Genomic DNA, 72089 nt, shown 5'->3' on the forward strand with positions numbered 1-72089 from the left:
GAAATGCATATTATGGTATGAAATGTGTTTGGGTTCCGAAAGGAACCATTGCTAACTCTCAAGGACCCAAAAAGGTTTGGGTACCTAAAACTTGAGATTTTTTTTACAAGGCTCAAAGAAGAAGAATAATAAGTGGTACTTGGACAGCGGTTGTTCAAGACACATGACAGGGAATTATTCTTGGTTTTCAAGCTTTACCAAGATCGAAAATGGTGGAGATGTATCGTTTGGAGATAATTCAAAAGGAAAAATCATTGGGATTGGAAATGTCGGTAATGTATCCTCTACTCTCATTGAGAATGTGTGTTTAGTTGAAAACGTGAAACACAATTTGCTTAGTATTAGTCAATTATGTGATAAAGGATATAGAGTTATCTTTGATGAATTAAAATGTGTTATTGAGAATGCATATGATGGGAAAGTCTTGTTTGTAGGAAATAGATGTGTTAATGTCTATACCATTAATATAGATTGTGCATCTATACATGAAAAATGTCTCTCCGCATTGCATGATGATGGTTGGTTGTGGCATAGAAGATTAGGTCATGCAAGCATGGATTTGATTTCAAAAATCGTGAAAAATGATTTAGTAAAAGGTCTTCCAAAAATCAGTTTTCAAAAAGATAGAATTTGTGAAGCATGCCAATTTGGAAAACAAATCAAAACTTCCTTCAAAAGCAAGAATCATGTCTCTACTTCAAAACCACTTCAACTACTTCATAAAGATTTGTTTGGACCTTCTAGATATGCTAGTTTAAGTGGCAAATATTATGCATTTGTTATTGTGGATGATTATTCTAGATACACATGGGTATTGTTCTTAGCTAATAAGGATGATGCCATTGATGCATTTAGAATTTTCTTTAAAAAGGTTCAAAATGAAAAAGGTTATTTTATTACTTGTATTAGAAGTGATCATGGTAGAGAATTTGAAAATTATGCATTTGAAAATTTTTGTAATGACTTTGGCATTGAACATCAATTTTCATCACCTAGGACTCCACAACAAAATGGAGTAGTAGAGAGAAAGAATAGGTCTATTCAAGAAATGGCAAGGACCATGTTGAATGAAAATTCTTTGCCTAAGTATTTTTGGGCCGAAGCCGTCAACGCCGCTTGTTATGTTTTAAACCGGGTGTTGATTAGACCTAATCTTAATAAAACTCCATATGAGCTTTGGAAAGATAGAAAATCGAACATTGGTTATTTTAAAGTTTTTGGATGCAAATGTTTTGTTTTAAACACAAAAGATAATCTTGGTAAATTTGATCCAAAATATGATGTTGGTATCTTTCTTAGTTATTCAAATTCAAGCAAAGCTTATAGAGTTTATAATAAAAGAACTTTAGTTGTGGAGGAATCTATGCATGTTACATTTGATGAGTCTAACCCCTCCTCTACGGAGAAAGTTGTTGTTGATGATAATGCAGAAGAAGAACAACAAGAAGAAGCAACGAATGACAACGTGGAATGGTTTGAAGAAGCAGTTCCTCGAGAAGTACTTTCCTGTTTCAAGAGCTGCCAACATCAGAAAAGATATTTGTGGGATCAGACAACTTCCTGGGGAGACTTTGTATGAGTATTGGGAGCGATTCAAACAATTGTGTGCCAGTTGTCCTCAGCATCAGATTTCTGATCAACTTCTTATTCAATATTTTTACGAAGGACTATCATTGATGGATAGGAGTATGATAGATGTTGCTAGTGGAGGTGTCTTGGTGAACAAGACTCCTACTCAAGCAAGGGAGTTGATATCAAATATGGCTGCCAATGCACAACAATTTGGCAGCAGACAAGATGCCACCTTAAGGAATGTGAATGAGGTAAATATTTCTTCTGTTGAACAACGTTTAGATAAACTCACTTCTCTTGTGGAAAAGTTTGTTGTAGGTAATGTGCAACAGGTGAAGACTTGTGGTATTTGTTACAATATGGGTCATTCAACCGATATGTGTCCTACACTTCAAGAAGAACCCGTTGAACAAGCCAATGCAGTTGGAGGATTTCCAAGCATGCCTCAAAGGAGATATGATCCTTATGCACAAACATACAATCCAGGATGGAAGGATCATCCCAACTTTAGCTATGGAGTTAGGCCATCAGGATTCCCACAACAGTATCCACCAAGACAACCAACACCTCCACAGTCAACCTCCAAGTCAGGTATATCTCTTGAAGAAATTGTTAAATCACTTGCGACTAACACTCAACAATTTCAGCAGGCAACTACAGCAAGTATTCAGAACTTGGAGAACCAAATGAGTCAATTGGCGACTACAGTGAGCCGTCTGGAGTCTCAAGTATTAGGGAGATTGCCTTCACAATCTGAGGTGAATCCAAAGCAAAACGTTAGTGCTGTCATCGTTAGAAGTGGGACGGAGTTGCAAGAGCCTAGTAAGAAAGTGACAAAGCATGTAGAGGATGAGCTTGAGAAGAATGAATTGATGCCTAAATCTCAAGATGCACAACCCACCAGAGCGAAACCCCTACCTATTGTGATACCTCCTCCTTTTCCAAGCCGGTTTACTAAATCCAAGAAGGAGGAACAAGAGAAAGACATCCTTGAGACATTTCGCAAGGTTGAGGTAAATATTCCTTTATTAGATGCTATAAAACAAATACCTCGATATGCTAAAGTCCTTAAGGAACTGTGCACCTCCAAAAGAAAATTAAGAGGAAATGAAAAAGTTCACATGGGGGAGAATGTTTCAGCAGTTCTCCAAAAGAAACTACCTCCTAAGTGCAAGGATCCAGGTATGTTTACTATCCCTTGTAAAATTGGTAGTGTTAGAGTTGAAAAGGCTTTGTTAGATCTAGGAGCTTCTATTAATGTCATGCCTCGTTCCATTTATTCATCTTTGAATATTGGTCCATTAAAAGAAACTGGTGTGATAATTCAACTAGCTGATAGGTCTAATGCATATCCTGATGGGGTATTAGAAGATGTCTTAGTACAAGTTAATGAGTTGGTTTTTCCTGCTGATTTTTATGTACTTGATATGGAAGATGATAACTCCTCTAATTCTATCCCAATTTTGCTAGGAAGACCTTTTCTTAAGACTGCTAGGACTAAAATGGATATACATAGAGGGACTCTCACTATGGAGTTTGATTGAGAGGTTATAGAATTCAATATGAATGATGCCATGAAATATCCTAGTGAGGAACATTCGGTATTTTCTGTGGATGTTATTAACCCTATAGCGCAGGAAATTTTTTACAAGGAAAAGACAAAGACATTTCATGATAGAATGATTTTGAGAAAGGAGTTCTCTGTTGGTCAAAAAGTTCTTCTTTTTCATTCTAAGCTTAAACTTTTTCCGGGTAAATTACGTTCTTGTTGGGTTGGACCTTTTATTGTTACTAATGTTTTTCCTCATGGTGCAGTTGAGATTCGGAGCCCGACCTCTGACAAAGTTTTTAAGGTTAATGGTCATCGCTTAAAACCTTTTTATGAAGGTTTTTCGGTGAATATTGTGGAGGATGTGGCTCTCGAGAGTCCCAATTATGGAGATTGATGCATAAATGTGTCTAGCCAAAGACATAAAACAAAGGCGCTTTTTTGGGAGGCAACCCAAATGATTTGTTTGTTTTGGTTTTTGTTATATCTTCTTTTAATTTTGATTCAAAAAAAAAATTTTGCTTATTTTGGTCAGAAGAAAATTTTTGATAAGGCGTGCCCACGTCTTAGCTAATAAGTACTTCTGTAATTTTTAAAGTAACATAGTTTTAAGGCGTGCCCACGTACTTAATAGAAAAGTACTTCTGAAATTTAATGTGTTTGCTTATTTTGGTCAGAAGAAAATTTTTTATAAGGCGTGCCCACGTACTTATTAGAAAAGTACTTCTGAAATTTTTAGTGTCTCAAAGTGATTCATCACTAAAAAAAAAAAAAAAAAAAAAAAAAAAAAAATCGAAAATCACTGTTCACTATTCACTGTTCACAAAATCCCTAATTTTCCAGAACTTGTTTTCTTCTCCAGCCGCTTGCAGCACACTAGCAGCAAACCAGCCCGCCGGAAAACGCACCATCCTGTGAGCGCAGCACCAGCATCCCGTGTCTCGCAGCCCAGCAGCGCGCAACGAAGTCCCACCAGCGAAAGCAGCCGCGCGCAACACAGCAAGCCCCAGCCATCACCATCATGCGAAATCAGCAGCAACCGTGCGCGCAACACATCCCGCGAAGCAGTAGCAGTAACGCCCCGCAACGCAGATCCTCAGCTCCAGCCCGCGCGCACAGCGCAAATCAATCCAGCAATCACCCTCATGAAGCAGCAACAGCAACGCCTCGCAACAAGCGGCACCAGCGCGCGCACCAACAATTCCCCCATTTTATGTTTTACGTTTCGAAAGGATTTAATTAATTACCGATCTCTGTGGACACGACCCTGCTCAATCACTATACACAATTTATTTAGAGTAGGAATTTATTTTTGTTGGCTTCGACACCCATCAAATTTTGTGTTAGAGTGCAATTTATGCACTAGTTTTGCATTGTTTACTTCCCTTAATATCGATGTTTTGCACTTAATAATAGTGATTTACTTGTGTTTTACTTTTGTAGGTGCAATTCTATTGATTGATGATAAAATTGAGCTATAAGATGATGTTTAAGGATGATTGTTCTCTTGGAGAAATTATGAGCGTCAGAAGAACTTTGTTGATAAGGCGTGGGCGCGTGCTGTCAACTGCGGACCTGCAGTTTTTAGTTTAACGTGTTTTATATTTTTGGCTATTTTTGTAATTACGAATTTAATATTTTAGATATTAGTATTTTATTTTAAATAGAACTCTAAAAGAGAAGAGAGAGAGAGTATTTAAGGGAGGAATCAATTGTGAAAAAGGGGGGATTGAGGGATTGGAGAAAAAGAAACCCTAGATCTAATTTTTCTCTTCTCTCTATGAGGAACTAAACCCATTTTTCTGGTTGAAGGTTAATGAAGCTTTGATTCATCACTACTGTGAGATCTTTCTTGTGCTTTAATTGTTTTATTACTTTTTGGGTATTTGTTTATTCTCTGAATTATTTTCATGATTATGTTTGTTAATTAGGTAATTGGCCACTATTTTATTATCAACTTAATCTATTGTCAATTAAAGGATTCATCGTATGAAGAATTTAATGTTTGTGACAAATAACATAGCAGAGAGTTGTGTTGTGAGAATAAACAATCTAATTTAAATGAATCATCATATGTGTTGATTAGGATTTGGGTCTCTCTGGTTTTTCAGGCTGTCAATTGATTAAATTCTATGATCGTATCTAGGGTTGTCTATTGATTAGGGAAATAACCAACGGTCGTACCTTGGTTATCGACTAGTTAAGGAGAGATTGGCTATTAGAGGGTCTCAGTAGCTATAACCGGTCTATTCATGAGTAATAATAATCTATATTTGAATCAATGATCAGTAGTCGAATCAAGCTGAGTTAATTCCTTCAACTAGAGCTTTCTCCAATTTGAATTACAACTTTAATTTGCATTCTTGTTATTTTAATTTGATTTTTATTATTGTCAACAATTCCCCTATTTTACGTTTTACGTTTCAAAAGGATTTAATTAATTACCGATCTCTGTGGACACGACCCTGCTCAATCACTATACACAATTTATTTAGAGTAGGAATTTATTTTTGTTGGCTTCGACACCCATCAATAGAATTTGTGAAGCATGCCAATTTGGAAAACAAATCAAAACTTCCTTCAAAAGCAAGAATCATGTCTCTACTTCAAAACCACTTCAACTACTTCATAAAGATTTGTTTGGACCTTCTAGATATGCTAGTTTAAGTGGCAAATATTATGCATTTGTTATTGTGGATGATTATTCTAGATACACATGGGTATTGTTCTTAGCTAATAAGGATGATGCCATTGATGCATTTAGAATTTTCTTTAAAAAGGTTCAAAATGAAAAAGGTTATTTTATTACTTGTATTAGAAGTGATCATGGTAGAGAATTTGAAAATTATGCATTTGAAAATTTTTGTAATGACTTTGGCATTGAACATCAATTTTCATCACCTAGGACTCCACAACAAAATGGAGTAGTAGAGAGAAAGAATAGGTCTATTCAAGAAATGGCAAGGACCATGTTGAATGAAAATTCTTTGCCTAAGTATTTTTGGGCCGAAGCCGTCAACGCCGCTTGTTATGTTTTAAACCGGGTGTTGATTAGACCTAATCTTAATAAAACTCCATATGAGCTTTGGAAAGATAGAAAATCGAACATTGGTTATTTTAAAGTTTTTGGATGCAAATGTTTTGTTTTAAACACAAAAGATAATCTTGGTAAATTTGATCCAAAATATGATGTTGGTATCTTTCTTAGTTATTCAAATTCAAGCAAAGCTTATAGAGTTTATAATAAAAGAACTTTAGTTGTGGAGGAATCTATGCATGTTACATTTGATGAGTCTAACCCCTCCTCTACGGAGAAAGTTGTTGTTGATGATAATGCAGAAGAAGAACAACAAGAAGAAGCAACGAATGACAACCAAGAAGTCGCACCACATGGAATTCAAGAGGAACATCATGAAGAAACAAATGCAGAGCAAAATGAAGGTACTCCACAAACACTCCCCAAGGAGTGTTTGTATGTGTCCTCTCATCCTAATGATGTAATTTTAGGAGATCCCTCACGAGGTGTTACCACTAGATCATCTCTTAGAAACACATGTGAGCATGCTGCATTTATTTCTCAAATTGAACCAAAATCCTTTGCGGATGCGGAAAATGATGAATCTTGGATTATGACAATGCAAGAGGAGTTGAATCAATTTGAGAGAAATAATGTGTGGGAGTTAGTTCCTAATCCGGAACATCAATCCATTATAGGTACTAAATGGGTATTTAGAAACAAAATGGATGAATCCGGTGTGGTTGTAAGAAATAAAGCTAGATTAGTGGCTCAAGGTTACAACCAAGAAGAAGGAATTGATTTTGATGAAACTTTTGCACCTGTAGCAAGATTAGAATCCATTAGGATGTTGTTAGCATATGCATGTCATAAGGATTTTATTTTGTATCAAATGGATGTCAAGAGTGCTTTCTTAAATGGATACATTATGGAGGAAGTTTATGTGAAACAACCTCCTGGTTTTGAAAATGAAAAATTTCTAGATCATGTGTACAAGTTATCCAAGGCTTTGTATGGTTTAAAACAAGCACCTAGAGCTTGGTATGATAGGCTTAAAAATTTCTTGTTGGATAACGATTTTTCAATAGGAAAAGCGGACACAAAAGGTGTTGACACAGACTTACAATCATAATAATTAAATTTTTTAAAAATTTTCTCAATATAATGTGATTGGGTCAATACTAGGCCATTCTCATTTTTTATAATTTTAATCCCCAAAATCACATCAGCAAGTCCAATGTCTTTCATATCAAAATTAAATGACAATAATAATTTAGTGAGTTCAATGCTCTCACTATCAGTACCAAAAATTAACATGTCATCTACATATAAACAAATAATCACACCTTTATTTCCATTGAATCTGTTATAGATACATTTATCAGATTCATAAATATTAAATCCATTTGAGACAATCACTTTGTCAAACTTTTCGTGCCACTGCTTTGGAGCTTGTTTAAGACCATATAAAAACTTGACTGGTTTACAAACTTTATGTTCTTGTCCTGGCATAACAAACCCTTCTGGTTGTTTCATGTAAATTTCCTCATCTAATTCTCCATTTAAGAAAGCTGTTTTTACATCCATTTGATGGATTTCAAATTGATAAATTGAAGCCAAAGCAATCAAGACTCTAATAGTAGCAATTCTTGCAACAGGTGCATAAGTATCAAATAATCTAGGCCTTCTTTTTGTGTAAAGCCTTTTGCTACTAGTCTTGCTTTAAATCTTTCAATTGTTCCATCAACTTTCTTCTTCTGTTTGAAAATCCATTTACAACCTATAGGATTAGAGACAGATGGTAAATCAACTAATTTCCAAGTCTTATTACCCATAATAGAGTCCATTTCGTCATTAATGGCCTCTTTCCAAAAGGCAGCATCTTGAGACTTCATTGCCTCTTCATAGGTGAGGGGATCAGACTCTATAGTAAGTGTGATCATGGTCTGTTTTGATTGTGAGTCTCTTGTCCCTTCAACTAAATAGACTATAAAATCTGGTCCAAAAGATTTTATAGTCCTTATTCTTTTACTTCTTCTCAAATGATTTTGTTCATTATTAGCATCACGCTTTTGACCAATTTCTATTTGTTTATCATTCTCTTGAGAATTAATACTTTTTGGTAGAGTGAAAAATCTATTTTTATAGAATATTGCATCTCTAGATTCCACTATAGTATTAATCTCAACAAAGCTATTAGGTTCTGTTACAAGAAACCTATAAGCTTTACTATGCTCAGCATATCCCAAAAATATTCATTCAATGCCCCTTTCTCCTAATTTCTTCATCTTAGGTTTTGGTAGTCTTACAATGGCTCGACAACCCCAAACTCTTAGATAAGAAAGATTAGGCTTTCTCTTTTTCCATAATTCATATGGGGTCACCTTTATTTTCTTATTAGGCACTCTATTCAAGATATGACATGCAGTTAAAATAACTTCGCCCCAAAAACCTTTACCAAGCCCAGCATTAAAAAGCATAGCATTAACCATTTCTATTAATGTCCTATTTTTCCTTTCAGCTACGCCATTTTGTTGTGGAGTATATGCAGTGCTAGTTTCATGTACAATGCCAACAGATTCACAAAATTCAGAAAAAGCATATTCACCTCCTCTATCACTTCTAAGGCATTTAATTTTAGTGTCACAAAAATTCTCAACTTCATTTTTATAAGTTTTAACTTTTTCTAACACTTGATCTTTAAAATGTAATAAATACACAACAATATTTTGAAAAATCATCAATAAATGTTACAAAATATTTTTTACCATCTTTAGAAGGATTACTATGCATATCACACACATCGCTATGAATTAAATGCAATAAAGAAGGTGTTTTTTCAATTTTTGGAAAAGGAGATCTTGTGATTTTAGTCTGTGTACATACTTTACATTTTTCATGCATATCATTTTCATGCTTAGGAATTAATTCTAAATTAGCCATATCATGCAATCTTCTAATATTCAAATGTCCTAAACGATTATGCCACAAAGATAATGAATCAACCATATAAACAGAAGAAACATTTATATTATTGATATTGAGTTTAAACATTCCTTCATACATGTATCCTTTCCCAACAAAGGTACCACCCTTAGATAATATAAACTTGTTTGACTCAAAAACAAGTTTGAAGCCAAACTTATTAAGAAGGCTACCAGATACAAGGTTTTTTCTAACTTCAGGAACATGATAAACATCAGTAAGAGTTAAAGTTTTTCTGGAAGTAAACTCTAGTTGCACATTGCCTTTTCCTTTAACTATTGTAGTGGAGGAATTTCCCATGTAAAGAACACTTCCATCATCCATTGCTTTATAAGATTTGAAAAGGCTACGATCCTTGCACACATGCTTGGTTGCACCAGAATCTATCCACCGTGCATTATCATATTCAAGAACATTAATCTCAGATATCATGGCCACAAGATTTGTGTTCGAAACTTCCTTTTGTTTCTTCAAAAGTCAACAATCTCTTTTGAAATGGCCAGGTTTTCCGCAGTGGTGGCATGTACCCTTCTTTTTCTTCTTATTGTTTTGATTCTCTTTGGAATCAAACTTTCTCTTTTGGTTATTCTTAGGGTGATTAGAATGCTTAACTTCTTCCCTTCCTCTACGACATTAATTTTAGAGGACATAGTAGTCTGATCCTCAAGACTATTAAGCTTGAGTTCCTCTTTAATATGAAGACTTTGGCCTAAGCCATCCAGACTAATTTCCTCTTTGCTATGTTTAAGGCTTTTCTTATAGTCTTTCCAAGAGGGAGGAAGTTTATCAATAATTGAAGAGACAATAATAGACTCATCCATTTTCATGTTATGTTGGTTGAATTGATCAAGAATATGCAAAATCTCATTATATTGTTCAACCACAAGTCTATTATCAACCATTCTATAATTAAAAAATTTAGAAGCCAAGAATTTCTTACTTGTGGCATCTTTCATCATGTACTTAGCCTCTAATGAGTCCCATATCTCTTTTGTTGTAGGTTTGTTGTGACACTGATCAAACAATGTGTCAGACATGGCATTGCAAATGTGTCCCTTACACATGTAGTCATCTTGCTCCCACTTATGTCGCACTCTGGTTTCCCCTAATGTCTCATCCTCACGTTCTTGAGGCTTTGGTGTTGTGAGAACATAGACCACATTGAGGCTTGTCAACAAGAAATGCAACTTTTTCTGCCAACGAATAAAGTTGCCACCATCAAACCACTCCAATTTGACAAAATCTACTGCGAATTGTCGAAGAGATGAACTTGAAGCCATTGTTGCAAAAATAACGTCTTAAGATTGTTGGAGGTTGAACTTGTGGGTAATGGAAAATGTAGAGAAATACAACAATAATGGTGGAACTTTATTATGTAAAGTAATGTGTTTACAACTAACTCTATATGTAGGAAGAAAAATGATAGTAATAAGTAAACTGCAGAAATTTTGTGTGCTTCAAGACACGTTACAAATGTCGCTTTCCTTAAGACATTATTTGCCCCCACCAATTGAGTGATGCACATGGGTTAAGCAAATACGCCTCCAGGATACAATGAAGCACTTGTTTGTTTGCTTATGTTGTGCATCGACGAAAGCAAACCTGAATACTCTTGAATGTTGCAAGCCTGCCAAGAAAACAATATATTGTTCCTGCAGAAAACAATATATTGGATTATGAATGCACAAAAGAAATGGGTGTTTTGTGTTGAAATTCGTACTAGAAAGGAATGCTAAGAAAAGAGTGGTGTAAGATCATTAATTTCATGTCTAAATGGCTTAAATATGACCCCTATTTATAGATATGCTTGTGCCCCCTCATTTGGGTTATCATCTTTCATGATACCCCTTCATTCATGGCCATTGGATCTAGATTTGATTTTAATCAATGGTCCAAATTGTACCATCACCATTTCAAATGAAATGTCACCATGAAATGATGCATCTCTAAGTGAAATGTTGCCATGAAAAGTTATATCATTTAGTAAAAGGATACCTATTCTACAAGACACAATTAAATGGACATGTCCTTACAACAAGACATCATTTAATTAGACATGTCTTTAGTGAAAGGTACCTTTTCTATAAGGCACAATTAATAGGACATGTCTTTATCATAAGACACATTTATTTTGAAAATTTCCAATAGTGTGTGAGCTTCGTATAACTTGCAGCGAGATGGGCTCCTCTAAAAGCATATTGACAGAAAAGCTTTTGAGCATCAGCATATTCTAATTCATTCATCTCATATATTTGACTAGCCCAACAATTTTGAAGAACTTGTTTATCCCTTGTTATTATTACTCGACTCCCTGAAGCTAACCGATCAAGGCGTCCAATTAATGACTCTGTTTGTCTTGAATGATTCACATCATCAAAAACAACTAGAACCTTCTTGTGAGCAAGTCTCTTGAGTTGAAACCGGACGTTCCTCACATTTCCATCATTCAATAACTTGGACAGAAGTTGCTTTTGTAAGTCCTTTATTCTGTCCGTTTCTTCTGCATCTCTAACATTATGCACAAAGTAAGAACCTTCAAAACGTCTAGAGATTTTGTTAAAAATAGCATCAGCAATTGTTGTCTTGCCTATACCACCGATGCCCCAAATCCCCAATATGTAAACACCCACAGACCCAGTGCATAACAATGATTCAATTTCTTTAATGCGCGGTTCAACCCCAACCAGTCTGTGTTATCACTTTGTAAAGTATCATCAAGCCTCTCCAAAATTTCATTGGCAATTTCCTTAATAAGTTTATATTCAGGCCTAGTAAAAAAATAGCAGCAACTAGTTCAAATATATATAAACGAGACAAAGAATCATGTTTTTGTAATTAGTTGCACTAGAAAATAACTAATTTAATGTGAAGAACAATTTCATCAAATAAAACAATTGAAAAAATTAATTAAATATGCAAGATAATAACCTAATCTTCACAAAAATGATTTAATGAATAAACTATTGTTAAACCCATTCTACTAATGTAATTTATTGCGCATACTAGATTAATTGATAGTAAGAATTAGATAGAAGATCGTTGTTACCTAATTACATGAGAATCAAAGCCAGAAAGATTGGCTGCTGCGGTCAAAGCATTCCTCCATCTTTGCAACTTCTGTGGAAATCGTTCTTCGAGCTTCGAAAAAAAATCTCCAAAATTCCCCGTTTGCCTTCTCACGTGTGACGGGTCAACGCGATAGAAAACTGGTATCACAATCTGTCCATAACCGTGCTTGCATTCGAGGATCTTTAAGAGTTCATCGAGACACCATCCTGAGGAAGCATATCTTTCTGAGAAAATGACAATTGAGATGGTTGATGCTTCAATTGTATCAAGCAGAGACTGTGAAATTTCATCTCCTCTCTTAAGATCGTTGTCAATGAAAGTTTCAATTTTATTTTGACACAGAGCAGAATAAAGATGGCTGGTAAAGTTGTCACGGGTGTCCTCTCCTTTGAAACTAAGAAAAACTTCATACTTATTACTGTTTCGGGGAGATGAAGAAGAAGAAGCCATAAGAGAGACAGTGAGATTTCGACGAGATGAAATCAATTACTAAAATGAGCGTGACAATGCAGGCTAGATTATGTTGTTGTAAACAAATAAGCTGCTGTCTTCTTCTTCCTTGTTTCTTCCTCTGTTTGAGTTCTTGAATTTCTTTCCTGCCTTGGCTTTTATGAATTGAATTCCCCTTGGCGCCTTTAACTTCTATGCTTCATCTTTTCTTTATTTTCTTTGTTTCTGCTCTTCTTCTATGCTTTATCTTTTCTTTATTTTCGTTCTTTTCTTTATTTTCGTTGTTGCTGCTCTTCTATGTTATTTGCTGTTGCTGCTGTTCTCTGTGTTTGCACTTGCCGCTTCCTTGTTGCCTCTGTCTTGGCCCCCTTTACTGTCACAATCTTGCCCCTTTTATAGATAATTTTGTGCTTATCTAATACAGGTGTCAAGCAAGCCAAACTACACTTGTCTTCATTTTAATCTCCTGCATGCTAACCTTATCACCCAAAAATTATCTATTTAAATTATAGATAATAATCTGAATTTATGGTAGTAATATTTTATTCACTAACAGATTATGCTTGGAAATTGGAATCTTTATGAAAGTCTCGTGATAATTAATTTCACAGAACATGCAGCTTTGTTGGCTTTTAACCTTTGGAAAATGCTTCTCAGCGAGAATGTTGAGAGAATGCCGAGAGAAACAGCATTACTGTATGCCGTTTCTCTCGCTGCCCCCCCCCCCCCCCCCCCCCCCCCCCAACGTGAACTTTTGCTCCTTTTGCTTTTTCCACATTTTTTACTCTTTGTCCCTCACGTTTGATTCTAGCTGAAAAGCACTACTCCTCACGTGAAAGGATTGAGTTGGGATTTTTCTCTCATTTCAGAAGCAGGAAAACGGCATTAGGGCAGGAGTATTTGCTCATTCACGTGAAAGGATTGAGTTGGGATTTCTCTCTCATTTCACAAGCAGAGAGAACGGCATTAGGGCAGGAGTAATTGCTCATTCATTAGCAGCCTAGCAGGAGTAGTTCATCACCAGCTTGAAGTAAAACACCGAGCTGGTAAAGAGTGATTTTTTATTTTTCCTATTATTTTTTGTTATATGATAATGAAATGATAATGATAAATTTGATTAAGAAATTTTTAGTTTAAATTTTGTGTTGGATTTAGAATTTCTTTTAATATAAATGTTGTGTTTGATTTAGAAATCTTTTTATTTAGATTTTTTTTAATTTAAATGATGTGTGGGATTTAGAATTTTTTAATTTAAAATTTTGTTTCGATTTTGTTTCAACCAATACGGGGCTTTAGGCTACTATAATGTAAAAAGTTAATTCGTAAAGAAATTTTAGTTTTAAATTTTTATTTTTGATTTTACATATATAATTTTTTATTTTTGTAGGGACCTATATACCCAATCTAAGGTGGTGTGCACAATATTTTTCAACCATTTCCTTATAATTGGCACCAAGTAAGATTTCATCTTAAAATCACAATTTGTTAGTGTATATTTATATTTTTTTAATATCTAAAATCTCATATCATGTTTTAATTTTTTATATATTACAGCAACCACTCCCGCCGTATGCTTTGCAACTACATTATCCTTCTCATTCGATGACGTACGAAGGATCTGGAAGTGGAAGTGTCCAACATTTGCTACATCAACAATGTAATGAAGACAACAATGAATGTGATTGATGTTTGACTTATATTTTGTTCGAATAAGTTTTTCTAGCATTTCACTTAAATTTGGCTAAATCGAACTAATTACAGTGATGAACATGTAATTACACAATTGTATTTTCAACAATGAACATGTATTTGCACAAGTAATTACCAACAAAAATTTATACCCAACCAGAAATTTTCACCAAATAATTACCAACAAATATTTCAACGAATAATACATATACCAACCGACAATTTTCACCGAGAAATTACCAACAAAAATTTATACCCAACCGGCAATATACCAAAAAATTTTCAGAACCACCCAGCACAAAAAACCATACCCAGAATGCTGGTAAATCTGCAATTTTACATGCAAATCAAACCTCAACTGTCAATAAGCCACCATCCAGTGTGCAAAACCAGACTCAAAGTTCGGAATTTTCTGATAAAGATCAAATTTTGAAGGCGAATCAAACCTCAGTTATCAATAAGGCACCATCCAGTGTGAAGAACCAAACTCAAAGTTTCGAAATTTCTGTTAAAGATCAAAATTTGAAGGCAAATAGAGTGCTGCACCTGCTAGCAAGAGCACTAATTCAAGCTCATTGGTGAAGGATGGAGTGGCATCGAATGACTCGGCGTCTTTGGTGAAGAAACATGGTAATGATGGGAAGAAACAGAGGAATGGAAATGATGCAGGGGTAGTGGTGAAGCAGGGGAATGAGGGTTGGATTGATGGAGAATGGGTTCATATCCGCTTTAAAATATGATTTTGATGAGCAATTATAAAAAATTAACAAAAATTAGTTATCAAAATAAATATAAAAAAAATTAATTACCAACAAAGAGAGGGAGACGGAGACGGAGACGCAGCTGCTGCTGGAGCGAGAGGGGAGACGGCGACGGAGCTGCTGTTGGAGTGAGAGGAAAAACGGAGCGAGAGGAAGAGGGTAGATGGAGACCGAGTAAAGTTGCTGCTGGAGGGAGTGAGAGGAAAAACGGAGCCAGAGGGGGAGAGGAGTGAGAGGGAAAACAACACTGTTTTCTTTTTTTTTTTTTTCGTTTTATACATGCAGATTTTAAAATGCTTTTGCTTTTTTTTTAAATTGAGGGTAAAACGCTAAGAGTACTGCCGTTTCTCTCGGCATTCTTTCGGCATTCCTGTCGAATAGCACTACTCAAGATGCAGCTTTCTTCTTGACTTTCATATCAAGCGAAGAAAGAAAATAGTGAAGGCAGCCAAAAAGGTGGAGAGGGCGTAAATTTCCCAACAACCACCTACTGACATGTGCCCTATTAAGAAATTGTATTTGTGTAGGGAGGATTATCCATTAGACGAGATTATTTGCACCCGAGACAACTATTTTAAGCACTTAAATTTATATAAAAATTTTATCATAAAAATACTCGGTATAAATTATTATTAATAAAAGTAATTTCTTATGAGTAAATTTAATAATTATTGACGCTTGGAACCTTCCTGGAAGTTTCTTTAAAATTATTAAAATAATTTCAGTGAAGATGCAGCTTTGTTGACTGTTATTTCAAGTGAAGAAATAAATCGTGTACGACAACTACAAAGGCTAGAGGGACCGCTAAGAGTATCACCCTACAAGGCTATACATCCCAATATTATCAGTTGATTTTTCAAAATAAAATTTAATGAGATCCACTGAAAGGCTACGCGACAGAATCCGAAGTCGTGGGACAGTTCCATATTAATTTTTCTCTGAAGTTTCCTAATGAATACCATCTAATTTTTCTCTATATTTGTCTTATTATGAATAAAAATATTATTTTTATTATTTAATAATTTATTAATATAATAATTAAATATAAATATATCTAAATAATATTATTTTGATAAAAATAATAAAATTATTTTTACTTTTATGATATAAAAATTATTTCCATCATTTTACGTTTACTACTTAGAAAATGAAGTAATTTATTAACCAGTTTGAAACTGTTATTAGGATGTTGAAAAGTGATATTAAGAAGCTAATGATTTAATATAAGTGTTTGGTAAAAACATTAAAGTTACTTCTTATAAAATCAATTCATTGCCACAGGAGATTTTGATTTTGCAAAGTAGTGAATGAGTTATGTTTGGGGGGATATTATAGCGTGATCCGCCATACCCAAGCGAGGAGTTGACCTTCTCGTAAGTGAGGAACAATGTGACGTCCGAGAGCAGGAGTTTTCTCCTCGTCTATGAGGAAACCATCTGCTGGGACCATAATACGAGCAGGTTCCTTGCTAGGCATCGAGAACATTTCCTGCTGGGGGCTAAATCAGCAGACCCAGTCCATGGCAGTTAAACAGGACATGCGCTATTATTCGAGAATCCAGGCACAAAGCCCACTCAGCTACGACCACCACGTTCAAGCATCCACTTCCAAGGATTCTGGCAAAATGGCAAATGTGAGTTAAGGAGGGTTGAATTCTCAAGAATGCTATAAAAGAGGCAATCAAAGAAGATAAAAGGGTTGGACACTAGGACACTAAAAATTAACTAAAAGAAAATCTAGAGGGCATTCTTATTGAAACCTCGGGAGAATTAAGATAGATTACAGTACTTTAGAAATAGTGATAGAGCCACCAGATTAGTGGCCAGGATTTTCTACAGTAAACCTAGATTACTAACTTGAGCGTCGGAGGATTTACGCTGGGAAAATCCCCGGCGTGCTCTGACTTGTTTTTGTGTGTGCAGGAGCTTAAAGAGGAAAAGTAGCAAGCCTTATGGTCTGATGCATCTAAAAGGAGCAACACGAAATCATCCCCAATCAATTACAAATTCAATTGTTGAGGAGGAATCCTAGTTGTGCACAAGCAGACCCGAAATCCCGTATCAATATTTTGGCGCCATTTGTGGGGAGCTGAACAAAAAGCTTCCCTTAATAGAGAGAAGGAAGGGAAGAAGCGCAGGGAGACTATGGACGTAGGTAGGAGTAGTGCCCAAGGAGGAGATCTGGGGCTGAACGAGTCCGTAACATTGAGAGAGATAACTAACGAAGCGCGAGAAAAGGCAATGGATGAGTGGATGGAACAGATAAAAAAAAATGGAGACTCTGACAACCATCTTGCACGAGCTGAGAAACGAACAAAAAGGAATTCAAGAGGAAGGGATGAGAAGTGGCGGAGTTACACCGGGGCACGTTAACAAAAGGAACAACGGTGAAGGGACCACCGCAATGAGAGGTCGAACCACCGGGAGGCTTGGTGGTGGAGTGGATGACCAATCTCTACGGAGAGGAAGTCAGGAAGGAGGGGATCAATCCCCGGGCAAGCAGAACTATGGTAATAATAATAGAGCTGTGAATGAAGAGGAAAGGGAACTTCGACAGCACCTGCGTGATATTGAGCAAGAGCGAGACTAGGTTGTGGCATGTGATACTGGTCGAGCCATACAGCTGGAGGAAGAAGTGTAGACACTAGCACAGATCATAGACGACATGCATGGGCGAAACAGAGGACCCGATTGGAGAATAATGCTCAACGGTGAATTCCCCCTCTCAGCAGAAATCATGAGTGTTGTCATCCCAAGGGACTTCCGTTTCCCTAACCTCAAGTACGCGGGACGAATCGACCCATTGGTGCACATAGAGTGTTTTAATGACATAACCAGAGTGCAGGGATTATCTCAAGCCCAGAGGTGCAGGGTGTTCCCGCTGTCTTTAGAGGGATGAGCACATGAGTGGTACTGAAGGCTTCCTCGGGGGAGCATCAGAACATTCAAGTAGATGTGCCAGGAATTTACAGAGCAATTTCGGGGGGCAATGGCACCCGAAAATAATATGATGGAGCTGACGAGTATGAAGCAATGAGAAAATGAGACTCTTCGGGAATTTATTAAAAGATACCATCGCGTTGTCCTCGATCTTGGAGCCTTCAATCATCCCCAAGCCTTGAGGGGACTAAAGGAAGGAGTAAGAATAGGACGTCTGTGGTACAACTTGAGGAGTCCAGTAGTTCAGTCATATTTCACGGCCTATGAGCAGGCCAAGAGGGACATAGAAATCGAAGAGGAAAATGAGGCGAGGATTAAGTCGGATCAACTGGAGGGGTTGAGGAGAAAAGAAAAAAAAGTCCTAGCGGAAAGCGGGCCAATTAAACGGAAGGACCACTATACCCAATTGGCAGTATGATGCAGCCTACTCGCTCACCAGCCATAGATTCTCGGGGAAAGCCTGACTAGGTGTACAATCATCCTTATCATCATCCCACGATGGCTCAGCACCTGCAGGGTATGAGAGCTGGCAAACTAAAGGCACCAATGCCACCTCCTGCTCAAAACAACGCCCATAGAGAAAGGGCAATGCACATGATCGATCAGAGTTAGAGCTATGGGTCGTACACTTCCTCGAAGGCGCCTTTGGACGAGGTGTACAATGAGATAAAGGACCGTGGTCTGCTGTATCCTTATATCCCAATAGCAAAACTACCCAGCATACGAGGTAAGGGCCGGTTTTACGAATTCCATGGCACCCATGGTCATACTTTGGCCCAATACAGGGATCTTAAAAATCAGGTGGAAGATTTAGTGAGGAATTGCTACTTGGACGAGTTCGTAGATAGAGCTATCTTAATTGCAGGCTCATCATGTGGAGCAAAGCAGGGCACTAAAAATGCAGGCCATGGGCAGCCCATCGTTAGAGTTCTCGCTAGGGGCCTAACATTGGCTGGGGATTCCAATATATCTATAAAGAACTATGCCAGGTATGCAATGACTAGCAAAGAAGTATTCTTTAACACTCCGGTGGCAAAACGAGCAAGGACCGAGCAGGTGCCGATCATGTGGACGGATGAGGACAAAGAATGAGTGCTATACCCACACGAGGATGCACTTGTCATTAAAGCCACCATCGCCAGCAAGAAGTTTGACCGAATCCTGGTAGATACTGAAAGCTCGGTCGATGTCCTGTTCAAGTCAGCTTTAGAGGAAATGGGAATAGCATATTTGAGGGTAGAACACACTAACACATCATTAAAGGGGTTCGGGGGAGGAAGGTTAACCCCACTTGGAGTGGTCAAGCTACCCATTACTATAGGCTCTACTCCATCAGAAAAGACAATAATCCTGGATTTTATTGTGGTCGATGAAGAGAGCTCTTACTAGATGATTTTAGGCCGCCCCTTCGTGAGGATGAGTAAGCAGTGTTATCCAATCAATACTTGGCTCTCAAGTACTAGGTAAATGGGGTGGTTGGCGTGGTACGAGGAGACAAGAGAATTGCTCAAGCTGTTACACTACAATAGCGAAAAAGGAGATGCAAATTACCTCATTTGATGCCCGGGTAGAATTTATGAGGGGCAGACAGGAGCCGGTTGAGGAGCTGGAGACTGTCAACTTGAATTATGATGGCACAGGGAAAACACTTAGGATTGGGTTGAAAATAGAGGGGAGCTGAAGCAAGAGTTGATACACTGCATGTGATCTCACACAAGTGTGTTCGCCTGGACGCATGATGACATGCCGAGGATCGACCCCAAGGTGGTTTCGACCCCAAGGTGGTTTACCACAGGTTGGTGATAAAGAAGGGTGCCCGACCTGTGAGGCAAAAGAGAAAATGTTTCAACCAAGAGAGATAAAAAGCTATAAATAGCGAAGTGGAGAAGCACTTGAAGGCAGGGCTCATTCAGGAAGTGAACTACCCCGAATGGATATCGAATGTCGTTCTGGTAAGGAACGCCAATAGTAAATGGAGAATGTATGTTGACTTCACTGACCTCAATAAGACATGCCTGAAAGACAGCTTTCCCCTACTGAAGATCGATCAGCTAGTTGACTCAATAGCAGGGCATAGTCTGCTCAGCTTCATGGACGCATTCTCGGAATACAACCACATCCCAATGTACGAGCAAGACGAGAAGAGTACTGCGTTTATCACTAACCAGGGTTTGTTTTGTTATAGGGTAATGTCATTCGGCCTTAAAAATGCGGGTGCTACATACCAGAGGTTGGTGAACAAAATCTTTAAGCCATTGATTGGGCGAACGATGAAGGTTTATATGGACGACATGATAACCAAATCAAAAAGCCCGAATGAATACGTCAAGCACCTCAAGGAGACATTTGGGCTTTTGAGAAAATATAAGATGAAACTCAACCCGGAGAAGTGTGCCTTTTGAGTTTGATCAGGAAAATTCCTTGGGTTCATGGTAAGCCATCGAAAGGATTGAGGTGAATCTTGAATAGATCCAAGCAATTGTAGGAATGAGATCTCTTCGTAATTTGAAGGAGATATAGAGCCTCATGGGAAAGCTGGTAGCGTTGAATTGATTCATATCCAAGGCCACAGACAAATGCCACACCTTTTTCCAAGTGATAAGGAGAGGAAGGAAAACAGAATGGACCCCTGAATGCGAAGAGGCCTTCTAGAAACTGAAACAATACCTACAACAAACACCCTTATTATCCATATCATGAGAGGAGGACATACTGTTCCTATATTTAGTTGTATCTAATCATGCTGCGAGCTCAGTTTTGGTGAGAGAAGAAGAAAGGGTCTAGTACTCAATATACTACACAAGCAAGGCTCTGCTCGATGCCGAGACCAGGTACCCACCATTGGAGAAGTGGGTACTCACCCTTGTAATGGCTGCTTGAAAGTTGAGATCGTACTTCCAAGCATTCCCAGTTGCGGTAATAACAGACCAACCATTGCAGCAGACACTGCACAAACCCGATGCTTCCAATCAGCTAGTGAAGTGGGCAATAGAAATAAACGAGTTCGATTTAAGCTACAAACCCCGAGCAGCAATTAAAGCCCGGGCGATGGCAGACTTCGTGGCAGAGTTCATTGGGCCTGAAGTAGACTTCGACCAAACGAGTGCTGCTGCAGGCAACAGCGGAGGCCTAGTCTGGCAGGTGTCGGTGGATGGATCCTCAGGTGAATAGGGTGCTGGAGCAAGGATTGTTTTGGAAAGCCTAGAAGAGGAGAATATCTCTTACGCTATTAAGTTAGAGTTCACGGCCACAAACAACCAGGCCGAATACGAAGCCCCAATTGCAAGGTTAGAGTTAGCTAAAGTAGTAAGAGCAAATAGGGTGAAAATTTGGACCGATTCCTAACTGGTCGCCAGCCATGTCAGTAAAAGATTCTAGCCCAGAAATGAGAAGATGGAACAGGATCTAAAGAAGGTCAGATAAATGATTGGGAAGTTCGAATCAGTGGATGTAGTACAAATTCCAAGGAGTGAGAACTACGGGATGGGGCGTTACTAGTGGATAAGTTACGAGCACAGAGGATCAATTGTCAGCGTCGAGGTACACGATCATTTATGGGGTGCTGTATCGATGAGGGTACACTTTACCGTTCCTTCGATGTCTAGACGAAGACAACGCGGATTACATGCTAAGAGAAGTATATGAAGGGGTTTGTGGAAACCATTCTAGTGTGAGATCTCTTGCCTACAAGGCTCTTAGTATTGAGTGTTAGAAAATATATATTTATAAAGGAGAAAATTGTCATTTTACATTTTAAGTCTTACTAACAACCCTTACTTTTATGTATTTAAGGTTCTTGTAATTTAATTATGTGTGTTTTATTTTAAATAAGTATTTTGTGTATTTTAAGGGCATTATAGTCATTTCACAATAAACGAGAGATCAAATGGTAAAACAGACATCACTTTTGAACTCAGGACGGTCGAAAACCTTAGGAGGAGCATAAAAGGAAAAATGCATTGTTCACATGTACAATACTATTCACATGTACGGTACTGTCTACATTACTGTTCACGACACTGTTCACATAGACGGATCGATGACGTGGCATTGATCGATGATGTGGCATTGACTGATGAGGTGTCATGATCCTGTTGGTCTAAAATTCTTATGAACTGTTGATGGTGATGTGGCAGCATATTAGTGGACCAAAACTTGCGCCTACGGTACATGCATTACACAAGATTATTTTCAACCAAACCGTATTACTGTTCAAAGCTGGGTCAAATCGTGTTACTGTTCACCCACGTGGTCAAACCGCGTACTGTTGACTAATGACGTGGCGCAATCCTGAGCGTCTAAACTGTTTTTAATCCGATGGCTATGATTTACTCAATGTATCTATAAAAATGAGGCCTCCCCCCCTAATTTGATAACTCTGAATCTATTTTTGGGATCCATTTTCTGTAATTTCTTCTCTATCTTGTATTTTCTATGTATTTTAATAAATTTCTATTTTGCCCCTAATTCAATTATGAGTAGCTAATTTTCTTTCAAGCTTGGGTTGAAGGTGAAGTCTCAACATGTGTCATGAGCTTTATTTGGTAAATTTATTTTCTCTTCTCCTCTAGTTTTTGTGGATGTTTTGGCTTCTCGTCAACAAATAATAATAATATTGTTTAGTACCGCCTTGGTTTCACCGGCTCCCTAATACAAGGTTATTATTATTTGGCACGATAAGCCCTTAGCACCATATTGATTAGAGTGTGGTTCATGAGGTGTGGATTCCCCCCTCATAATTTAATTGGTATTAATAAGGAATTTTAGCCCATGATGCATGTTGATACGGATCCAGATACCCAAGTACGTCATTTCAATAGATTTTTATTCAATTTATTCTCGCCATTTAAATTCCAATTTTAGGATAATCTAAGTTATTTTCACCACAAATCCAACCACCCTAATACAAAATTAATTCTACATACGATTAAAATCATCCTTCACGTGGGATCGACACTCGTTACCATTAATCTACACTACAATAAATTTGTGCACTTGCGAGTTCAATAAAATTTGCACAACACTTAGGCAAGGGTATTTCTGGCCAACGATGCACCAGAACGCCTACAAAAAAAACTAGGAGCTGTAAAAGCTATTAGAGCTTTGCCAATTTCCCCACCTAGCCACTAGAAAAACTCACTTCTATGGCTTCGCTGTGGCCGTTTGCTCAATGAGGAATCGATCTGATTGGGCCTTTGCCAAAAGGACGTGGAGCAGCCACGCATGCAGTGGTAGCAATCGATTATTTCACGAAATGGGTCAAGGTAGAAGCCTACAACAGGATCACAGAGAAGAAGACGACCGACTTCGTTTGGAGGAACCTAGTCTGCCGATATGGGATCCTTTATGCCTTGATAGCAGACAATGATATGCAATTCGACAATCATAACTTAAGGGAGTTTTGCCAGAACCTTAGAATAGAGCTGAAATTCTACTCGCCTTCTCACCCTCTGTTCAATGGACAAGTAGAAGCAGCTAACAAGGTTATAAAGAGGCTTTTGAAGACCAGATTAGGAGAGAAGAATGGTGCATGGGTTGATGAGCTACCAGAAGTATTATGGGCGTACAAGATGTCTCATAAAATAGCTACCGGAGAAACCCTGTTCGCTCTGGCCTTTGGACATGAAGCAGTCGTGCCCGCGGAGATAGAGGCAACCACGCATCGAACCAAGCACTTCAATGAGCGTGATAACAACGACCATGTATATTTAAATATGGACCTATTGACTGAGAAGAGGGAGGTAGCATCGAAGAGGTTAGCTACTTACCAGCAAAGGGTAGCTCACTGTTACAACTAGAAAGTGAGTGTACGACAGTTTAGGGTGGGCGATTAGGTGCTTAGAAAGGTGAATGAGAACACTAAAGACTCGACACAAGGTGTACTCGGTCCTAACTGGGAAGGGCCATATAGAGTCAAGTAGGTGGTCAGACTCGGAGCCTACAAGCTCGTTCGCACGGATGGACACGAGGTGAAGCGACCATGGAATGCAGCTCATCTCAAAAAATATTTTCAGTAAGACCTAGTAGTACTTAGAGTTATTTCTGTTTATTTCTGTTGCTATTTGTTTTTCTTGTTCAGTCAATTTCACGTAAGACGAGCTCAGTGATCAATGAAGTTTGAAGGAATTTCATTCAACTAGCACTGATGTAAAAAAAAAGAAAGGAAAATTTCTAAGGCATACAAAGGGTTCAAAGTCTCAAAGTCTGCTCGATAGCGAGACAAGAAGCCAAGCTTGCCAGAATTTGCTCGACCATGAGAAGGCGAGTAGACAATCATAAATTCAATAAAGTTTCTAAGGCATACAAAGGCTTCAAAGTCTCAAAGCCTGCTCGATGGCGAGACAAAAGGCCAAGCTTGCCAGAATCTGCTTGACCAAGTGAAAGCGAGCAGACAATCATAAATTCAATAAAATTCAATAAAATTCATAAGGTAAGTAAAAGCTTTAGGGTCTCAAAGCCTTATCATAAGTGAGACCCAAAGCCAAGCTCACAAAATCCGCTTAACCACATATTGGCCAGCAGATAGTCTAATGCCTGAAAAAGCTTCCAAAGCAAAGCAAAGAGTTTGAAGTCTTGAGCTAATTCAATAGCGAGACAAGAAGTTCAAATATGTGTGATTATGCTCGGCCAAAGAATAGCGAGAAATGTTCAATTGTTCCAAAAGGTTCCTAAGGCGAAGCGTTTTGACCAAGTAATTGCGAATAGGCAATCAAATGTTCAAAAGAAGATTTCAAAGTTAAACGAGCATTCTTTTAGTGAAAATCGCTGATCCTACTCGATCTAGGACATAATGTTGCAATCCTCTAACAGTAATAAAAAATAAAAAAGAGAGAAAGAGCAAATAAACTGAGGAATGTCATTAATAATTTGGCAGCAATAGTAAATAGTCAACAAACTGGACATACAACGTCTATAATAGAAACTTGTGATACATTCAAGAGGATGGAAGGTCAGTAACCAGATCATCTACTGGGTGGTCAACTTGGGGAGCAGGGGGAGTCTCGCCAGTTACGCCTGGCGGGGGGTGTTGGCCTCGGTAGCATCAGTAGGAGTAGGACGAAGAGGGGAGGTCGCCTCCTTCGTTACGTTTGGCTCCAGCTCTTCCCCACCTTTTTTTTGTCGCCTCCTCGTTCATGTATTCAGTTATGCCAGCAACGCTCATCCATCTTCCAACCAGGGTGCTGCTTCCTGAGAACGACCATGATGCACTGATAGGAATACCTGAGTCCCTCGTCGTATTGATTATCGACCTCCTTCTCCAAGTTCTCAATCTGAGTCTGGTGAGAGGCATGAAGTGACTCCAGTCGAGTCTCATAGGAAACCCTTTGTGCCTCTAAATCCTCCTTATCCTTACTCAACTCTTCTTCAAGAGTGATAGCCTTCGCCTGGGCAAAGAAGGCCTACTTTATCAATTTTAAGTTCTTGGGAATAAGATCTCTAGCTTTTTTCTCAACAGCGTCAATTTTACTTTTAGCGGATTGAATGTCCTCCTTTATCTTACGGTTATAGCGGTCGACTTTTGCCTTATAGTAGGTAGCCATACAACCCAGATGAAAAGTGCTAAATTACATAGCCCCAACCAGCCCGCCAAGGGTACTGCCATCAAAGTCCTCCAAATCCTTTTTGCTCATGAGCTTAGAAAACTCGTTGAGTAAGGAGTCAGGTACTTTAGTCGGTCTTCTGGCAATCGATGTTTTGGTCTTGCTGGGGGAGGGAGAGTAGCGGGACTAGCGCTGCTTGTAGCCCCATTAGCTTCACCAGCCGTTGGAGGAGGAGGTGGCAATTTCTTGAAAGGGGAAGTTCACTCTGCAGTATTGACCCATTTTCCAGAGGGAGCCTCTTTGCTGCCACCTCCCTTAGGAACATTAGGGCGGGAGCATTTTTTGCTCAAAGCCCCGATCACAACATCCTCCATAGCATAAGCGTCGGATACTAGGCAAGATTCGACCAGGCTGCAAGTAGACAACATGTCTCTACACGAGTAAGAATTCACTAACGCAGTCTTAACCCGCTTCCGTAATTTAGGCTTAAGGCCGTGATGTACAGCCCAAGAACCTGCAACACAAGCAAAGACCATGATAAAAACAATTATGTCACTAGGACAGCTAAGGGTGCAATACATCTAAGGAGAGCAGGCAACCTGGAACTATGAAACGAGAGGGAATGTAAACGTTTCCTCCATCAGTATATGCCACTTGACCCCAAGGACCCCCAGTGAAAAAGAATTTCCTCTTCCAATTCCCACCACCACCTGTTGGGAGATTAGTTATAGGTTTCCTGGCCTTGGTACTCAACATGAAATAGTACTACCCGTCATCTTTTAGGGCTGCTCTTTAGCTGATATAGGTGTTTGAGACCTCGTCAACTGTAGGCTCACTCTGACCATATCTATCCCACAGAACGAACAGACTAGAGAGAACCCTTCATCCGTTAGGATTAAGTTGACTAGGAGCTATATGTAGTCCACTAAGCATTTGGATGAAATAAGGTTGCAAAAGAAGCCTCATTCCCAATTTAAAGCTTTCTAAAAACAAAGTAACGAACCCTTTGGGAGGTCGACTGGGAGTATCTTTTTTCCCGGGAATTCTAAGCTCTATGCCACCAGATATCTTGTAAATGATTTGAAGCTCTTCAAGGTCGTCTACTGTGGTTAAATAGGTCATAAGGTCAACAGGGTAATGCTCGGCTAGAGTTATACCACTCAACTTCCTCTTTTTCTCTGGTCGAGCTAGTTCTGGTGAGGATGCTTCACCAGATTCTTCACTTGGGTGCCCATTTATGGTTTTCTTTTAGCCAAAAGATCCCTCATCATCACTGTTGCTAGGCGAGGTGGTTACTTCAGGAGACATCCTCCTGGTACTACTCCTAACACTAGAGGGTGCTACCAGCTCTAAGGGGATCCTGGGGTCGAAAGCGGGCTCCGCAAGTAGACCAAGGAGGAAATCTAGTTCATCGTCATCAATCTCGATTACCTTTTCCTTGCTTTTTGACATTTCCTAAACTATACCTAGAACAACACAACTAAACGGCACTCAACCCAAGAAAAATGACAATTATCCAAAATTGAAGAAGAGAAAATAATACCTGGAACAGTGGCACACCGAGGCAGAGGTAAGAAAAGTGACTTCAACTTTGGGGGAAAAAGATCGCTCGGGCACTGGGGGGTGAAAAGAAGACTAAAGGAGGAAAATTTCCTTTGAGAGTTAGGGTTCCCAAGTAATGTGAAAACCCTTGGTTTATTGGCATTTAGCGACGCACACTTCAAGGGTTTCATAACTGTCGGTTTGAATTTTGAACGAATGGATAAATTCCTGCCACCTCACCTGCATTCAATTACAACACGATTCTTCAGGGAAATGATTGTTAGGAGCTGAAAAGGGGAGTGAATGTAGAAAGTGAGCAGATCCTCCTCCCAACATCAAGAGATCGAAATATACTGCGAGCAAACTAAGGTTATTAAGTTTCTAGTATTGATCCATTGCATTACCAATGCCAAAAGCTGGGGGACCGGTGTTTGGGAGGATATTATAGCGTGATCTGCCATACCCAACCCAGGAGTTGACCTTCTCGTAAGCGATGAACAATGTGATGTCCGAGAGCAGGAGTCTTCTCCTCGTCTACGAGGAGACCATCTGTTGGGACTATAATACGAGCAGGTTCCTTGCTAGGCATCGAGAACATTTCCTGTTGGGGGCTAAATCAGCAGACCCAGTCCACAGTAATTAAACAGGACATGTGCTATTATATGAGAACCCAGGTACAAAGCTCACTCAGCTACGACCACCACGTTCAAGGATTCTGGCATAATGGCGAACATGAGTCAAGGAGGGCCGAATTCTCAGGGAGACTATAAAAGAGGCAATCAAAGAAGGTAAAATGGCTGGACACTAAGACATTAAAAATTAACTAAAAGAAAATCCAGAGGGCATTCTTATTGAAACCTTAGGAGAATTAAGACAGATTACAGTACTTTAGAAATAGTGATAGAGCCACCAGATTAATGGCAAGGATTTTCCACAATAAACCCAGATTGCTGACTTGAGCGTTTGAGGGTTTACGCTGAGAAAATCCCCGGTGTGCTCTGACTTATTTTTGTGTGTGCAGGAGCTTAAAGAGGAAAAATAGCAAGCCTTATGGTCTGATACATCTAGAAGGAGCAGCACGAAATCATCCCCAATCAATTACAAATTCAATTGTTGAGGAGGAATCCTGGTCGTGCACGAGCAGAGTTACTTTTAAATTAAACAAATTAGAAGACTAAAAATATTATATTTTTAGTAAAAATAAGATTATTTATTTTTTACTAACAATGTTTTTTTTGAGAATAAAAACAAAGGGGCGGAGATATTTTAACTTAAGAATTTGATTGTAATCTAAGCAGGAAAATTTTAAAATTTATTTAATTCAATCTAAGGTATGAGATAATTGATTATCTGATAGTAAAACTTTAACAAAATAAGATTCAGAAAACAAAAGCATAGATGACATATTAAAACTTAATAAAATAAGAGAGAAAGAATACCAACTCTTTTTCCTCATTCCTCGACGATTATAGTAGTAATAACAATTCCTAACCGAAATTGAAAAAAAAATAAAAAAATATTCATCCCCATTCTCACAAATCACATTCATCCCCAAGAAATCAATACTCCATAATTTTGTCAACGACATATTCCGTAAGGCCAACATATCCGTAGTTTAATATTAAGGGTGCGTTGGGGATTGAGGTGTTGTAGCTTGCTGTAGAAAAAAAATTGTAACTATAAAATAAAAGTTAAAAATATGTAGTAAATATAAATTTTAAATAATAATTTTGATAAAACTATTAAAGATATAATAGATTCTCTATTATACAAGTGAAAAATCATATCAACACATCTTTCAAGTTACAGCAGCTAGTGTTTACTAAACACTTTACTAATGTAGCTTTTAAGCTACAGTTGTCCAACTTCAATCCCAAACGCACCCTAAATCGTGCTCACTGTTCATCTCCACTTCTGTTCATTGATCTTTGTCATAGATCGTTTATATTCCTCCATTGCTTTACTTTCCCACTCAAATCATAGTTTTAGCCTCTCCAATCAACAAACAATCCAAGGGTCTGATCCTAAATTCGTGAGTTAATTGATTGAACGACATAAATGGTCATATTTTGATGTCCAGATTTAAGTTAAATTCTTAAATTAATTTAATCCCTCCCAAAACAAAAATATTACAAATACATACAACATATATTCATAGCTCTTATAACATTGGGTTATTTGCACACTAAACAGACTAAAACACTCTATTACTCTTGTGCACCGTCCACAATAATTTTGCTGGCCTTAAATTGCAGCTTTATGGCTATTGTTGAACCGCGTTTTCCAAAAGAAAGAAATAGTGAATGATAGCCAAAAATTAATAATAAAAAAGGTGAAAATACTATTCGCCACTGTCACTAAAGAAAATAATAAAAATAAAAATAAATAAATTTTCAATTAATCTCACAACATATTTTCCAATAGACTCATACTCACGATTACTTATTTTCCTTGAGCCTTCCTGGGTGTGGATGACAAAAAATCAAAATTTTCCTATTTACTTTTGAAGAGAAAAAACTTTCCTTGTCCCAAACTATACATTTGAAGGGGGAAAAAAATAACTAAAATTTTCCCTGGAAATTTTGGCGTATTTTTTGAAGATTTTGACAAGAAAAATCCTTTTATCACCGACAATTACATTTGTAATTTCATCTCATCAGATCACAATCAACGCCGATACATTGAGTCGTCCGATTAACTACAACAATTGTGTCTACTAACAACTCGCGTGTACATCAATACAACACTTAGATTTTTTAGTACATTTTTTCTTTAAATACACCATCTACACTATTTCTAGTTATTCACGTTTCGATAGTTACAGTCGACTACAAATTTTTTATCGTGCAATTGGAAACAAGCCATGTTCGTTGTTCACTTTTTCACCAAGCCTAAAGTCGGAGACTTCGCATTCTAAAAGTCAAGATTTGCATGCTCTAATTGCGAGCTATTAGAGCTGATTTTGTTCCGTTATTTTTGACGTTGAAATCTAGATTTGCCTATAAATTGGATGCAAAATTCATAAGCCAGTAATTGAGATAACTAAAATGTTCTCGAGTGATGTGGGAACTTGATTGTATTAAGAATTTGGATTGTGAGATAAATATTTCAATATTTGTATTCCCTACTTTAATAGTGAAATACATTTTTTTTTCTTTCCCCGCAAATATTGACTTATCTGTGTATGCTTTGTGTGATTGATATTTGCCGTATATTATGGGATTGTCGCAAAAAATAATTTCAATGAAGATGCCTAGAATGACCGTTTAATTTGATGACGGTAAGTTGAAGTATAAGATGAAGAGAAGAGAGCACCAAATGGTCAATGATCAGTCAATGTCATCGAGTAACTAGCAATCAGATGAAAAGACAAAGGCAGATTGTGGTCCAAAAAATTTAAAATTTCATGATGGTGGTCCAAAAAATTTAAAATTTCATGATGGTGGTCCAACAAATTTAATTTCTTTTCTCATTTTAAAGTCCACCCAGTAATTTCTTGGAAGCTGCCTTATGTTACTTGAATATGAATTTCAAAATATTGTCTGAGTAGACAAAATAAATATGCAGAAAAGTTTTCACATACAATGTTAAGGTTCATGCAAAATAAATATGCAGAAAATTTACTAAAGAGGTAAGAAAATGTTGATGGGACCCATTGATCTCATATTATTATTTTTCCATAAATTAATTAAAAGTTATTTACTTTAACTCTGGCTGAAAATTGGGTGCAAAAGTAGAAAAATGCAAATGTTGGTGCTGCGTTAACATTCAATACCTTATGATACTTTGTGATATCTACTTGAGTTTTTGTCAAAAATTGGGTGATGTAAAATATAAACTTTTTTATAATATTATTAAATTTTATTTTAATTTTTTGAACTTACACTTTTATATCATAAAGTATTCGAAACTTTGTATGGCAATGGGTGAGAAATTGTGATACCATTCAAATCCAAAATATTGAAGCCAAACAATGAAGAGGAGATGGAAAAGGACTTCATCGGAACATGGGTTTGTAGCTCGAATTAGAGAAGATAAAGACAAAAAAGAAAAGAGCTGGCACTACCTAATGCTATTTTGCTAATGGTCAACGAGTCAATGACAGCCAGAAGCAAATAATCCCAATTTATAAACAGAACAAAATGTTGCATTTTTTGGTTTATAGCATCCAGAGAACCTTCAATGGAGAAGAAAATTTATCGCATTGGGAAATAAAATATGTGATATTTCCAAATGGTACATTTGTTTATATAACCGACCAGGACTGATCAAACAGATACATCTATATCGTCCAAAAATGAGATAGGATTGAAAAATGGGAAAAAAAAGAGAAAAAAACAAAATAATGAAGTGAAGAATATGCTTAACGGATTTCAAATGCACTTTAATTAAATCCACTGTTTTGACATGGAGGCAAGGGGCACGCGTAAAATCCCAACGTTCAGGAACTATATGTAGTCCTAAGTACGCAAACATATTTCCTCTTCTGATGATTCTAATTATTCTAACAAATTGAATTTTATACAAAATGCGTGGTGGGACTGAGATCGTGGAATGGGTATTTTAAACAAGGCTTCACTCAATTAAAATATGCAGTCATGAAACTATGAATTATCAACAAAAATCATGGGATGCTTTTGAAGTCGTTGGTTGATGAAGATATAGGAGTTGCTTCTAGGGATTTTGCTTTTGCAGTGAGTTTGCTACGAATTTGATGTTAGATTTGGGTGTATAATATATTATTTTGAATTTCTTAATGATAGAGATAAAAAACATAACAAATTTTTTGTCAAAATCTTTCATATAATACCTCAAAAATTTATGAAATCTTTTTAAAATATTCGAACAGTTTTTTGAGGCACTGAACCACAAAATTTGTCAATGCATTTGCAATGACTATTGTCCCCCTCGTCAAGAGATTCAAACAACATATTATACACATAAATCTAGCCCATGCTGAAAAATGCATTACATCATTAAATTACAAAGACGAAATCATCTTTTTGTAAAAATCCAGTACCATATTCTAACATGTTAATGGCAATTTTTTCTTTTTTTTTTCTTTTTTTTTTGAGAATATGACTAGGTGTTATAAATGGTATATTTAGAAATTTCGAATACACAAATAGTACATTTCAAAGTATTGTAATATTTTTTACTTTTTGCCCTCATCGAAGTGGAAAAATGGCAATTTCCCATTACATAATCATTTTACACATATTTCCTAGCTGATGCTATCAAAGTTGACCAAAACACACACACACACACACACACACATATATATATATATATGAGAGATTACCAATTTTCCCTACTGAAATTAATATATACTACTTATCTCTTATTATTTTCGTAATAGAAAATTACCCTCCTGATAGTATAATTTTATAATATTACCCTTATTTCCAAATATACTTTACAATAAATTATATAAATAGAAATTAAAATAAAAAAATTAGGTGAATAAAAGATTAATAATAAGATTCTTATACTTTCTGTTATTTTATAAATATTTTGTTATAATAATATGAATAAAAATGTTTTTGAAAATAAGGATAATACTGTAAAATTATGCGGTCAAAGAGATCATTGAGTATTTTAAAAACAATAAGAAATAAGTAGTATATATTAATTTCAGTATGGGAAATTAACAATCCCGCTAAATATATCTATATCCTCATTTTATGAGGGGAGGATTAATGAAAAATGAAAACGAAAAAGCAAAAACAAAATAATGAATAGAATAATTAATATGATAAATGGAATTCAAATACATTTTGAATCCATTGTTATGACAGAAGGGCAGGCCGTACACTCCCAACATCCAGAAACTATAAATAGTCCTAAATACACAAACACGTACCCTCTTCAGGTGATTCTAATAAAGTGGGAGTGGTTATGCAGCACTTCACTCAATAAAAGTATGCAGTGAAATATGAATTATTTGAAGCAGCTCTTTAATCGTTGCTGTGCTTTTTGCAGTACCCAAAATGACACACTATCAATGTGGTCAATAAGTCAATGACAGCGTAGACAAACGTTGGTCACACAATTAATGGCAATCTAGATCGAAAAAGGAGGGGGGGGGGGGGGGAAGACAATGGTCCATGGTGAAGATGGTTAATTTAATGATATATTTTCTAAAATGAACTCCTAGATGCATCACTAGGAAGCGTTAACAAACTCAAACCAAACCATGTCTGAATCGAACTTAAAATTTATGCGCTTCATACTAATTATGTTCTGGTGTCAAACTGTCTAAGGCGTAGTGACGGTTAATCAATAATTAACATAGATGATTACAAGTATTTGATGGTTAATCAAAAGCAGGTGCAAAACGATTGCGCTTTGTTTAGTGGAGCTTTGCACTTTAATCGTTCAAGTCCAATGCAAGTTTGGTTTTATGGCAAATTTGTCGTCACATGTGATACGCACGTTAGTCGCTTATGCTGACCAGGTCAAACTTCTGTTAAGTGTGTTAGAGAGAGCTGAAATCAGTTTCTGAGCTTAATGACCTCAGCTATAAAAGGCTGGCTATCGGCATAAATTCATGGATCACGTCGTGACTTTAGAGAGGGATTATAGAGATATTTCTTATTATAAATTGTTCTATGTAAAGTTTTTAGCATTCTTGTAATCTTCAGATCGCTTAATCAATAACTAAATCAATTTGTTACTTGCATGGAATTAGGCCAGTTGGTGGCTGAACCATCAAAATCATCTTCTTTTCTTGATCTGTTTTGTTAATTGTTTGTTTGCTGCAATTTGGCTTTCTGTGTCTCTTTTCAGATCTTATGAGTGCAGTCTTGGTCTAATGATGCCAATTGTTGTCTTTTTTCAAGTAGAACAAGGCAGAGACATAATAAAGTTTACCCTATAAACGTGCATGAAACAGAAGTTACAGGAGAGAAAGACGACAGGAAAAATGCAGGCAGAAAGAAACTTTACCTTATAAACATGCTGCGAAAGATACAGCCAGCGTTGAACTTCAAATTGTGTTTAGAATTGGGAGTAAAAAGCAACTAAGCTTCAATAATGAAGAACCAATAAGATAAAAAACACAGTTAACTTGGCTGAGGGGGCAGTAAGTTTTAGGGAAGCTGAAGTTAGTTAAAACCTAATATACAGAGCGACAGTGTTCCATATGGCCAAAGTTTGTGAATTGATTCCTTCAAAAGTACGTAACACAGTAGACCAAAGGCAAAGAATAATGACCGCGTAGAACTTTTAACAGGATTAATTGAATGTTCAAAATTAACTGATACCAATTCAACAACATAATTGTTGCATATCGCAATTGGCAAGCAATAAGATTCTGTATTTGTACTCTGAAAAAGAATCCCATGTTGACATACACACCATTCAAAGTAAAAATAAGAGAAATTATCAACCATATACCCTTAAATGACAGCTGTATCAAACGTGTGTGAACACTTTTCAAGTGTATCACTCGTATACCCTAAGCTGACAAAACACTTCTACTGTCCACCAATCCGTTAACTTCCGTTTGCAAATGCTGACATCATAAGGGTAATTTAGTCTTTTAAGATTGACGAAACTTTAATTAAAAAAGACATGTTATCCTATTTACCTAGTAAAAAATTATATGTCATATAATATATATTGATAAAAATGACATGTCATCCCATTTATCGGATAATTTTTAATAATTGCTAAAAAAACTACTTTACAACCGAATCTACTCCTCCAAGCTCCAACTAGAAATTTTTATGGTATAATATGTATAATTGTAAATAATATGTTGTTAATAATTTTTTATGGTATAATATGAATATTTTTTATGGATAATTGTTAATAATATGTACCATTAATAATTCATTTTTAATCAAAAAAATGTATTGTTAATAACAAAATAAAAAAAATTGTGTATTGAAAATTTATGTTAATTTTTGAGGTAAATTTATCTTTTTACCTTATTTTGAGTTTCAAGGGCAAAAGTGTTCACAAACGTTTGATACAGGTGTCATTTAAAGGTATATGGCTTATAATTTCCCTAAAAATAAAAATAAATAGATTGAGATAGTTTATCCACAAAAATGAGTAATGGTGGAGCAATTGTCTGATGGAACATACTGAATCGAGTATCTCATCTTTAGGAAATAGCACGTTCTTGGATTAATTATTTCCCTAAATGCTTAGACAATAATGGGTATTTTCTAGTTTCCTCCCCTAAGGTTTCATATATCTCCACTTTGATAGAAAGTATTATCATATCTCCACTTTCCTCCCCTGCCATTAGTCCGTTGCCTTTTTTTTTTATAGACATTAATCCGCTGTTAATTGAGTTGTTTGTTGTTTGAATTAAATGACCAAGATACCCTTGACCATTAAAGTCAAAGATCTGCTGGGTAGTAGCTTCCTGTAAAAATTGGCGCCAAAATGTATAAACAGTATCAAATAAGAATACTATTCTTACGAAAATATCAATTTGTCTTTGCTATTCACAAATCAAAATTTAACCCAAAAAAGCTTAAAAAAATACTGAACACTGCCAATATTACTGTTGCAGGTAGTGAATTTGGCTATTTATATAGCCTCAAACAAGCTCAACATTCATAGCTGTTTTGCTGCTCATCTTCATTACAATCAAAAGCTGAAATAACATCTCATTCACATAAAAAAATCACATGAGCAATCTTATTCATCATCCATCTCAAGCTACACACACAATCATCAACTACTTTTAGATCAAAACAACAGAATCAAGTCAATGAACCAAATTCCATAAAACCAGCTCAATAACCAGGAACAATACACAAATCAAAGGAATCAATCTTAGCAAAAATATACAAAAAATAAAAACATTATAGGTATTAATTCATTGCAGTAGCAATTACAGTTTAGACAATTAATTTAGGCTATAATTTAAGTAGCCAACACAGATCAACATAAGCCCTATATACATAACCGCAACTATTAAAAAATTGCTATGTTAACACCTTGAAAGGCAACACATGCCTTGTCAAAGATGTGAGTTTGATGGTATCTCACAATATACAAAATATATGAAAAAACTCAAACCTATACCTATGGCTGAGTATCAAAAGATGATAAAACATTTTATCATTTTAATGCTTATAGTTAGAAGCTGATGCATCATCTGCTCCCTATAAAAAATTATATGTATGTGAATAGATTGGTCTCTACTGCAATTTCTCAGTAGGCACAGCTGCTGTCTTCGCAGTTGCTGCTGGATCCATATATATGATGCTTAGAGTTAACTGCCCTGAATGAAATATCCATTCAACTAATTATTCATTATCAGTAAAATGTCTAAAGGAACGAAATTTTGTAAGTTGCTGTTTGGCAGCAAGGAAAATGTGATAAAATTTATTTGCATTTGATTTTTATTGAACGAGTAAAATGAAGCCACAACTTATGTATATTTGATGTAATTCTTAAGCTCCCACTAATTTTGTATTAACCTAACAAATGTAGAGCAGCACATAAAGCAATATATAACTAACTAAATGCTAAGCTCTAACTAGTGAATAAATACACTAATCTCATGTCGGGCATAATTTATTTTCACCAACAAATTCTATCATGCAGTTCTTAATTTCAACATTAACAAACCATTAACATAATTCTCAGTAACAATATAAGTAAACCACACAAAAAAGTAGAAACTGAACTGGATGATGTATAAATAACCTCACCAAAAAAAAAAAAAAATGAGCAAGTTCTATTTTTCTCTACTTTGAATGAATGCATGCCAAATATTCTTGACTGTTCAACTTGAGTCAAAAAATCTGAAAATGCACAAAGTATATATATCTTCTAATCCATCATTTTTAACATGCCTTGTAATAATTTCAGTTAAATAAAAATAAAAAACCCCATCATCTCAGAAAACCCCCATAATCAGTAACCATCACCAAGATTTTCAAAACCATCTTCAATTTTGAGTAAAATAAAAACCCCAAAAATATAAACAATATATAATGAGAAATTTGATACATTTCAAGTAAAATCATCTTTACGAACCACCATAGTCAACAACCATCACCAATCTTTTCAACACAATCTTCGATTTCAAGTAAAATAAAAAACCTAGCAAGAAAAACAACATGCAATGACAAATTTGAGACAGTTACCTTGATCGTGGCTCAGTTCTAAAGGGATAGTTCGCCGGTCGTGCAGTGATGCTCGCAGGACTTGTCTGAGCTCGAGTTCTTGAATCGTCCACCACTAATATGGATTTCAAATGGTTCGTCCTCATCTTCTCTTGATTAGAAACAAATTTATTCACAACATCGATCAGAATCTAAGATAATGTTGCTCTTCCTCTTCTGTCTTCAGTTTGGTTTTGTGATGGAGAGAACCGTGATTTTATTTTTGGTTTGTTTGTTACCACGATATCCAAAGTGCAAATTTTAAAATAGTTTGAATATTTAATCAATAAATTGTGCAATTACTAGCTTGTCCTCCATTGCTAACCATATACGAACATGTGTACAAACAGCAGGGGAACAAAGTGGAGATACCCTGATAATTTTTATTAAAGTAAAGATACACCAAATTTTAGGGGAGGAAATTGAAAATTACCCGAACCATAATAGACCATAGACCAGAGGCAAACACGATAGGCCGAAAAGATACCTTAATCGAAGAGTCGGCATGTTGGCGAGCTACTGGTCCAATGAAATCCTTGAAGTTACGCGAATGGTACAACCAAGGTAATGTAATTATCCAGCTCCACTTAACTTTTTGCTTTTGACATGTGTAAATGAGTTCTACAATGCATATAAGAAGGGCTGCAAATGACATTAACATGCTCAAAAGTCAAACGCTCATACTGGGGTTTTTGCGTAGAAGAAAGTTGGTCAAAAACAGCTAATGGAAGCTCTAAGTAGGGGTGGGCAAGTTCGGCTCGGATCAGTTCGGATCGAAATTAAGCAGAACTGATTTAAATCAGTTATTTTATAAAAAGAACTGAATAATAATCAAACTCAATTAAAAGTCGAACATAAATGGATCTTTTCGGATCGGTTCGGTTCCCTTTTTTTGGTTCTACGCCTATTGGACCTATTTTAAATTTCTAAATTTTTAACCCATTAGACCTCATGAATGTAATTATTTTTTTCAACAATTATTTCATCCTAATTTCATTACAAATATTAACAATAAATACAAGGTATTCAAAACACATTTTATCACTAATATCTTACTAACTACTAATAAGGTACTCACAAATATGAAATGTTAAGATTTCAAAATACATAACCAAACTCCAATACTCCATTTATATAAACATAATGTTGCAAAGACAAATAAAAATAACAACAGTTACAACTTATAACACAAAATAAAAAGAAAATTTGGAAACAAACGCCAACAACATTCTCCCATCTTCACAAAAAAAATAAAATGCAAACGAACGTCAACAACATTCTCCCATCTTCATCACTATCAGCATCAACTTTAGGCATTTTCCAACTCAATATTTGGATATATAAAAAAAATTAAAACAATAAATAATTAAATAAAAAATTATATAAATAAGATACTAGTTTTTTTTTTAAAAGAAAACTTACTGGTCAGCAACATCAATCAACTATCATTTGCTCCTCAGCGACTTGTTGTTGTTGTTGAGATTGTCAGATTGCATTGGCCTAAAAAAATCTTCAAGAAATTGAAACAATTATATTAAAATAATTAATTCTAATATACAAAATGTTATAAGTGAAATCACAAAAAATAACATAATAAATTACAATATTGCCTGTTTCCACTAATTTATAGAATTCAGCTTCCTCCTGACTTGGTTGTATTGTACGCTCTCCTAATAGAGTTGAGCGAAGTCAATTTTGAGTGCAAATTAATGACTCGAATGTTTTATGAGTTAAAGAACTCCTAAAAGGATCAAGAATGCGCCCTCCTGTGCTAAATGTTGATTTAGAAGCCACAGTAGACACCGAAATTGCCAAAACATCTTTTGTAATTTGAGACAAAATTGGATATCAAGGCCCATTTAATTTCCACCAAGTCAAAATATCAAAATGGGCATTACTAGCACTCTCACAAGTCTCTGACAAGTATTTTTCAACATTAGTTTTTCACTAATGTCATCATTTGAACTTTCTTTCATCTTTCTAAATTGTGTAAAAGGATCAAATGACCTATAACTACTACTAGCACCATCATGCACAACACTACTTCTCTCACCTCTGTTTGGATTACTCTCACCACCATGGCTTTCAAAAAGCTTCAACAACAACTCTTTAATGTTAACTCTCAATTCATCAACCTTTCTAGTATCATACAAGCTACTAAAACACCATATAACAAAGTCAAGTTTGCAGCGAGGATCAAGCACATTTGCCACAATCAACAACATGTTAACCTTTTCAAAAGAATGACCCCAATATTTGACAAACTTTTCCTCCATCTTGTAACCCATTTGATTTAACAAAAAATCATTAGAATCAACAAGTGACTTCAAATGAATATAAACTTTCCACATTTCATTCAAGTAATTATTGGAAGTGACAATTAGAGAGCTACTAAATTTTAAAGTTACATGATAAAAAATTGAAAGACACTTGACTAACCTTTTTTCATTTTCCCAATCCTCATCAGTCGGTGGCCCCACCCTCCTTTTTTCACTCTCGTCCTCATCAAACTAGTTTGTATAATGGCCATCATCTTCCTTTTAGCCTATCAAATGCTTTCTCAAATGCTACCGATTTTTCTAACATCAAAGATGTTGAATTCTACCGAGTCGACATGTCTAACACCATAAGCCCTTTCCATGAACTCCAAAAACCCTTCAGCCTCTACAAATCTAAAAGGCAACTCATCTTTGATTATCATTTCAGAAGTGTCATTCTACAAGCCTCTCTATTAAATAATACGTGTATAACCTTAGCAGTACTATCATTTTTGCCTTTACCCTTTTTACGAACTAATGTATGTTGTTTTGCATCATTTGCAGCCTTTAATTTTTTGCGCACTTTACATCAACCCAAATGAGTCTTCAAATGGCTTGTTCCAAAATTACTATAGGCTGCATAACTTTTGCTACAATAATGACACTTAGCTCTTTGTCCTCCAGGTAGCTTCGAAAAATGCTTCCACACAAATGATCTCAACTCAATTTTTCTTTTTTTTACTCCTGCTGACCTTTTCTTCACTACTGACTTGTTGCACTTCATCACTAATTTCTTGCACTTCATTATTAGCCTTTTGTACTTCACCAACATTGTCAACCATCCTACAAAATTAGAAAAATCATAATGTCAAAATAAAATCTAAATATAGCCATTGTCTAACATACAATTGAAACGACCCGCCCCGAATCCCCCAGGGCGAGTCTATCTAATCTCATCAAAACAGACTTGAAAATAATTCTATTCGTAAAGAGTTTGCCGAAAATTCAGCAGAGTCTCATTTATATATATAACACTCCCAAACTACAATTATGAATATAACACTTCCAATACAATCCAATATACAATAAACTCCAGTGCTCAACATCCTCAACCAAAATGCCGAGTCTTATATTATACAATCCCAAAAGAACAAGATGACCAAGATGTCCTAACAAAAACATTTATATATTCTAGCACCATCACGTGGCCAAGACTCAAAATATATATATACAGTCGCTGGGTCAGTCTGGTGTACCTGCAACCTCCTGGTGAGGGAGGAAAAATATAATAAAAACGGAGTGAGTTTAAAACTCAGTGAGATTAGTGAGTGGATAGTAGGTTTGAAAATTAAATCTTACTTTAAAAGAAATAATCATTTCATTTCCAAACACGATTTCATTAAACCATAAGCGAAAAACCAGTGATAAATCATTAATCATTTAAATCATATTACCAACCATAAAAATCATATCACCATATCATACAGAATTCACAAATATGAAAATCATCACCAAACAAGTACCCAGGGAAACAATCTCGTCATATCCGGACCTCAACGGACAGGCAATGACGTACTATTTGGGTAACGTCACGCCTCGGAGCTACACGGATAGACAGGGAAATACCATCTCATATCTCATCATATCTCTGCATGCATAATCTAGTCCCCAAAGGACAAAAGCGCCCAAGCACACGGCCCAAAGCCTCTGTGTGTACTCAAACGGGCCCCAAAGGCCTGTATCTCATCTATATCATCTATATTACAATATTTGTCTGTATCTCATGGCTGTATCATTTGTATTTCAATGTCTGTCTGTATCTTATATATGTATCACTGTAATCATACCGCATGCATATGCCCCCAAAAAGGCAAAAGCGCCCAAACACACGGCCCAAAGCCTCTATGTGTGTTTAGACGGGCCCCAAAGGCCTCTATCTTATCTCATCTCATATGTATCACTGTATCTGGAGGGAAGAGTATTGTTTAATGATTTCAAAAACAATCATGATACTCATATTCACATACCTCTTAACCATATTTCAAATCATACCACATTTGAATCCACTTTTCTTATCTTTAAAATACTATCATGCTTTATTCAAAATCAGTACGCAAAATCATTAACCAAACATTTCGAGAAATCATTAAATCAGAACATTTAAAATACTTATTTCGCAAACATGCTTTACTATCATAATTAACTCTAAAAACAGGTTTCGTATATTCCACTCACAGTGACGGTGTTCACGGTTGGTTATCGTCCACGTCCGCGGACCGGTTCTCTCTCGCGGATCCCCCTAAATCAAGGAAACGACATAATTATTCTCCGTAAGTCAGAATTCCCACTAAATATATGCAATAAACTCAAAACGAACATTTATCCATAATTACAACTCCCGTGTCGATAAAATTACTAAAATGCCCTCGAGTCCGTAAATCATTAACATGCTCCGAAATCGTAAATCACCGAATTACCCTCGGAATCGTAATTACACCCAATTCTCAATTCTAGGAATTACTAAAATATCCACGGGCTCAGAAATGACAAAATTGCCCTCATAGTGTGAAATTACCAAAATGCCCTTGCCGGTCAACGGTCACCGGAATTTGGTCAACACTGGCCAGGAAGCTCAAATCTCAAAGTGTCAATCACGCTGAGTTCAATGGTACCGGCGGTGAGCGCCAACGCGCGACAACGACGCCGGAATCTAGCTCGACAGCCGTGAGTTCCAAAAATCGACCGGCAGCAAAACAACGAGTCTCAGTGCCTATGGATGATCGGAAATGGAAGAGGGAGTCATAAGGAACAAATTCCAACCGGTGGTGTCACCCAAAACCGGTGAAAATCCCGACCAAGTAAAGTGAAACAGTCGCGGGTTTCAAGCTTCGATCCCCGGCGTTCCGGTTGGTTTTCGGCGACGAGGATGGCAGGGGAACCACGGTTGGCTTCTAAGTTTCAGATCGGTACCAAGCTCGGCCAAAACGGTGGCCGGAAATGGGAGATAAGTCCGGGTCAAGGTCGCGGGTCGGGTCGGGTTTCCGGGTCTGAAATTGGGTCAGTTGACAGCTTCTCTCTCTCTCTCTGTGTTACACGTGCATAAGTTTCCTGTGTTTCTAGTTTATTCCTTTGCTTAAAAACTCCTTAACCGCCTCATATCATTTTACATTCACAGGTGTTACAACAATTGGTAGCCATATTATAAACATAATCAGCAGCTAAACAGATTAAATTTGATGAATAATACACACAATTTTAGACATCATTACGTTTCACTCAAAAAAGCCAGCACTCCACTTAGCCAAAATTTTGCTTTCTCTCACTCACACACCAACTAATTGTAGACATTTGTTATTGAACAACATATATGCTTTGTAAATGGATTAAATTACTTAATTGAATAATTATTAATCGCATCAAAATAGAAAAAAAATGTATATGTATGTATACATACACACACACACAAACAAGCATATATATCATCACAGTTCTTAGGTTTCCCTTTTGATAAATCAATGAGTGCTGCTATCATGGATAAAATAACAAAATATGGCATCATCAAAATGGTGATCAATAGCTCTGAATCTGATCAAGTAATGATAAAATCATACATATGCCATTTCTCCATAAATTTTGATTTTGAGTGTTTCTCACTATAACAAACAGAGGAAAAGAAATAACTAAAGCAGGGGACCAGGGCAGAGAAAATATTACCCTATATTAATAATATAACATCATGATTAGAAGAGGTTAAAGGGTTATATACTGCCATGTACAACCACACAGAATTTGTCAAGAAATACTTAAGCTAGCAAGGACAATGCAACATACCTACTGGTGCATGGTGGTTGGCGAGCAGAGCAGAAGCTATCACACGGTTGCCTATGAGTTGAAGCTGTCTCACGGTGAAAAAAAGTTGTGTGCTTTCGCGCGGTGAGAAGAAGATAATGGTTGTCGCACAGTGGAAGAAGGTGTTGCACAGCGAGCACAGCTGTTCTTGGGTGGGTGATTTGATTTCAATTTTGATTTTAGCCTTTAGGGTTTGTTTTGGGTGTAGAAATTGTAACAAATATATACCTGTAATTGTGTGTGTGCATGCCTATTTTAATTATCTTACGCAACCAATTAAAATTTAACACATGTCGGTTCAAATAAAATCCCAAGAATAACCCGATTTTTCGGTTCAGCTGAGTGAACCGAAAACCGAACCTGCATTCCCTTTTTTTACAAACTATATATTTTGGTTATTTTTTAAAATTAAAACGGTCTAAATTGGAACTGAACCACTGACTAGGTTCAGTTTTTTTGAGGCCATGGTTTTTTTGCCCAGTCCTAGCTTCAAGACAAAGTTGATGATTATAAAGACCCACTCTAAATCAACCTACATTGAAAAGCGCAGCAAACTAATAATTGTTAGAGAAGCAACTAAAAATTACCTTCAAAGAATACCTATTTCAAAATGAGATTTAATCTACTTTTTTTTTATTTTATGATTGAAAACATCTACAATGTATGCAGGAGAATTTAGCAAGATTTATATTACATGATGAGATCTCCGGAAACTTCCTAGAATTTGAGCTCAACCAAAGTTCAAGATTTTCTAGAGATTATGGATGAATGCTAATTCGGAGACTCATCAAGCTTTCACAAAATTCTGGATATAGAATTGAAATTTTATAAATTTATATGAATATTTTGCATTCGGACCCCTCATTTCTAAAAATTATGATTTCTCCATTAAAGTCATCATCTTTGGGCCCCAATTTTTACTAATTTTATATTATAGCCTATTTAAGTTTATAGTTTCTGCAACTTGGCCCTTGTTGAACTAAAATAGTAGTTCCATCACGATCAAGCTTGAACACAACGCTAAAATCAGTCTATCTTATTTCTAATGGTAAAGTTAATGCTAGTAGTTCTTTACAAATGTTCTTTGTTTTTCTAACTAATTCTATATTTGATGAATTAAAGAATTTTTTACCTCCTAATTTGCTTTTACTGTACAAAGGTCATACTAGCTTACTAAGGTCATTTACGTACATCCTAGCATAATTTAATATTCCTAAAAAGGCTTGTAATTTCTTAGTACCTTCTATTTTAACCAGAAAATTGAAATACTAACTAGGCAAACCAAGAGGGGGGGGGGGTTGAATTGAGATTTTAAAACTTAAGCTAAATAAATCGCACAACAATTCAATCTATTGCCTCAATGAAATTAAAAACAATAAATTTGATAAAGCACAATAATAAAAGAGTAAGGGAAGAGAAAAATAAACACAAGAATTTTTACGTGGTTCAGTAATCCCCGCCTACATCCATGCCTCCAAGCAAACCAACCTTAAGGATTTCACTATCTAAGCCTCCCAAGACTTCAAATTCTTACAATTGACTTCCAATGTGTCAATGGATCTTGACAACAAAGAGATTATCTCCCAATTTCTTCACCCAAATGTTTCTCACACTTATACACTCACAAATTTGATGAGAAAATAAATATTACAACAAAAACTCTCTTTAAGAGTGGATATACAAATAATAACTCAATGAAAATTTAATCTATGATGATTTGCGAAATGGAAGCTTAATATATGTTGTATGCACTTGTTTATACTAGTTAAGCTTGCTAAAAATGAATTGGATATATAGTTTGAGCCCAAAGACTAGTCATTATTCAATTTTTAGTGATAACCGGCTTGCCGCTTTCTGAATTCGGTTAGCCACTTTTATGTTACCATTACAGTAAATATTTGAATTTTTGCACATTCGGCATGCCGCTTTCGGAATCCAGTTAACCGCTTTCATTCTAGTGAGCTACTGCCTATAATCCAGTTTGCTACTTGTCAAAATCCAGTTAGCCGCTTTGCTACAATGAACTATTTTCATAAATTATAGTTTTACCCCAAAACTTTCTATAATTACATTATGGCCCAAAATGTTTAAATATTTGTAAATAGGTCCAAATCCAGAATTCAAACACAATACTTGTTGATTTCAAAGTTTTCAAAACTCTTTCAATTAGACCATAAACTTGAAAAAAAACTAATTTCATAAAATCATTTTTCCATTAAATATAAAACCTTTATAATGTGAAAATAATGATTTATTTAAAATGTATGAAAAATAATTTGAGCTTTTAAAAACTTAATCATTTTTAATTTTGTTTGTTATCATCAAAATCAACATTATGGATACATAAATGTTAACAAAAATCTAGTATCATTTTTACTATATGTTCTTGTAATTTAATATTTCGTTTTCCTATTTTCATTCCTAAAGATTATATACCCATTTTCTTCTTACTAATTGTAAGTCCGTTATTAACAAACTCATTTAAGACTATAAGTAGTACTATAAGCAAGTGATTATAATGATTTTCTAAATTCTAACTAAAAACTAATATGTTATCTATATATACCACACAAAAATTACTCTATTTTCTAAATATTAGATCCATCTTACGTTAAAAGGTAGAAGGGGTATTTTTTAGTCCAAATGGCATAACAATCCATTTGAAATGCTCTCTAGGACAACTGAAAGCAATCCTACCCTCTAGGACAACTGAAAACAATCCATGGAATTGAATTATCATTGATCTTAATTTGCCAAAATCTTGATTTACAATCAAACCTGCTAAATATATTTGCATTTTGGATGCAATTAAGTAACTGATCTTTATCAAGGATTTTTTTATTGATCTTCATATGTATTATCATTCAAATGCTTATAGTTTATGATCATTCACACTTTTCCTCTTTTAATTTCTAGAAGATTTCTAACCATAGATGTTGTTGTAACACTCGTTCTTTGTTTGTTTGAATTTAATTATACTTATCTATTTAATTGTTTATCTTTGTTTGAGTGAATTTATTTTAATTAGCATTATTTGAGATAAAGTTTAATATCTTTTAATTAATTAATTAATTAATTTTTTAAAATAAATTATAAGGGATTATCATGTTTATCGTATAATGTATTTTTATAAAAGCAAGTGTTTCTATAAAACTTAAATTCTTCCCATCTCCTTATAATTTAAAACTCTTTAACTAAATAAATGTATGAAAGCAAAGAATTCTAGGGTTTTCTTTTATGCACATTTGAAAGACGTTTTCAGGTATTTGTCTTTCTTTAATACGTGCTCTCTAATATAATCTTATCTATTTGATGATGAATGCATCCATTGTTTTCTTGATCATGAATGACCACCTAGGCATTATGGGGCATGAGTGCTGTGATTTGATTACTATTTTTCCTTTAATTTTTTATTCAATTTATGCATGAAATTTCCATAAAATTAAGATAGATATCTTGCTTTCAATGATGTATTTTGTACAAAGAGATTCTAAGTAACCAATTTGTTTTGAGATTCTAAGAGATTCTAAGTAACCAATTTGGAACAGTGGTGCTGGAAAATTTCGATTTTTAGTAGCATGTCTGACTTCACCGATGTTTCTGACTATCCAAATGATCTCTAAAAATTTGATTTTTTATTTAATCATTATTATGTCTACATACTGTATATGTAATTTCATAATTTTTGGTTGAGTATAAAAATTATTAAAAATCGTTATGTTGGGTTGCTACAATTCTGGAGATTACTTTCTAGAATTGCGATGCCTGATGGTAAAATTATTTTAGGTTATTAAAATGCCTTAGAATGACCTATAAAAATTATATTCGTATAATCTTATGAGTCCTGTATGATTTAAAATTTATTTGACTAATTTTCATTGAGTTGACATTAAGTATGAATTTTTGAAGTGCAAAACACAAACCTGAAAAATTTCTGGACAGGTTTGTTGGTCTCTTAATATAAATTCGTTTAAAATAGTTTTACATAATAAAAAATTCTAGAAATTTGATATATTGTTTCTTGATGTTTCTACTATTGTAAAATATATTGGTCTAATTTTTATGAGTTCTATTAAATATTTTACAAGCTTTTTAATTCAGCGACCCCTTTTTTATCACTGCTGGACATTGTGGATATGTACTAGTAAAATTCTTTTCGCATTATGTTTCTCACTTTTATTCTTTTTTTAAATTTTTTTATATGAAATACTACACAAGTTTATGGTTTCTTTTCTTAATTTTTACAATTTTCCAACATATGATTAGCTTGGTAAAAATTAGCTTATATAGGATGGTCAAGTTCAGACTACCTTTGATGGTTTAGTTCTTATGATTAGGCTTGATTATGTTGGATTTATATCGAGGTCAGAATGAGTAGTAATATTGATAAGAATGTATCTTGATGTTTTCGGACAAAGGTGAGCTCGTGGTTGAGGTTACTGCTCTTTTTATTGTTGAGGATCGAGGTAAGTAGATTCATGCATGGTACATGTATTTCACTATTAAATTAGTTTAATTTAATTTATGTATTATGTTGAATGAAAAGTATACAAAGCTGACCTATTTAGTCTATTACAACATTTTGTTAAGTAAAATCATTTTTTAAAATTATTTATAACAAAACTTTATTTATTAAGAACTTTTTTTATAAATTGTCTTTAAAATGAAGACTTTTATTAAATTTTTTAAAGTCAAATACTTTGAAATAATTATCAATTATTTAAATGTAATTTAAAGAAGCTTACAAATGATTAAAAGTTCAAGGATGGTTTCAAATGTTTTGGTTCATTGTCCGTAGTAATATTATGTTTTGTTATATTATGTTATGTTATGGAAGGCTAGGTGGATTTTGTGCACATATGATGTTAATGTTAAGGATTTTCAGGGGATACAGTACCCTGAATGATGTTATATAGTCGGGTCACCAAGTCCATAGGTGATACTATGTGACATGAGCTAATTACATTTTATGTGTTTAAAATGTTATTAATGTTAAGGATTTTCGGGGAGGGGGGGTGCAGTACCCTGAATGATTTTATATGGTCAGGTCACCAAGTCCATAGGTGATATTATGTTTAAAGGATTTAAATGACTTGATGATGTTTCTATTTATATTTGTTAAATGATGATTTACAAAGGTAATTTCCCTTATTATTATGTATCTCTAAAAAATTCAATCAATTATATTTTAATGGTTTTTATGCTATGCATGAATTTATTTACCGAGTTGACGACTCACCCCTCATTACAACATTTTGGCAGATAGAGTTAGATAATATGAGCTTATGGTTTTAGGAGGAAGAATAAGAGCTCGGTTTCTTTTGGGGAACAATGTTACGTTAATAAGCTACAAATATTTTAGTTTCCCTTGGGATGGTACTTATTTAAGGATATGTTATTTCATTATTTATTTTCTTTTGGAGGTTTAGAACATTAATAATTTAGATATTATTTTTAGAAATGAGAATGATGAAATGCAGTTTCACTTTAATTTTATTGTAATACCTTGTTAGTAAAATTGGGGTGGTACATTTGTGGTATTAGAGAAAACTAGGATAGGATTATGTAGACTTTTAAGAACAAAATTTAGAAAAGTAAGATGGAAATATGATGTAGTTGAGGTGGTTCACTTATAGGGATAATTCCTTCAGTTATTCTGGGTAATAACAAGAGCTAATTTTAGGTAGGTTGGAAGAAAAGTATGTGTTTTTTTGTTGATGAATTCAATGATTGCATTGATTGATGATTTTGCTAGTTTATTAAATATTTGACCTTTTTTAAAAAAAGAAAATGGTTGAGTTAATTGTATATGAACTTATGCAATATTATTATTGAAGATGAATGTTCAATTGATTTTGATGTGTGTATGTTTGATGACCAATAGCAAAATGCCTCCTAAAAGTAGAAATAATGCTAACCGAGGCCTTTCTAATGTAACTAAGGCCAAGTCCAAATTGAGGGTAGAGCGGCCTCTAGTATAGTTAATGTCCCGCGTGAGGATGGTGAGGGAACGAGCAATCCTCGCTGGGGAGATGGTGGGGCAAACCCCACTCTTCATGAGAAGGTTTGTGAGCGTATGCCAGCCATACAGGTGTTAGCTGATATTATGGAGAGGCAGACTAGGCTGATTGAGGGGATGGCTTAGGGTGGTGGTCCTACTCAGAATGTTAGAGCTGAAGGGCATAGTATTGCTATTGGAGCCAGAATGGTGGTGACTTTAGAATAGTTCTAGAAGTTGGGGTCACCTATATTCCGCAGGACAACTAATCCTATGGTAGATGAGGCATGGCTGAAGAAAGTACAAAAGATATTTGAGGCCATTGAGTGTACTAACGAGCAGAGGGTGGCTTTTGTCTCATTCGTGCTTTAGGGTGAGGCGGATCATTGGTGGGAGACTAGGGCTCGATTGTTGAGGAATGGCTTAGGTGATGGACCAATTACTTGGAAGATGTTTGTGGATGCCTTCTAAGAGAAATACTTTCCTTGAAGTGTCACCGAGAAGATGGGCAAGGAGTTTTTGGATTTGATTCAGGGTAATAAGTCTGTAGCAGTGTATGAGGACACCTTCAATGCCTTATCTCAATTTGCTCCAACACTGGTTGATACTGAGGAGAACAGATATAGGCGCTTTCTTGATAGATTAAATTTGTCTACTAGAGATCCTTTGGAACCCTTGAGGATGACAAATTTTGCTGATTTGATGGATATGGCTCTTTTTAGGTAGATTCGTGTTTATGAATCATGAAAAAAAAGGAGCAATGAAAGAAGCATAGACGACAAGGAGGATCACAAGGGAAAGGCTCTAATAATAACCAGAAGAGTACAAGTGGCACTGAAAGTCTTCACAAAAAGGTGATGAAGCTTCTTTTCATAGGAATATTCCTCCATACCATACTAAATGAATGATGAAATGATCATGGAAAGCGCTCCGAAAAGCATGGACATTCCAATTACGTCGGCAGTCGACCGTTCAACTAAGAAGACAGAATTCTGGGAACAAGGGGAGGATGGGGATAACCCCTTGCCTCCATCTTTTGCAGATATTGTGATGAAGATGCAAGCGAGGTCTGAGAATGTGCTATTTGGTAAGACAGAGGATTGGGATTTGGAGGAGGATGATGTTATCTTTCGGGATGAGGAACCTATGCCTTTTATTGCTTTTTCTAATAGAGTTCATGAACGGCTGGCGCATCCATGGGAACACTCCGTGGTGGTTAAGATTTTAGGGCGGAACTTGGGGTATCGCGTGTTGTTGACTCGTTTGAAGTCGATCTGGAGTGCCACTAAGGGTTTTACTGTGGTGGATCTTGCTCAGGATTATTATTTGGTCCGGTTTTCTAATGAGAGAGACGTGGAGTACGCTCTTACGAAGGGTCCGTGGACAGTCATCGGTCAATATTTAATCGTCCAGCAATGGTCACCATCTTTTGATGTTGCATCTAATAAGATTGAGAAGATAGTGGCCTGGATCCGTCTTGCGGAGATGAATATACACTTCTATCATAAGAACATCATTAGACGCTTGGGAGAAATTGTTGGCCCTGTGGTAAAGATCGATCATAAGACGGTGGAAGCATAACGAGGGAAGTTCGCTCGGATTGCGGTTGAGATTGATCTTACTAAACCATTAATTTCTCAATTAAACTTTGAGGGTAGAATTCAACGGGTGGAGTATGAGTATTTACCTACAATCTGCTTTGACTATGGTAAGGTAGGTCATTACAAAGATGCTTGTCCGGATAGTGCTAAAGTTGTTCTTCCTAAGCAAGTACTTCCAGTCCCTCACATGGTAGCGGAAACACAGGCAGCTGTTGAGACGGAGTTGGCTGGTTGGAGTGAGACGAAATTTGGGTCGTGGATGGTGGTGGTTCGAAAACCTCGGGCTAGGAAGCTCAATGCAAAAGGTATCCCAAAAAAATGGTAACAGGGCACCAACGCCCTATTTTTAAGGATTCTCGTTTTGGAATCCTAGATTTTGTCAACGAGGAGGAGTCTATCCCTGATTCCACGGCAAAAGCAGTAAGCCCTAACCATGATGAAGTCATGCCCGCTTCGACGTCATTGGCGTTTCGAACTAAACATCCCAAAAAGAAAAACCATAGCCATCCTTATAGGAAAATCCCCACCCGATTGGACTCTTCACCATTGTTTCTAGAAAATCCCATTTCTAATGAAGGAAAAATCAACACCAATATCCAGATTCGGTCCAGAAGCTCTATCCCTACGTCCAGCCCTAATAATAGCCCCATTGCCATGCAAGGCATGCTTGCTCAAACTGGAAACCTGAGTGCCAACCCCAACGGTGTCCCTACTCTTATGCATGGCATGCATGAAAATTTTAATGACCACAACATTACTTTCCCACATGATCTGCATGCCAACCAATCTCCCATGCAAGACATGCATGTTATTTCTAGCTCCAGAAATCCCATGCACGTCCCCACATCCTTAAACCCCCTTCATCATAGTGCTGTGTCTTTTCCTAAAATTCCTAAGCCTCCTAATCTAGATAAAGCCCCTTCCTCATCTAGAACTACCCGAGATATTTCCCTAGCGGAGGGGCATGATAATTATCTAGATGGGGACCCGCCTGATAACTTTGTTTTTTAGGGCGAAAACCATTGCAGGGAGTTGGATGGGGATCAAAGCTTTCATAGTGCAAATAGAAAAGAGGCGTCTGTTTTTTATGAGGATGATTCGGTTGTAGCTGAGTCGGCCATGGATATAGGAGCTGAGTTAGTGGGGTTGTCTCAGTGAAGACCTTTCTCCCTTAAATTTATCTTTTATGTGTAGACAAATCATGTTTTGGAATACCCAGGGTGCCGCGTCACCTTTATTTCGCCGTACCTTTTCTATGATGGTGAAGAATTATCAGCCCTCTATGATTGTCTTGTTGGAACCTCGAATTAGTGGCCTAAAAGCTGATGCTTTTATTAAAAAAAGTGGGTTCGATAAGTCTCATCGTGTGGAGGCCGAAGGTTTTTTAGGTGGTATTTGGATCTTGTGGAAGGATATCTTCGATGTAGAGATTATTCGGAATCATACTCAATTTATTCACCTACGGGTTTCACAGAATAACTAGTTGGTTTCTTGGATTACTGCTATTTACGGCAGCCCCATCATTAGTATCCGAAAATCCCTTTGGAGCGCTTTGGAGCTATTGGCCTCGTCGGTTCAAGGCCCCTGGCTTTTGGGGGGAGATTTCAATACCATTTTGTATGACTCTGAAAAGAAAGGGGGTTCTCCGACTGGGTTGGGAGCTTGTAGGCTGTTTCAAGCTTGGTTCCACTCTCGGGGAATGCATGATCTGCACTTCCATGGGCCGCGGTTCACGTGGTCAAGAGGTACTCTCTTCAAACGCTTGGATAAAGTTATTTGTAATAATGATTGGGTTCAGCGTTTTGCAGATTACACTGTCCTTCATTTACCAAAATTATCTTCGGACCATCGTCCCATTCTGGTTATGTGTGAGACTCGTGCTTCTAACATCACCCATGACCGTCCTTTTCGTTTTCAAGCTGCGTGGCTTACGGATAATAAGTTTAGTCAGTTTGTTAAGGAAGCTTGGAATAAGGAGCTTACTTACAATGATGCTACTAAAAGCTTCACGCTCAGTGCCTTGGAGTGGAATAGGCTCGTGTTTGGAAATATTTTCTGGAGGAAGAAAAGGCTGTTGGCTAGGTTGGGAGGTATTCAACGAGCCTTAGAGGATTACTATTCCCACGGGCTGATTGATCTTGAAAAACAACTTAGAGCTGAGCTGGAGGAGGTTTTGAGTCAGGAGGAAATTATTTGGCTTCAAAAATCTCGCCAAGACTGGTTGTGTCTTGGGGACCGCAATACCACATATTTTCATAAAAAAACTGCGTCCAGAAGGCGTCGTAATAACATTGCTGTTGTTCAAGATGACTCGGGAGGTTGGATCTATGAAAAGGAGAATATTAAGGAATATGCTATTCAGTACTTCTCATCACTCTACAATTGCGAGCATCGGGATTTTTGGCCGTACCCTCATCCGAGTTGCTTCCCTGTTATTGAGGATGCCTTACTTTTAATGCTTCGGAATCCAGTTGAAGACGAGGAGATAAAAAACACTGTCTTTGGCATGCATCCTCTGAAAGCCCCCGGTCCCGATGGTTTCCACGCCATTTTTTATCACTCTCAATGGGCTACGGTTGGTCCCTCATTCTGTAAGCTAGTTCAGGATGTCTTCAAGCATAAGTGTATTATTGGTGAGTTGAATTCCACTCTTTTGGTCCTTATTCCGAAGGTTGAGAACTCTACTTCTTTGAAGATGCATCGCCCTATTTCCCTGTGCAATGTGGCTTACAAAACCATTACGAAAGTCATTGCTAATAGACTCCAGACGATTTTACCTCAGTTGATTGGTTCTCATCAAACCAGTTTTGTTCCAGGAAGGCAAATTACTGAAAACATAGTGATAGCTCAAGAGGTAGTGCACTCTATGCGTAGAAAGTCTGGCAATAGAGGGTTTATGGCCATAAAGGTTGACTTGGAGAAGGCCTATGATAGACTTTGTTGGGATTTTATCAATGAAACTCTTTGTGAAGCTCATATTCCGCCGGACCTTATTCAAGTGATTATGGCTTGTATAACATCTGCCTCTATGCGGGTTCTCTGGAATGAGGAGAATACAGAGTCTTTTAAACCTTCTAGAGGGGTCCGTCAGGGAGAGCCTTTATCCCCTTATCTCTTTGTGCTTTGTATTGAAAGACTTAGTCATGGGATCCTTAATGCTGTTGCCGCGAGGAAATGGCGTCCTATCACTCTATCGCGAAATGGGGTCCCTTTGTCCCACCTCTTTTTTGCTGACGATCTTCTTTTGTTTGCTGAAGCCTCTGCTGAGCAGGCTAGTGTTATTTCGTCTGTGTTGGACTCCTTCTGTTACAGTTCTAGTTCGAAGGTTAATACGTCCAAAACATTAATACACTTCTCCAAGAATGTAGGTGATCGCGAGGCTAGTGCTATTTCGGGGATGCTTGGGTATTCAGTTTCTAACGACCATGGAAAGTATCTGGGAGTTCCTCTGCATCACTCTAGAGTTTCCAGTGGTATGTATCAGGAGATTATTGAAAAGGTTGAGAGAAGGCTTTCGGGATGGACGGCTTCTCACTTATCTCTGGCAGGCCGTATTACTTTGGCTCAATCAGTCCTTCAAGCTATCCCCATCTATGTGATGCAAACAGTTAAGCTCCCCAGTGGAGTGCGTGATAGAATTGACAAAGCTTGTAGAGGCTTTATTTGGAGTGGTGTCTCTCCGCAGCAGATGCTCAGTATGGTGAGTTGGCGGAATGTTTGCAAGCACAAATCTATTGGTGGCCTTGGTTTTAAATCGTTATCTATGATGAATAAGGCGTTGCATATGAAACTGGCTTGGGGTTTTATTTCCTCTCCCGAGAGTCTTTGGGTTACAGTCTTGAGAACAAAGTATGGGGTTGCTAATGACACCCTTCCCGAAACTTTGCACACTCGCTATGGTTATCATCTTTGGAAGTCTATTGGCACAGTTTGGAGTGAAGTTCTTGCTAGCCGAAGGTGGTGTTTAGGCAATGGTGAGTTTGTTCGATTTTGGTGGGACCTTTGGGTTACGAATGATATGCCGTTGACAGCCTATGCCATGGATACTATTCCTGTTAATATCCTTGATTGTAAGGTGTCGATTTTTATAAAGAATGATGGTTCTTGGTGGTGGGATCAATTCGAGCATTTACTTCCCACTAACATCATTCTTCAGATTGCGGCTGTGCTTCCTCCTTCCCCCATGCATGGTACGGACAACTATTTTTGGGCTCACTCTAGTACGGGGTTGTTCACTACTAAATCGGCTTATTTAATGCTCGCTGGATCAAGTTTGGTTATTGAGGATTACCGCTGGAGGTCTGTTTGGAGGTGGAAAGGTCTCCAAAGTGTGCGTATCTTTCTTTGGCTAGCTTTACAGGACCGTTTGAAGACCAAAACTGAATTGGCTCGGCGTCATATTCCCATTTCAGAGGCTTGTGATCGTTGTGGAGCTTCAGTCAAGGATACTCTCCATGTTCTCCGTGATTGTATGGCCGCCAGGACTTTTTGGCTCAAAACTGTCCCTTTGGAGAAGCGGCAATCTTTCTTTAACTCCAATCTCTCAACTTGGTTATGTGGGAATGTGGATGACGTGAGTAGAAGTCAAAATATCTCCAACTGGTCGGTTTTCTTTGGTATTGGAGTTTGGAGGATTTGGTTCTGGCGGAACCAATTTGTTTTTAACAAGGCTTTTATGGATCCTACGGCTTTATTAGTGGATGTTTCCCTGCATACTGAGGAGATGAGCAAGATTCACAACCATTGTTTGGTCACAAGAAGGTTAAAGATTGAGAAGTGGATTCAGTGGCACCCTCCCGATTGGCCTTGGTGTACTTTGAATACTGATAGGGCTCATAAGGCCAATGGTGTTTCTACTGCTGGTGGCTTGATTCGCGATTATTCGGGTCGTTGGTTGACTGGTTTTGGGTTGATGCTTGGTTCCTGTTCTGTTACAATGGCTGAGCTTAGAGGCATTTATCAGGGGCTTATCCTGGCTTGGAATTTTGGCATTCGGTGGCTGCATGTGGAAACTGATAGCTTATGTGCAACTCAAATGTTGGCTAACCAGGTGGAGACTACTAATGAATATGCGTCCCTCATTTTTGCCATCAAAGAGTACCTCCAGAAAAAGGATTGGCAGGTTTCTATTTCTCATGTGTACAGAGAGGCAAACTTGGCTGCTGATTTTATGGCGAACCTTGCTTGTTCTTTGCCTCTTGGGCTTATGGTGTAACCTAGTCCCCCACTGGGGGTTTCATCCATTCTTTTGTATGATTCTTACAGGGTTACGACTCCGCGTTCGGTTGTTTTTTAGCTCTTAATTGAGCCCTAGTTGATCAAAAATAAAAATACTAAATGAATGATGCATCGAGGTGAATGCCTTATGTTCATGAGTGCGTGTTTTCAATATGGGCAAATGGGATATAAAATCAATGATTGTCCTAAGAAGCGTAATGATGATATTAGTTCCCAAGATGATAATAGTCAGAAAAAGAAGCCCAAAGTTCAAGGTCGTGTATTTTTTATGACAAAACAGGATGCTAAGGCATTTAATGGTGTTGCGATAAGCCTTTATCCTTATTTTCTAAAGATGCTAGAGTGTTATTTTATTCTGGTGTAGCATAATCTTTTATATCATATGCTTTTGTTTGTCATACAGATAGAAATACTGAGTCACTTGAGTGTTATTTGTCTATTATAACTACCATGGGTGATAGTATGGTAGTGAATGGATTTATAAGTCTTGCCCAAAAAGTTTTGGTGATAGAGAATTCATTGTTGATCTATCACCAATTCCGATGTAAGATTTTGATGTTATTTGAAGGATGAATTAGTTGGCAACATATCAGGCTAGGGAGAATGAGTTTTGATTTCAAGGCAAAACTATCGAATAGCACTCTATCAAATAGCACCAATTGAACTAAAAGAGTTGAAGGTCCAACTACAGGAACTTCTTGATAAGAGTTTTATTCGCCCTAGTGTGTCTCCTTGGAGTGCTCCAATATTGTTTGTGAAGAAGAAAGATGGGGCTATGCGGTTGTACATTGATTATAGGCATTTGAACTTGGTTACCATTAAAAATAGATACCCCCTCTCCCGTATCAATGATATATTTGATCAATTGCATGGTGCATCAGTATTCTCCAAGATCGATTTATGATCTGGATACCATCAACTTAAGGTAAAGAATGATGATGTAACTAAGATTGATTTTTGTACTCGGTACGGGCATTATGAGTTTCTAGTTATGCCTTTTGGGTTAGCTAACGCTCCTGCAGTCTTTATGGACTTGACGAATAGAGTGTTCCATTTATTGTCATGTTTATTAATGACATTTTGGTGTACTCTAAGACTATATAGGAGCATGAGGAGCATTTGAGGGTGGTTCTTCAAACACTTCGAGAGAAGAAGCTTTATGCGAAGTTTTAGAAGTGTGAATTATGGCTAGATCGTGTGGTTTTTTTAGGCATGCAGCTTCTAAGGATGGTATATCGGTTAATCCAGCTAAGGTTGAGGCCGTGGTGAAATGGCCAAAACCGACTAACGTTACTGATATTAGGAGTTTCTTAGGCTTTGCTAGATACTATCAGAGATTCATAAATAGATTCTCCAACCTTGCAGTTCCTTTGACCAAGTTGACTAGGAAGAACATGAAGTTTTAATGGAATTAGGACTACGAGAAGAGTTTTCAAGAGTTGAAGAACAGGTTAGTCTTTGCACCTGTTTTGACTATTCCACTAATGGTGGAAGATATATTATTTACAGCGATGCTTATAAAGATATGTGCTGATGCGACATGGTAAAGTGGTTGCTTATGCTTCATGACAATTAAAGAATTTCGAGCAAAATTATCTAACCCATGAAGTTGTAGTTTTTGCCTTAAAGTTCTAGAGACACTATCTTTATAGTGAGACTTATGAGATCTAGGGGTGGGCATTGGTTCGGTTTCAGGATAAACGTTTGGTTTCAATTTGGTTCGGGTCTTAAATTCAAAAAAATCCATTTGGTTTTTAAGGAAAATAAAATCCAAACCGGAACCAATAGTTCGGTTTAGTTTGGTTTTGGTTCGATATCTGTTTTTCGATTCGGTTTCGATTTTTCGAGAACGGTTCGCTTGATAGTTTGGATTAACAAATCGATTTTTCAGTTCATCCTAATTTATACACAAAGCCTACTATAATCAATGTATAATCAACAAAAATAAAATAATTTACAAATTTGCATTTGCAAAAAAATTAATAATAATTGCAAGGATTTTAGACTAAAATGAAGAGTTTTCAGAATCCTCATCATTGTTTTTAATATAAAAAATTTTTTGACTCAAAACATAAATAAAATAAAATAAGTTCTTGCGCTATAATAAAATTAACCAAAACATAGTGATTAAAAGGATATCTTGTCTTGTCGACTTTCGGTCAAGGACCTTTTTAAAAAGTTTGCGGAAAATATTAGGTTATAATAGAATTTCTATATACAAATATTTCTTAAAATTGGGCCATATTATAATTTCTTAAAGTACAAGGATCTAAATGATATGTTTTTGTTCGGTTAGGGTTTTTTAATTTTTGATCCAAGAACCGCTCGGTTCGGTATTTGTATAATCGGGTCTTTAGCTTAAAAAAAAGGAACCGAGATAGAAAAAACCAAACCGAACCGAATTTTTCAATTTTGGTTTGGTTTTTGCCTTACCTTAATGAGCTCTATACATATCATAAGAGTTTGAAGTATTTATTCACCTAGAAGGAGCTAAATTTGAGGCAAGGAAGATTGTTGGAGCTGGTGAAGGATTATGATTGTTCAATCAATTACCATTCTGGTAAGGCGAATTCAGTGGCCGATGCTCCAAGTAGGAAATCATCTGGTGGGTTGGCATATATGATCACTACTCAAGGAGGACCCCAGAAAGATGGGAATTAAAGTGGTTGCACGTGGTAAGACAAATGTTTAATATCACTTAAGTGTTCAGCCTACCTTGATAGACATAATCAAGACAGTACAAAAGAAGATCTTAAACTCATGAAGGTCGTTGAGGAAGTAAAAAGTGGTCATTCTAATTTTAGAGTAGCTGATGATGGTGTTTTATAGTTGCGACAATGACTTTGTGTACCTACTAATGAGAAGTTGAAGAAGGAGATAATGAAAGAGGCTCATGGCTCAACTTTTAGTGCACATCCAGGAAGCACTAAGATATATTGAGACTTGAAGTAAAATTTCTGATGGAGGAATATGAAAAATGATATTGCTGCCTATGTATCAAAATGTTTGGTGTGTCAGTAGGTGAAGACTGAGCACCAAAGACCTGTAGGGACTCTTCAATCACTTTCTATTCCAGAATGGACGTGGGAGCATATTACAAGAGATTTTGTGAGTGGATTGCCTCGCTCTAGAAAGGGTTGTGATTCTATTTGGGTTACCATTGATCAATTGACTAAGTCAGCTCACTTCTTACTAGTCAAAAGTACTAGCAAACTTTGGCAGTTGACATAGCTCTTTATTGAAGAGATAATGAGATTGCATGGAGTGCTAGTGTCTATTGTTTCATATAGAGATCTATGATTCACTCTAAATTTCATCCTCTGACGGATGGTTAGTCAAAAAGAACTATCCAAACTTTAGAGGTCATGTTGCAAGCTTGTGTGCTGGATTTGGGAGGTAGATGGGGAGATCACTTGCCTTTGATGGAGTTTGCTTATAATAACAGCTTTCACTTTAGCATTGGCACGACACCCTTTGAAACTCTTTATAAAAGGAAGTGTAGATCGCCTATCTATTAGGATGAGGTTGACGAGAGGAAGTTGTTAAGGCCAGAGTTGGTTCAGATTACTACAGATAAGATTAAGTTGATAAAAGAGTATCTCCGTGCAGTTCAAAGCAGACATAAAAGTTATGATGATCAATGCATATGGGGTCTAGAGTTTCATATTGGAGACCATCTCTTCCTAAAGTTCTCATCTTGGAAAAGTGTTTTTTGATTTGGGAAGAAGGGCAAACTTAACCCACGGTTTATTGGGCCTTTTGAAATTCTTGAGAGGATTGGAACAGTTGCTTATCGAGTAGCCTTGCCCCAAGCCTATCAAAGCTTCACGATGTGTTTCTTGTGTCAATGTTGAAGAAGTAGATTGCTTATCCTTCTCACGTATTGGATTACCAACCTATCCAAATCTCGAATGATATGACTTACGAAGAATAACCAGTGGAGATTGTTGAAAAGAAGAAGCAAGTCTTAAGAGCTCGAGTCATTTCACTGGTGAAGTTTAGTATACTGTAGAGGAGGCTACTTGGAATGGAGAGGTTGAGATAAGGGAAAAGTGCCCTCAACTTTTTTATAATTGAGGCAACGTATTAAATTTCGAGAACGAAATTTTTTTAAGAGGGGAGAAGTTGTAACACTTGTTCTTTGTTTGTTTGAATTTAATTATGCCTATCTATTTAGTTTTTTTAAAATAAATTATAAGGGATTGTCATCTTTATCATATAATGTATTTTTATAAAAGTAAGTGTTTTTATAAAACTTAAACTCTTTCTATCTCCTTATGATTTAAAATTCTTTAACTAAATAAACGTATAAAAGCAAAGAATTCTAGGGTTTTCTTTTATGCACATTTGAAAGAAGATTTTAGGTATTTATTCTTCCTTAATACGTGCTCTCTAATACAATCTTTTGTGTTTGATGACGAATGCATCCATTATTTTCTTGATCATCGCATTATGAGGCATGAGTACTATGATTTGATTACTGTTTTTCCTTTATTTTTTATTTAATTTCTGCACGAAATTGCCATAAAATTTAAAGTGGAATTCCTAAGTTTTTAATGATGTATTTTGTGCAAAGAGATTCCAAGTAACCAATTTGTTGTGAATTTTTGAAGTTGGAAAAGTAGTGCTGGAAATTTTTTATTTTTAGCAGCATGTCTGACTTCATCGATTTTTCTAACTATCCAAATGATCTTTGAAAATTTGAATTTTTTTTAAGTCCTTATCATGTCTACTTATTGTATATGTAATTTCATAATTTTTGGTTCAGTATAAAAATGATTAAAAATCGTTACGTTGGGCTGCTGCAATTCTGGAGACTGCTTTCCAGAATTGCAATGCCTAATGGTAAAATTATTTTAGTCTATTAAAAGGTTTGAAAATGACCTATATGAATATAATATAATCTTATGAGTCCTGTATCATTTAAAGTTTATTTGATTAATTTTTGTTGAGTTGACATTAAGTTATGGATTTTTGAAGTGCAAAATACAAACCTTAAAGTTTCTAAACAGGTTTGTTGGCCTCTTGATATAAGTTCGTTTAAAATAGCTTTACAACTTCAAAAATTCTAGAAAGTTGATATATTGTTTGTTGATGTTTCTACTGTTATAAAATCAATCGATCTAATTTTTATGAGTTTTATTAAATATTTTACAAATTTTCTCATTCAGCGACCTCTTTTTTTATCACGGTTGGACAATGTGGATATGAGCATGTAAAATTCTTTTCACATTATGTTTCTGACTTTTATTCTTTTTTTTTTTTTGAATTTTCATATGAATTTCTACACATGTTTATGGTTTCTTTTCTTAATTGTTATGATTTTCGGACATATGATTAGCTTAGTAAAAATCAGCTTATATAGGGTGGCTAGGTTTAGACTAGCTTTGATGGTTTAGTGCTTATGATTAGGCTTGATTATGTTGGATTTATGTTGAGGCCAAAATGAGTAATAATATTGATAATAATGTGTCTTGATGTTTTAGGATGAGGATAAGCTTGTGGTTGAGGTTACTGTTCTTTTTATTGCTGAGTATCGAGGTAAGTAGATTCATGAATATGACATGTATTTCACTATTAAATTACTTTAATTTAAGGTATGTACTATGTCGAATGAAAAGTATATAAAACTGATTTTTACAATATTTTGTTAAGTAAAATAATTTCTTTAAAATTATTTATAACAAAACTTTATTTATTAAAAACATGTTTTATAAATTGTCTTTAAAATGAAGACTTTTATTAAATTGTTTTAAGTCAAATACTTTGAAATAATTATCAATTATTTAAATGTAATTTAAAGAAGCTTATAAATGATTAAAAGTTCAAGGATAATTTTAAATGTTTTGGCTCATTTTCCATAATAATGTTATGTTTTGTTATATTATGCTATGCTATGGAAAGCTAGCCAGATTTTGTGCACATAAGATGATAATGTTAAGGATTCTGGAGGGATCACCGAGTCTACAGGAGATACAATGTGACATGAGCTAATTACGTTTTATGTGTTTAAAATGCTATTATTATTTTTAAAGGATTAAAATGACTTTATGATGTTTTGATTTATATGTGTTAAATGATGATTTACAAAGGTAATTTCCCTTATTACTGTGTATATCTAAGAAATTCAATCAATTATATTTTAATAATTTTTAGTACTATACATGAATTTACTTACCGAGTTGACGGCTCACCCCTCATTACAATATTTTTGTAAATAGAGTTAGATGATATGAGCTTATGGTCTTAGAAGGAAGAATAAGAGCTTGGTTTCTTTTAAGGAATAATGCTACGTTAATAAGTTACGAATATTTTAGTTTCCTTTGGGATGATACTTATTTAAGGATATGTTATTTCATTATTTATTTTCTTTTGGAGGTTTATAACATTTATAGTTTAGATATTATTTTGAAGGTTTTAGAAGTGAGAATGATGAAATGTAGTTTCCCTTTAATTTCACCGTAATACCTTGTTAGTAGAATTGGGATGTTACATTTGCGTCATGACCCAACCCAGAACTGGCGAGATATTGTCTGCTTTGGACCTTAACAAAACCCTCACAGTTTTGTTTCTGGGCCGTCCATATGTCCTAAAACACATCTTGCCAATTAAGATGTGGATCACTCCTTATAAACCCAGTATCTCTCTCGTGTTTTGTAGATGTGAGTTTGCCTAAGGTATTACAGCTGTAATTCTATGCCTACTATTACTATGCCTAATCACTCCTAATTTTAACAATTCTGCTATTTGAATACTAAATTCTCCCATGTCTTGTGGACTATAGTCTCCTTTAGCTATTTTAATATGTAAATTTTTTTATGTCCAAATGAGCTTTAAATTTATTTCTATCCCAATATTTGATTGGATCTTCCCTTAAGACTTGTGTAGTTTCTGCTAATCAAATTATTTCTTCTAAATTCTGTTTTTTATTTTTTTAAAAAAATCTAGTTCTTTTTATCTGTATATCTATATTTTTTAATATAAAATTAAGATTGCAAAAATCTTCTAAATCTAAATCATAAAAATCTATTTCTTTATTGATGTATGGTCTTTCTAAATCACCTAAGAAATTATCTACATGTTGTTTACAGTTTCTATTATTAGATCATACTGAAAAATGAAATAATTGCAGATTTCTATTTCTAAATCATGTCACCACAGTCTGCATGTAACTCTGAGTGAACATGTTGATGTCATGAAAAATGAGAAAGATAAAAATCAGTTCGGGAAACAATTGCTCTCTTAAAAAATGTAACATAATTACAATTGATTAATATACCACCTTTACTACTACATACAAAATTTAATCCTAGAATGAATTCATATTTGTAATTTATTCAACTAACCCCATACTTGCAGTAAGGGATGATATTCATCGAATGCATTTTCTACTGTGTAGAAACTCATTTGTGCATCTTTAATACATTTATCATACCTTAATTTAGCTCTATTCATTTGTTCAGTAAATATCGGTTGTGATAATGCTTGCAAATAATCTGTTGAAACTAAATTAATATCTATATGAGGCTTGCTACTTCTTGTATCTATCATGGTTAATAATTCTATGGTATTACCATTTCTAAATTTAATCTTACTAATAATACTAAATAAGGCATTTGTCCAAATCTTAGAATGTTAATCTTAGAATGTTAATCTAGACATTCGTCCAAATCTTCCTACTTTGTTTCAATAATTGTTTATTCTTTGGCCTATTTTGGTTCGGTTCTAATTCAAAGATTTTCTGTCTAAAATCAAAGTATTGTTTTCTAACTGAAATTTTAATCTTTCTATTTCTAATTTTAATCTCTCGATTAATTTCTAAATTCTAGGTTTCTATAGTTTGCTTAGATTGTTGTATTTCTACAGGCTAATTTTTATAGGTTTTAATTAAACAAAATTTGCAGACTTCTATCTTACAATTTTTCCATTTATATCTAAGTTCTATATTGGGAAAAAGTTTACATATATGAATCTAACATTATTAGATCCCTTTTTATGTACAAATCCATATTAACATTCTATTTTTCCATCTAGTTGTTCTAGGTGTAATCCTTATAGATCTATATTCATAAAACTATAATCTTTATCATAAGAATCGATAGATTGTTCAGAACTAGATTCTAAATTTAAATGTGTTAGTTTTAAAATTTCATAATCGCTAATTATACTACAGGCTTCACTATCATCACTACTTATACTTATTACATGATCTTCTAAGTTATGTATTAGATTTACTCGTTCCTCGAAATAGTCATTTCTTTTGTTGGGACAAGCATTGATAAGATGTTTTGGATCTCCATAAATGAAACAAGTACATTTATTCTTGCTAGGCTTCTTAACATATCTATCACTCTTTTTTTCATTTCTTATATGTTCGACTTTTCCTAAGAAATTTTCTTTTATTACCGTATTATAGGGCTTAAAATATTTTTTTATACTTTTTCTTTCCGTACTTTTGGTCTCTATATTATTGTGGAGTATAAATAATCTTTTTAAAGAACTCATAAGACTACTTTTTGAGAGTCTTTTGAATATTGGCTTGTACATTTTTTTCTCTAACCATACTATAAGAGAATACTATTCTTGGTCCTATTTATAAACCTTTCTTAAATTTTTTACTCTTCCAATAGTTTTCTATTTCTCTTTCTAAAATTCATGGTAACTTTCTAAAATATTTATAGTAACTTTCTAAAGTATTTATCTCTTATTTTTTCATCAAATAACTTACCATTTTTGCTGGCCGTTAATGCATAATTATTGCTGAATTCCCTAAGGTATTTCCAACTTGAAAATTGAATTTGGTCGAGGTCTCCTAAAGTTATATCTTGTATAGAGGTGTTGCCTCTAGTGGGATCGACTTCTATACATATTTCTCTAATAAGGCTTGTAAAATTATATGGGTTATTTCCTAATACTTTGGTCTAAGAGACTTTTTTAGCAAAATCTTTGTTATAAGTATTGTACCAATTTGCTATTGTTTCTCTTAATAAAGTCTCTAAAAGTTCTCACATATCATCACTATGAGTTCGGTTTTGTCAAGCTCTAACTGCATTTGTTTCCCACCTATCTATGACTTTTGGCCATACTTGTGGATCCCACACTACTAAATTTGATATGCTACCAGAATAACTTGGTTTTGGCAATGTTCTAATCTCATCTAGAAGTTGTCATCTGCTATAAGTTTTATAATCTTTATTATTACTACTGCTATAATTTCTTTAAGTTATAGGATATCTACCTCCTAGGTTACATGTCGTATCTCTTGGTACTGATTGGCTAAAATTGATTCTAGCATGTTTGGGTGGATTAGTAATGCTGTCACTTGCTTCTTCCATAACATCATCTATTTTGATGGATTCTTATGTTTTAAATATCATATTGGCTTTTATCTTTCCTTCTATTATATCATCTATATATTAAGTATTATATTCTCTTTCTAGAGCTTCTGCTGCCTGATCATGACTCGTTAACATCATTAGTTCATCATATCTAAAATTGACAATTTAATTCATTTCTTTCCATATAAATTCTTCTTTTATAGTCATTAAAGTACTTTCTATTTTTTGTAGATCATCATCCTGACTCCTGGTTGTGCCTACTTGGTAATTATAATTCCCATATAAATTACATTATATTTTGGTACTAACATTGGCTTTTCTATAAATTTATCTAATTTCCAATCTAGTCCTGCATCAATTTCTGCTGAGAAACTTTTTGCCCGAATAACCTTAATTCTTTTAGTTCCTAGAATGTTTATTGTCTTATTATTATCTAATTTGTATTTAGTTGTGCTATTTTCATTAAATCTTCCTATAAATCCTGTGCAAAATTAATAAATTATCTTCATTTCTTTTCATATGGCAGCCTCCAGTTTTTATTCCTTTTCTTTAATCATGTAAAAAGTGTTAGCTTTTACTAAATAGTCAAGGGTAAAACATACACTTCCTCCCTTATTATTCATGTCTAGTTCTATACTTCCTAAAAGTCCTTGTTCTATATTTGTAAATCGATTGTCATAAAGACAAACTAAGGCTTTGCACCTACATTCTCTCTATGTAATCCTTTTACTCCTATTATAACTAATCCTAAATGGGCCTATTGGAGGTCATTATTACTAATCTGATTATAAGAATGCTTATCTATCAAATCTAATTTTATCATTTGATCCTCATGTGTACATGACACATATATTTCGTTATAATGTTAATATAGTAAAGATTTGCTAAATAAAATTTTCTTTTAATATATTATGTTTAGATCTAATTTATTTGCTCGTCTAAATCCATAAGACTTTCTATTTTAATATCCTCATCTTTTTTTTCTTTTACTGAATATTCTTTTTAAATAATTACCTTCCAATTTACTACCACTAATTATCTGCTTGCCTTTATCGATTAATAATAATATCTATAGCTCTTAGTTTTTATAAGTTGAAGGCTTCCTATATCAGTGTTGATTTTAATTTTTTCAAATCTTCCTATCAATCTTCTAATTTTAAAGCATGCGTTACTTCTGAACTCTTAGTATTGTGTAATTGCTTTAATTTTAATTGTCCTTCCTCTAATCTTGAGATTTTATCAAATTCTACTATATTTTTATCTTTTATAAAATTTAATTTTTCTTCTGGATATTTTAGAACTTCTCTATGTTCTCTTAAAGTATCTATGACTATTTTAAAATTCTTATTAATCTTATCAAATTTTTATTTCAAATTTCTACCTAAATTAACTATCAAATCTACTAAACTATTTAACGGAGAAATTTTTGTATGTTGATTGTGTCTAAAATTGCCATCTATGTTACAATATCTATCTAAAGTCGTCTTCTTACTATGATAAGTGCTAAGTTCTAAATCTAAATATTCTATTTTCTTCATAAACTATTAGACCTTCTAATTAGAATTAACTAATTAAACCATGCTCTAATACCAGTTCGTCCGCTTATCTTTTAGCTTAATACTAATGCAGGAGTGTAAATGACTAATTTGTAAAAAATTAAAAACTTTAGTAGTTTAACTATTATGAAACTCACCGTTCGGTACTTAATGATGTTCTCTTTGTGGTGAGAACATCGTTTTCAGTATTAAAATAGAAAGTGAAGTTTATTTTTCTCAATAGGAGCAGAGGTGAATGCGAAGAACTCGAGCAAGGAATAAGCATTAGAGCATCTTCAAAGCTCACGAAGCTCAAAGCCGAAAAAATTCAAGCATGCAACAAGTCACTTAAGATATTCATGTTATTAAACACAGCATAAAGTAATCATCATCAACAGAAGATGATCAAGAAAAGCTTCGTCATGAACTGAAGAAGACGATCAAAGAAAGGCTTCAATACTATCAGTTTATAGAAATTCATCTGTGAAGATTGAAGATGTACATTTTACATAAAAGACTGATGTCCAAGCCAGAGAACAAAAGATTATGAGAGAGCGACGAAGAAGAACACAAAAAGCTAGTTGAAGAGACATCTAACACAGAGAAAAGAAAAAGCAGCAAGCACAAGATGTTACTCAAATTTCTGACTACACCATACGCCAGTAAAGCATCCCGAAATAAACAAAGACCCAAAGAGAAATGCTGACAAAGACTACAAGAAGAAAACGCTCCTCCATGCTAATACGGTGATTTGTATGAGGGGGTGCGACTTGGGAGCATTTGATTATGATAGAATTTGAAATGAAATATACTGTAATAGTAATAACCAAAATTTACTCGTTTTATCTTGACGCTCTTCCACGAACTTCTTGAGATTGAGCCGTCGTGTCCTGCATGTTTACCCTGTTCACTGTTGCTTTTTTTTTTGAGAGACTGTTCACTGTTGCTTGCTCTGCCTCTTTTGCTTTCTTTGAAGATTGAGGCTTCACCTTCTTTCGGTGATGTCTTTCCATCCTAATAAAAGCAAAGAGATGTTCAGAGGACTTCTGGGAAAGCACTTTTGCAAAACTTTAGCAGTTCTGATGAACCATTCATACCAATTCGAAAGGTTAAAAAAAAGGAAAATGACCCAGCAAACTATGTTTAAACTATGAAATGTCTCCTTACATGTATTATGAATTTGATGAATAGACTTCTCATGCTGTGCCAAACCCATAAACAAGCAAGGATCTAAATATACTATCAAAACACAAGTCAAACACAAGAATATCCATTAAAGAAGCTCATACTCTTCCTCCGCACCAGATGAACCAAATGTTAGGAAGGGACAAAAGCTCGCTCTATATGCTGCGCGACCATCAGCTTTTAGCTTCATTCTTGGACCCATCTAATGCAGGCAGCAACTTGTAAGGCCACAACCGCCCACAAGCTTCAATTTTGAAACGTTTCACATATTCTAATAATTAAGAAGGAAATTTGAACCACGTACAGGTTAAACTATGAACGTACATAGACAAATATTATGTGATATTCTTGGTGGACCTTCATTTAATAGGAGAGCCTGCACAGCAGCAAGAGCTTTTTGGTCTGTAAAAGCTTGATTTATTTTACTTATTATACCAACGGTCCCGGTACCTGTCGTCAAAGTAAGTTCCCAATTTTATCTTGGGTTACAAATCCAAAAGGTACCAGCAAAAGCAATTTAAGACAATACATAAAAAGTTTAAGTCAGTTAACCATCTCCCCCATGGTCCTTGGCAAATCTAAGAGCTTGAGAAGAAGCAATTTCAGATGCCTATGCTCTGCACATTCACCAACCTACACAAGGGCCATAGCAATTTGTGATATACCTGCCATACCACGAAAACATGCAGAACGCCACATCAATTTGAAGTGGATCAAGGCCTAGAAACATTAACACTCACCATTGACTTGTCTATAATTCGTTATGTTGATCCAAACCAGGCAAGTCAATTAATTTCAATGGAAGTGCTGGAAAAAAAATAAAGTCAGAAAAGATCACGAGACATGGCACCAAAAGAATGGTTTACAATCCATTTGTAAACCCATGCCTCGTAAATTGCTTTACGGCTTACCACTAATTCGACTTCCACTTTCACAATTTCCTGTGTCGAACTGCACAGCACGTCAAAATACTCTCTTAGATTCAATCAGAACTTGAGCTCTAGAATCATCAAAATAGCTGACTTTACTGAGAAGTTTCCAATAATCCAAATAAATTTTTGACCAAACAACAGGTCAAGCCTCTAGCTCAAGATAACATGCAGGAAAACGCAAGTCTGCAATCAGTTAATTTTGAGGTGAAAAGAGTCATCTTCGGGTTCAACAGGTATGATAGTCAATGCACTTTCCCCCAAAACTATTGCACAGAGAGTAGGCCAAAACATTTTTTACTAAGATATTAGACAAAGTCCGAACAGATAGAACAATGTAAATAATAAATAAGCAACCTGTACTTGTGTGAAATTGTGTTCAATACATCCCTCAAAACTTAACAAATCAAATTTTATTCTTATAAATTTTCGAAACTGAAAAAGAAACTACAAATGTATAATTTAAATAATATTAATCAGCATATAACGTATTTTCAAATGTTAAATTATGTTATTACATGCATAACTGTTGGGATTCATAGCCCCTTTTAACTTTACAGAAAATTTGACACGATTTTCAACCTCAGTTCTCTCACTTAAATTCCTTAGGAATTGCTTTCTTTAGCAAGCAGAGCACAAGAGACCAGAAACTTGTATTTGAAAAATAAAATTTGAATTGATTATTTTGTTTGTTTACAGACCATTGTCCATTTATACACAAGGAAACAAAAGTGATAGCTAGCTAAAAATAACAAATTCAGATAAAACAAAATAATCCAGCAATCATTAGCCAATGATATGATGCTTCCAGAATCTTCATCCATTCATTCCATGTGCTGGTATTTCTCTGTGTAGCAGTTTTGCCACCTCATTGAATTTGCATCAGCTGGTAAATAGGTGTAGCTTAGGTGGCATGCCAATGTGTCACATAGCTCAGCTGATGACCTGTCATGGCTGCTATCTTCAACACCCTCTCTCAAACACAAGGTTTTGTCAAACACCTTGAGTTTGCTTCTGAAACAGCTGAATTTATAGTAAGGTAATGGCTTGGTTAGGACATCAGCTATTTGGTCTCTGCCTGCAACAAAACTGATTTCCAACTCTCCTCTTGCTACCATGTCTCTGATAAAGTGTAGATCTATCTCGAAATGCTTAGTTTTGGAGTGAAACACAGGATTGGTTGCTATTGCAGCTGCACTTGTGCTATCACTTAGGATCGTTGGTGTTCTTTGCATTTCTATTTTCAGCTCACTTAGCAGAGAACCAATCCATGTGAGTTCTGTGGTGCAAAGAGCCATTGCTCTGTATTCTGATTCAGCCGTAGATCTAGCAACTAAGCCTTGCTTCCTTGAACTCCAAGCAATGAGATTTCCACCCAAGAATACACAATAACCACTGATAGATCTCCTGTCATCCAAGTCATTTGCCCAATCTTCATCCGTATAAGCTATTAGATCAAAGTACTCTGATCTTTTGAATTTCCGACACATGTTCATGGTGCTTTTGAGATACCTCCACTACTAGAAAAATGGGCTTTACTGATACTAAATTAGTGTCAGTAATTACTTTTCCTGACACTTGTTAATTGTGTCAATAATGCTCCAGCCAGAACACACTGACACTGAAAATTAGTGTAAGTGATTTTTGTGTCAATAATTTTTGTCACAATAGTATCACTAAAATAATGACACGATGGTATCAGTGTTTGATGATATTATTTACATGTCAATGATTAATGTGACTACAGTATCAAGAGCACACTGATTCATTAACGTAAAATATTATGAATGTCATTTTAAAATATTTAGTGTCAGTATTTATTGATGTTATGCTACTTTTGTTAATAGTATATTTTTATTTTAATTATATTTTTTTTCTACAATCAAAAGAAAACTCAAAATATATTAAATATACCAAATCTCACAACACAATTCACAAACATTCCAAATACATCATTTAAATTAATGTAATTCAACTACACCACTGTTTGGAAAAGAAAAACATAAGTATCAAATTAAGCTTTTGACAAGTTCTAAACAGTAAAGTACTAAATTAAGTTTCAACAAACATTAACAGACAAAAAGAAGCACAAGAGTGTCAATAAATATCCATATGTGCCTTCATTTTTTTCCCACCTACAAGTACATAATATCAATTAGTACACAACAAATAATAAATCTTGGATATTTGGATGAAAAAATCATCATAAATTACTCATATATTACCTTGTGTTTTTGGGCTATAATTAACTTGGCAACATATGTAGCCCATTGATTATGAAGTTGCAAGAGCTCTTTCATGACGTACAAGCAACAATATTGTAACATATCCCCACTAATAACAACCTCGCAATTAATCCATATAATTGTTTTGTACATCTCATGGTTATTCACATAATCTCTCCAACAATACGCAGTGTACCAATCATTAAATGTTCATTAGTTAATTAATATAGAGAGAGACAAATTTTTTTAAAAAGAATCTAGCTACCACTTTTTTGATTGCTGTCATTAACCTCTCTTAAATCGTAAGTGAGTGATGAGCAATAAGACGGGCCTTAGTGGCTTTTTAATAAGTCGAGCTAATTCATAAGTGAAGTAACTAATAAAAATTAAGACTTAAAATAAACACAACATCAGAGCTAATATTGAGGCCATACCGGCCGACTATGTGAACACAGCCCTGGAGCGCCTTGCTAAAGCCGATGTTAGATATCGCTTTGTCATTGACGTTGCAAACACAATAAAGTCTACCCCTTAAATTTTCTTCCTTTGATAGCACTTATAAGTTTGGAGGGATATATCAAGTGTTCAATTGTATAGTTACCATATGCCTGGAAGAACATGTCCTTTATTACCTTGCTATGCACACTCTATAAACAGTTAAGACTTCTTGTAGATTTGACTTCA

General features: G+C 35.6%; 3 protein-coding genes, 3 long non-coding RNA genes and 1 other non-coding gene across 12 annotated transcripts; 1 reads left to right on the top strand and 6 right to left on the bottom strand.

Annotated features, from left to right (window-relative positions):
- Positions 1-1523: 1523 nt before the first annotated feature.
- Positions 1524-1630, bottom strand: LOC127901612 (small nucleolar RNA R71). Its single transcript, XR_008053856.1, has one exon. It is a non-coding gene; the product is annotated as a small nucleolar RNA R71 (small nucleolar RNA).
- Positions 1631-9185: 7555 nt separating this feature from the next.
- Positions 9186-10402, bottom strand: LOC127901445 (uncharacterized). Its single transcript, XM_052438772.1, has one exon. The coding sequence runs from the start codon at positions 10400-10402 to the stop codon at positions 9593-9595; it is 810 nt and encodes a 269-aa protein (XP_052294732.1). The 3' UTR covers positions 9186-9592.
- A 28-nt stretch (positions 10403-10430) lies between these two features.
- Positions 10431-13011, bottom strand: LOC102613891 (disease resistance protein RPV1-like). Of its 2 annotated transcripts, none has more exons than XM_052438773.1 (2): positions 12169-13011; positions 10431-10774 (listed from the first exon to the last, which is right to left on the bottom strand). In XM_052438773.1, exons 1-2 carry the CDS (start codon positions 12639-12641, stop codon positions 10651-10653), a joined length of 597 nt encoding a protein of 198 aa, XP_052294733.1. In that variant the 5' UTR covers positions 12642-13011; the 3' UTR covers positions 10431-10650. The 2 variants fall into 2 exon arrangements, with proteins under 2 accessions (XP_052294733.1, XP_024957525.2); XM_025101757.2 differs by lacking the exon at positions 10431-10774 and adding an exon at positions 10781-11890 and having other exon boundaries at positions 12169-12864.
- A 363-nt stretch (positions 13012-13374) lies between these two features.
- On the top strand, positions 13375-14334 carry LOC127901446 (uncharacterized). The gene is made up of 3 exons (XR_008053591.1): positions 13375-13687; positions 14029-14097; positions 14196-14334. It is a non-coding gene; the product is annotated as an uncharacterized LOC127901446 (long non-coding RNA).
- A 141-nt stretch (positions 14335-14475) lies between these two features.
- Positions 14476-15650, bottom strand: LOC127901447 (uncharacterized). The gene is made up of 2 exons (XR_008053592.1): positions 15140-15650; positions 14476-14742 (listed from the first exon to the last, which is right to left on the bottom strand). It is a non-coding gene; the product is annotated as an uncharacterized LOC127901447 (long non-coding RNA).
- A 9519-nt stretch (positions 15651-25169) lies between these two features.
- On the bottom strand, positions 25170-27023 carry LOC127900711 (uncharacterized). The gene is made up of 5 exons (XM_052435916.1): positions 26868-27023; positions 26575-26816; positions 26171-26307; positions 25850-26085; positions 25170-25415 (listed from the first exon to the last, which is right to left on the bottom strand). The coding sequence occupies exons 1-5, from the start codon at positions 27021-27023 to the stop codon at positions 25170-25172; spliced, it is 1017 nt and encodes a 338-aa protein (XP_052291876.1).
- Positions 27024-35749: 8726 nt separating this feature from the next.
- On the bottom strand, positions 35750-42762 carry LOC127901155 (uncharacterized). Of its 5 annotated transcripts, none has more exons than XR_008053274.1 (7): positions 42083-42762; positions 41743-41806; positions 39689-40350; positions 38672-38749; positions 37737-37891; positions 37232-37622; positions 35750-36360 (listed from the first exon to the last, which is right to left on the bottom strand). It is a non-coding gene; the product is annotated as an uncharacterized LOC127901155 (long non-coding RNA). The 5 variants fall into 5 exon arrangements; XR_008053276.1 differs by having other exon boundaries at positions 35750-36355; positions 38672-38759; XR_008053275.1 differs by having other exon boundaries at positions 35750-36381; positions 38672-38759.
- Between the last annotated feature and the right edge of the window lie 29327 nt (positions 42763-72089).

This window comes from Citrus sinensis, chromosome 3 (assembly GCF_022201045.2).
Source record: "Citrus sinensis cultivar Valencia sweet orange chromosome 3, DVS_A1.0, whole genome shotgun sequence".
NCBI classification, from domain to species: Eukaryota; Viridiplantae; Streptophyta; class Magnoliopsida; order Sapindales; family Rutaceae; genus Citrus; species Citrus sinensis.

Bases quoted from the DNA above. Each gene is read 5' to 3' on its own strand.
- LOC127901445 (XM_052438772.1), bottom strand. From the start codon at position 10,402: ATGGCTTCAAGTTCATCTCTTCGACAATTCGCAGTAGATTTTGTCAAA.
- LOC102613891 (XM_025101757.2), bottom strand. From the start codon at position 12,641: ATGGCTTCTTCTTCTTCATCTCCCCGAAACAGTAATAAGTATGAAGTT. The intron at 11,891-12,168 runs GTAACAACGATC...TTTTTTTACTAG, and splicing joins TTTGATTCTCATGTAATTAG to GCCTGAATATAAACTTATTA.
- LOC127900711 (XM_052435916.1), bottom strand. From the start codon at position 27,023: ATGTCAAAAAGCAAGGAAAAGGTAATCGAGATTGATGACGATGAACTA. The intron at 26,817-26,867 runs GTAACCACCTCG...TTTGGCTAAAAG, and splicing joins CCAGGAGGATGTCTCCTGAA to AAAACCATAAATGGGCACCC. The intron at 25,416-25,849 runs GTCAATACTGCA...TTCTTTGCCCAG, and splicing joins AGGCTCCCTCTGGAAAATGG to GCGAAGGCTATCACTCTTGA.